This window comes from Dermochelys coriacea, chromosome 2, assembly GCF_009764565.3.
Source record: "Dermochelys coriacea isolate rDerCor1 chromosome 2, rDerCor1.pri.v4, whole genome shotgun sequence".
Lineage (NCBI taxonomy): Eukaryota > Metazoa > Chordata > Testudines > Dermochelyidae > Dermochelys > Dermochelys coriacea.
This window is the reverse complement of record NC_050069.1, coordinates 270,184,593-270,236,181: the sequence shown is the minus strand read 5'-3', so window position 1 is coordinate 270,236,181 and position 51,589 is coordinate 270,184,593. Positions and strand designations below refer to the sequence as shown.

General features: G+C 52.7%; 2 protein-coding genes across 8 annotated transcripts; one reads left to right on the top strand and one right to left on the bottom strand.

Annotated features, from left to right (window-relative positions):
- The first annotated feature begins 452 nt into the window (after window positions 1–452).
- Window positions 453–20,973, top strand: LOC119850784 (zinc finger protein 282-like). 2 transcript variants are annotated; one of them, XM_043507063.1, is made up of 9 exons: window positions 455–588; window positions 619–661; window positions 5,119–5,520; window positions 8,411–8,537; window positions 13,951–14,064; window positions 15,121–15,237; window positions 15,794–15,907; window positions 16,495–16,608; window positions 17,139–20,973. In XM_043507063.1, the coding sequence occupies exons 2-9, from the start codon at window positions 638–640 to the stop codon at window positions 17,699–17,701; spliced, it is 1,575 nt and encodes a 524-aa protein (XP_043362998.1). In that variant the 5' UTR covers window positions 455–588; window positions 619–637; the 3' UTR covers window positions 17,702–20,973. The 2 variants fall into 2 exon arrangements, with proteins under 2 accessions (XP_038245280.1, XP_043362998.1); XM_038389352.2 differs by having other exon boundaries at window positions 453–661.
- A 10,139-nt stretch (window positions 20,974–31,112) lies between these two features.
- LOC119850772 (zinc finger protein 436-like) lies at window positions 31,113–49,109 on the bottom strand. Of its 6 annotated transcripts, XM_038389315.2 has the most exons (9): window positions 48,974–49,109; window positions 48,059–48,188; window positions 46,981–47,058; window positions 44,177–44,563; window positions 43,357–43,434; window positions 35,994–36,117; window positions 35,098–35,211; window positions 34,469–34,582; window positions 31,113–33,179 (listed from the first exon to the last, which is right to left on the bottom strand). In XM_038389315.2, exons 1-9 carry the CDS (start codon window positions 49,096–49,098, stop codon window positions 31,999–32,001), a joined length of 2,331 nt encoding a protein of 776 aa, XP_038245243.1. In that variant the 5' UTR covers window positions 49,099–49,109; the 3' UTR covers window positions 31,113–31,998. The 6 variants fall into 6 exon arrangements, with proteins under 6 accessions (XP_038245243.1, XP_038245244.1, XP_038245245.1 ...); XM_038389316.2 differs by lacking the exon at window positions 43,357–43,434; XM_038389317.2 differs by lacking the exon at window positions 46,981–47,058.
- Window positions 49,110–51,589: the final 2,480 nt, after the last annotated feature.

The following is a 51,589-nucleotide window of genomic DNA, read 5'->3' as shown; positions in this document are numbered from 1 at the left end:
CTGTGCATTGCTCTGAGGCTTCGCGCAGACAAGCTCCGCTCCAAGGCTCTGGTCACCGCTAAGCACGTGTGTGACCCTTTGGTTTCTGGACGCGGCACGGGAAACCCGGCCCCGACGCGGGACTCCGGGAGCATCCCTTCAGCCGGGCAAGAGCCCTTTGCCCCTGCCTCGCCTGGGGCTTCCCCTCCGCCGCTGCCGGGCTGGGCCCTGCCCTGCCCTCGGCCCTGGCCCCTGATCCCCCCGCGCCGGGCCCGCCCCAGCTCTCGGACCGGTGTCCGGCCCCGCCCCGCAGCCGGGAGCAGAGGCCGGAGCCGCGGGCCAGCCCGCCCGGGAGCGGGTCTCCCACAGGGGCCGGGGCCCGAGCCTCCGAGCAGGGCAACGATCCGGCTCCTTCCCGCAGCCCCCCGCGTTCAGCCGCGGCCCCGCCGGACAGCTCCGCCCCCGGGGCCCCGGCCCGGCGCCGCGATCCCCGCCGCGGCTCCCGGCCTCCCTCCCTGCGCCCCGGCTGCGCTCGCTCCGCTCCGCCCGGCAGCGGGGCCGGCCCGTGGCGAGGCGGCGCCGGGACTCTGCCCAGCCCGCAGCGGGAGCGGAGCTCGGCCGGGCCGGGCCCGCTGCAGAAGCCCCGCCCGGGGGGGCCATGGCCGAGCGGGCCGCTGCCCAGGTAAGGGCCCGGCGGGCGGGGGAGCCGCGGGCCCCGGCGGCTGCTCCCCGCCCGGCCCGGGCCCCGGGAGCGCGGCGCTGGCCGGCCGGGCTGGGGCTGAGCCCCGGGGCGGCTCCAGGCTCCAAGCGGGGCCAGGTCTCTCCGTTCAGGCACCCGACACACAGGCCTGGGGAGCAGCCTGCGCCCTGCGTCCGGGCTGCCGGAGGCTGTCAGCAAGGGGGTGCATTCAATGGGAGCCGGGCAGAGAGCAACGCATGGGGTGTGCACCTGCTCATTTCTGAGCTAGGGAGCCAGGGGTAGACTCTGCTTCTTCGCGCCCCGGTGCTAGAGCGACCATCACACAGAGAAAGGTAAATGTCCAAACCATGTCACAGTGTTCTGTGTTTGTAGGGCACCTGGCACAGAGGGGTCCTGGGCCCTGATGGGGGCTCTTAGCCATTACCGCCATACTCACAAATAATGTTTTCAGTTAATGTTATCGGCTTTGTCTTCCCTTCCCTGCCGCCCCTCCCTGTTCACCCCCCCTCCAAATACCTGTTACCACTTTTCATCGTGCTATGTCTTAATGCTAGACCTGGTGTTATGCTGAGCATCTCCTGAGAAACACTGAACAACCTCCACCTCTCTCAGAAGATGCTCAGCTCTTCCCAGGATCCAACCCTTAGCTGTAAGCTCTTTGTGTCCGGGGCATTACCTGTGGCTGCCCCACACAGCCCCGTGCCTGTTTGTGAGGCTGGATTTCAGGCAGCAGCAAAAAGATGCATTAGAATGGGAAAAGATAACAGAGAAGGGCAACAAAAATGATCAGGGATATGGAACAGCTTCTGTCTGAGGGGAGATTAAAAAGACTGGGGCTGTCCAGTTTAGAAAAGAGACAGATAAGGGGGGATATGACAGAGGTCTGTAAAATCAGGACCGGTGTGGAGAAAGCAAATAGGGGAGCGTTATTTACTCCTTCTCATAACACAAGAGCCAGGGGTCACCTGATGAAATTAACAGGCAGCAGGTTTAAAACAAACATAAGGACGTATTTCTTCACATAACACACAGTCAACCTGGGGAACTTGTTGCCAGGGAATGTTTTGAAGGCCAAAAGTATAACAGGGTTCGCGTAAGAATTAGGTTTCAGAATAGCAGCCATGTTAGTCTGTATCCGCAAAAAAGAATTAGGTAAATTCATGGAGGACAGGTCCATCAATGGCTGTTAGTCAGGATGGTCAGGGACACAGCCCCATGCTCCAGGTGTCCCTAAACCTCCGACTGCCAGAAGCTGGGACTGGAGATTAGGAATCTGATCGTTTGATAACTGCCACGTTCTGTTCATTCCCTCGGAAGCATCTGCTGTGGCTACTGTTGGACGACAGTATGCTGGGCTACGTGGACCATTGGTCTGACCCACTATGGCCGTTCTTATGTTTAGGTGTAGAAATCTTGACAGTGCCCATTTTGGTCAGGAGAGGCAGCTGGAACTGGGACTGTCACAGCTTTACACCGGATTCATAGCATTACTGTATCTCCGTCTCCAGGGGATCTAGCTCCCCGCCAGCACTGGTGAGTGGAAGCAGAGCTTGGGGCTGAAAGTCCTCTACAGCTGAGACCAGCAGGGAGAAGTGACCTAGAGCGCAGCCCCGCAAACGAGCCAGAGCTGGAGCGATAGCGGACAATGCTCTAACCCAGGGTTTCTCAGTCTGTGGGTCATGACCCAAAGTTGGAGCGCCAGAATGTTTCAAAGGGCCACGGGGCAGCTCCTGTAGCTCCAGTCTCGTGAGGCAGGCTGGACTTGACTCCCCGCTCTGGGCACTGCAATATCCGGGGTCACACTGCTGCTCGGGTTTGGCCCAGCTGCTTCTCCATCATGACAATGGGTGGCCGGCCAAGCCAAAGTTGAGTGAGTGGTTTGGCAACCCATGTGCCAGGTCACAAGGCCACTTGCACAGATTTGGCCCCCTTTAGCAGGGCACAGCGTGGCACTGCGACCCCGGAGGTCACGGCACCTGGAGCAGGGAGCTGAGCCCAGCCAGCCCTGCAGGACTGGAGCTGCTGCTGCAGGGTGAATGTGGGGTGGGCTCTGCGCACCCACCCACAGGCTCTGAGCCCCCTTCCTGGGGCAGTTCTCAGCACCCCTCCCCTGGGCCTATTTACTGGGCTGCGACAGGCCATCAACTTTTACCAAAGGGTCCTGGGCCAAAGAGGTTGGGAAGTGCTGCTCTGGTCGTCCCTCCCTGGCCACAAGAACTTGGGGCGGTGCTCGGGGATCAGCAGCCCAGGCCCTAGGAGCCGTACGGATGGAGCGGTGGCAGCCAGAACCCCAGCCAGAGAGCTGCAGTCAGGGGCAGCCAAACCTGCAGCCGCCAGGGCCAAGGAGCAGGTGCAGCACTCAACAGGCTGGTCTCCCCCTTTCAGATCCCCTGGGATTCGGCGCAGTTGTGCTGGAGTTAAGGAGAGAACAGCCAGATCGGTCAGGCTCCCCCAGGCCCGCCGACAGCAATTCCGGGTCCCAGGGCAGAACAGTCAGTGGGCACGACCAGGGCTTCCACATGCCCATCCAGCTGCCTTGGGCTGCCACCGGTCCCACCCCATGCGCACCTAGGAGCCCTGCGGCCCACCTGGGCAATTGCCACCCATCCCTTCGGCGGGCCTAGACTTCCCCATCCACCCAGTTAGATCCCCCAGCTCCATTCGCCCTCCTGCCTCCTTCTCTCCCATTGTAAACGTGTGACACTTCCCAGGGTACCCAGGGTTGGGAGCCACTTTGCTAGCACCTGCCCTTAGCTGGGCCTGCTGTGGATCAGCTCCCTGAACCCACCAGCCTCTGGCAGCCTGAGTGCTGCCCTCCAGGTCCCCACAGGCCTCGCTCTCTCCGCACAGGTTCGCGATAGGCGCTCACCAACCGCCAAGTCCTCGGAGCGTCCTGCTGGAGCACCCAGCCCTGAGCCGCTGAATGCAGAGCTCTCGGATTCGCTGCTCCCAAAGGAGCAGAACACGCCCGCTCAGGGTCCCCGCTCTGCGTCACACAGCTCTGGTAGACGTAGAGCGACAACAGGGATACATTTAACATCAGAGAGCCGAGATACAAGCGAGGGACAGAAAGAATGTTGGAAACACACGGTTACGTATGAGACAAAATCATAACACGCTCTCTAGTGCCTAAACACGATTCCCAAGGCCTGCCCCTGGCTCCTGCAAGTAGCTGACCCCCCCGGTCCTTTCCCCAGCCTTTTCAACCGGTTTGGTTGAGACCCCTTCCCATAAGATCAAGCCCACTGGTGGTTTGTTCACATAGATGGAAGGAGAACTGCGGATTTATCTGCACCCCAGATAGAGTCTGAAGAGTTCATTGTCTTACTGTAAACAGGATAAGCCCGGCTGTTCTTGTTTTGTCCAGCAACCTCCACAAACTAGTGACTAGCATTTTGCTCAGACCATAAATGGCCGTCCATTGTGAGTCGTACAATACTTAACTTGCACGTGACCAGCCAGAGTGAGATAAATGTCTCTTCCCCCCACTTGACAGGAGTTTGTGGATCACCTGTCAGTGACTTGCCTTAACTCACCACCCTAGAGAGCAGAGTTTTTAGCATAGATGCAGAATTCTTCACCTATTTTCCGTACATATATCTCACAATGGTTATGGTGACCCTTCTGGCGCCGGCTTTCATTAGAGACCTTACGTGATGTTTCTTGGCAGACTAATAGGCAGATGCAGACCCATCTGTGGCCCATATGTACCCAGGTGCCCTGGGGTCACAACATCCCCACTCCCTCCATTCCCCACATGTTCTCCAAAAAATGGGGGGAAGGACAGCTCTGCCTTTCCAAGTTCCCACATCAAAAAGCCTCCTACACTTCATGTATTAAACCCTGTGGAAATTCCACAAACCAAACGTTTGTCTAACAGGGTCTGGCTGGGTAGGTGTGACCCCCTCCCCCAAGGGAAATGATAAGGAGCAAGGAAATGACAGTGTCTCAGGCTCCCCTTCACTGTACCCCACACTGCAGCTTTCCACAGACAGTGAGAGACTTGGCATCATGCCAAGGAACTTGCTGCTCCTGCCAGTGAACCGGAAATGCTCTTTGTGCACCCCATTCCTAGCACGTCCTTAACAGCAACCTTGTGCGTCCCCCATAGAGACAGGACACCCCTCCCCGCTGGTCCTGTGTGCACATGTCACAGTATCGGTGGAGGTGGCGGGGAACGGTTTGGCGTTGTACTGGGGGAGGAATGTGTTGTGCGTCTCCACAAGGGAATTCCGTCTGCTGACGCAGGGCTGGGCACTTAGCGGAAGTGCACTGTGTGGACGGCAGATTCAGAGGAGGCCTTTGGTCTTTCCTGGCTTTTCAGGGCCGGCTCTCTGGGGCATCTCACACTTGCTCAGCCTCAGTCCCTTTTAAGTGGAGTTTCGCTTGTGGAATAACGAGTCCCCCAGCTCCACTTACGTTTCTGTCCTTGCATACAGGCTCCAGAATGGGACCCGGAGTCAAAGCGCCCAATGCCTTTACAATCCCGCTCTGACCCCAGACAGACTTCTGAGAGGGAGAGCCAGCTGCAGCCGGCAAAGCTTTCCATGTGGCCTGCAGTAGCCGCAATCCAAGCTGTGGACAGGACGGTGGATTCCCATGCCACGCAGTTGCTGACTCTGGAGAGGAGAGTGGGAACAGCTGAGAAGAAATTAGTCGATTGTGAGAAAACGGTGATGCAATTTGAAAGCCAGCTGGAGAGTAAGTGGGCCGCGCTGGGAACTCTGATCCAGGGGTATGGACGGCTGCTGAGGAGGCTGGAGAACATGGAGAACCTGCTGAAGAACAGGAACTTTTGGATCCTGAGGCTCCCACCAGGCACTAGGGGGGAGGTCCCCAAGGTAACGATACCCCAGCTGGCGCCGAGGGGCAGAACTAAATCATGTGCAGAGATTTTCATGAGTCGGTGCCTAAAGCTGGGTTCCTACCTTCATATTTAGGCAATGAATAAGTGGCCTGATTCTCCAAGTGCTGAGCGTCCCGCCGCTCCCATTGGAGTCGTCGGGTGTTGCCGTGTGCTCAGCACTCTGGAAAATTGGAGTATTATTCGTTGCCTAAATATTGCCCCTTTGTGACCTGCGTGGCTAGTCAAAGTGCAGGGCCCTGGGGATGTTCCTGCTGGAAGGTAGGTATTGACGATGGAGTCTGTCAGGCTGGGATTTTCTTTGACGCAGTCTTGTTTATTTACAAGGAAGGTACAAATGATCTCTGAGTGCAGGAGGCAGAAGGAGCAGTTTCTTAGCCAACAGCCTCCAGCCTCTGTAGCAGCACCAGACCCAAAGGCACTCTCTAGCTTTCTCCAGGGTCAGACACCAAACTGTGCCCCAGGCTGTGGCTCGGTTTGCTTTCTCCTTCAGTCTCTCTCTTCATCTCTGTGTGTTCTCTCTCCCCTCGTACACGCGCACGTCCTGACCCAAACAGACTTCTCCTCCCGCTCAGTCCAAAACTCCTGGGTGGGTTCACAACCCCCTTTGTCTTTGGTTGAGGTTTGGGGGCAGCTGTGATTTATTTATTTTGATAGTTATGCTAGTTGAAAGATGTGTTCACACCCAGTTTCAGAGACGTGTGACGCATATCCCAGCCACCTCTTGGATAAAAGGATGAATGTAAGAGCTTAACTTTTGACATCCACTTTTGAAACTCGTGGCCTCTTTCTCAGGTCAGTCTATTGAAAGATTTCTTTTCCCTTTGACTTTCCATCTCCGCAGCAAGATTTCCCCAGTCAGGGTCGCACGCTGGAGCGTGATTGCTCGTCTCTCTTCTAGAAGGACCAGAGTATGTTCTCCAATCAAGTTACAGAAATGTGCTACAATAGCGCACAGGCGAATTGTGTTGACATGCTGCTCTGACACTGTGTTGGTTGTTTCTTATTCACTGGCCTAAAATGGTTTGGATGAAGAGCATGATGTGATCTGGCTGCCAACCTGTGTGACGGCACCTAAAATCACACTGGTTAGGAACATCGTGGCTGCGCTGGGCCCATTCCCTCCCCGCTGCAACTCCGTGGTGTCAGCGCACAGCGATCAGCACTCAGGCTCCATATCAGAGTACAGGGTTCAAATGTCTGCAGGGGAGGAAGGACAGCCTAGGGCATCCGGCACTGAGCTGGGACTCAGGAGACCTGGGCTCAGTCCCAAGCTTCTTATGTGTCCTGGGGCAAGTCACTTAGCCTGTGTGTGCCTCAGTTTCCCATCCGTACAATGGGCATAACTGCACTGCCCTGCCTCACAAGCCTATTGTGAGGCTACACACATCCGACTCTGAAGTGTGGAGATACAATGGTGACGGGGCCATATAGGTACTTTGCTTAGGTTCAAATGTTGCTCCATATTTGCAGCCTCTGAGAACAAATTCTGTAGGCAAAACCTGAATAGAATCACTCCACAGGGACCTCCTGGCTCAGTTAATTGCTGGGGCCAGTGCTGGAAGTTGCTTGATTGCATTATTTCTGGAGGATATTCCACCAGATAGTAATTTAACCATAAATTCCTTTATTCAAGCCAAAGGCCAAATGGTATTTATGCAGTTGCTCCACCCGTGTCTAAAATGCTACGCTATAAGCAGTTGCTATCCAGATCCAGTGACACACATTCAGAAGCATTTGACCAGAATATTCACAAAAAATACCCAGCCCGGGGGCTGCTCAAACCATTGCTGGCTGGCTCCACCTTGGGCAGGCAGGCAGTGGTAACGAACCCCTGAAGAGCTCACCCCTTTATACTCTAACAGACAAGTGATGTCATCGCCAATTTCTAACTTTAGCTAAGAACTAGTTTGGGGCACCTTTCCCCAAGATATGGCAGTGGGGCCTCTGTCATTCTAATTGTCTTAAATATATAGCTCTTAAAGCTACCTGCACTGGCCTTTTCTCTTCTTCTGCAGGCCCATGTTGTAAGATAGTACTGGGGCGTTAAAGGTTACTGTTCGTTTATCACATGACAAAACACCTTCTCTTTTTGTGTTAGAACCAGTGTGTAACCATTGCTTATCATTCAGAGGCCCCTCTTCCAAAAATCTCCTTTTTCATCTCATTAGCCACCTTCCAAGCTCAGCATCCTCCCCAGAATTGGTCTTGCCTACATGCCATGTTCTTTCTAACTTTTAAACCTATTCTTTCCAAAGCCTGTTCATAGCCACGAAAGCCCCTTTATTTTACTTAAACTACAAAACACATTTTCTTTAGCCAAGCTCATTTAACCCTTTCCATATCTATCTAATCTTACAGCCAGAGTGTTCCCTTGGATCAGCATGCAGAGAGGACCTTCTCCATGTCCCTGCCCACTTCCACACACAAAGTATGAGAAGCAGCTGCCTCCACGATGGCGTCTTCCCAGAGCCCTGCACAGCCAAGGAGTGGGGAAATCCCTGTGCAAGGGGTGTGTGGGTAATGTGGAGCCCCCTAGAAGCCTGGCTCCATTTGAGCTGTGCAGCCTGGCAGTTGGAGGACGGGATCCATGTGTTGCATTGATGGAGAAGGGGAAGCAGTTCTGTCCTACCCCTCCACCTGACCAAATTCACATTTTCCTTTCCAGCTCTGCCGGTGCGGGGGTGGGGACAGCATAGCCTCGTGCAGCTCTAGCTGTGATGTCTGGGGTGTTTTTACATGAAACCCATTTCTAATCATTTTCCCAATAATAGCCAGCCGACATTGCTCCTCCCCATCTCTCCTGATTCATACGACAGGTGGGATTGATGCAGGAGGTACTGAGTGTGCAACGCTTGTGATTCCAGGTGCCGGTGACATTCGACGACATCTCCATCTATTTCAACGAGCAGGAGTGGGGGAGCTTAGAGGAATGGCAGAAGGAGCTTTACGAGAACATGATGAAGGAGAATTATGAGGCCCTGATCTCCCTGGGTAATTCTTTTTTCTTCGCTCGATTACAAGAAGCCGTGAGATCGCTGAAGGTAGAGTTGGCTCCAGCTCAAGTTTACTTTCCAATTCCTTTCATTCCTGGTGGATCAGTAGGTAAAATCCTTGAAGTGCGGGTCTTGGATTAAGGGCTTGTCTACCCTTAAAATACTTCAGCAGCACAGCTGTGCCATTGTACCGCTTCAGCGTAGACACTACCTGTGCCGACGGGAGGAATTCTTCTGCCAGCGTAGGTAATCCACCTCCCTGAGGGGCGGTCGCTGGATCGACAGAAGACCTAGAGCTGTCTACATGTGGACTTAGGTCGTCTTCACTACACCACTCAGAGGGATGGATTTTTCACACCCTGACCGATGTAGTTAAACTGACCTAATCTTCTAGTGTAGACCAGGCCTGACTGTGTGCATTTTAAAAAGAGATTATAATACACAGGGCTGGTCTACATTAAAACATGCATTGGCATAACTATGTCTCTTGGGGTGTGAAAAATCCATACCCCGGAGAGCCATAGCTACGCTGACCTATCCCCTGGGGTAGACGACACTAGGTGGATGGAAGAATTCTTCCCTCCATGTAGCTACCACTTCTCAGAGAGTTGGACTAAGTGCAGCAATGGGAGAACCCCTCCCGTGGCTGTATTGAGGGACTACACGGCAGCAGTAGAGAGACGCAGCTGCAGCTCTAGCGTGTTAAGTGTAGACGTGGCCCCAGTGTTGTTCCGAATTCCCCTCCTGCAATGCTCTCTAGAGAAGGGGAGTGTTGACTGCACATTCACAGAGACTCTGGCTCTGTTGCATTTGTCTCTAATCCCCATACTGAACGCAGCAGTTGTGTCAGTCCTCAGGGAAACGTTTGCTGACTCAAGTGAACACAGTGCTGCTGAAAGGTGCCCTGGTGTAGCTGGAAGCACTGGAGGCCTCGCCGTCCATCCATGTTCCTCACTCCGGGGATCTCTCGGCTTGAACAGCCGGAACTAGTTCCAACTGAGAAGGTGGGTTCTGCGATTGGGCTGCATGGAGACCCCAAGTCGCATTACACAGGTACTTCCCAACCAGCCGCCAGAGGGCAATGACTTGTGTTCCCCACTGACCTGAGCTGGATTTGAGCCAGTCACCTAGGAGAGAGATTCTGTGTCCTGTCAGGTTTCAGAGTAGCAGCCGTGTTAGTCTGTATTCGCAAAAAGAACAGGAGGACTTGTGGCACCTTAGAGACTAACAAATTTATTGGCGCATAAGCTTTCGTGAGCTACAGCTCACTTCATCGGATGCATTTGGTTGAAAATACAGAGGGGAGATTGATATACACACACAGAGAACATGAAACAATGGGTTTATCAGACACACTGTAAGGAGAGTGATCACTTAAGATGAGCCATCACCAGCAGCAGGGGGGGAGGGAGGAAAACCTTTCATGGTGACAAGCAAGGTAGGCTATTTCCAGCAGTTAACAAGAACATCTGAGGAACAGTGATGGGTGGGGTGGGGGGGAGAAATAACATGGGGAAATAGTTTTACTTTGTGTAATGACTCATCCATTCCCAGTTTCTATTCAAGCCTAAGTTAATTGTATCCAGTTTGCAAATTAATTCCAATTCCGCAGCCTCTCGCTGGAGTCTGTTTTTGAAATTTTTTTGTTGAAGAATAGCCACCCTCGGGTCTGTAATCGAGTGCCCGGAGAGATTGAAGTGTTCTCCAATTGGTTTTTGAATGTTATAATTCTTGACTTCTGATTTGTGTCCATTTATTCTTTTACGCAGAGACTGTCCAGTTTGACCAATGTACATGGCAGAGGGGCATTGCTGGCACATGATGGCATATATCACATTGGTAGATGCGCAGGTGAACGAGCCTCTGATAGTGTGGCTGATGTGATTAGGCCCTATGATGGTATCCCCTGAATAGATATGTGGACAGAGTTGGCAACGGGCTTTGTTGCAAGGATAGGTTCCTGGGTTAGTGGTTCTGTTGTGTGGTTGCTGGTGAGTATTTGCTTCAGATTGGGGGGCTGTTTGTAAGCAAGGACTGGCCTGTCTGCCAAGATCTGTGAGAGTGATGGCTCGTCCTTCGGGATAGGTTGTAGATCCTTGATGATGCGTTGGAGAGGTTTTAGTTGGGGGCTGAAGGGGATGGCTAGTGGCGTTCTGTTATTTTCTTTGTTGGGCCTGAACTGTAGTAGGTGACTTCTGGGTATTCTTCTGGCTCTGTCAATCTGTTTCTTCACTTCAGCAGGTGGGTATTGTAGTTGTAGGAATGCATGATAGAGATCTTGTAGGTGTTTGTCTCTGTCTGAGGGGTTGGAGCAAATCGTAAAGCTTGGTTATATCGTAGAGCTTGGCTATAAACAATGGATCATGTGGTATGATCTGGATGAAAGCTAGAGGCATGTAGGTAGGAATAGCGGTCAGTAGGTTTCCGATATAGGGTGGTGTTTATGTGACCATCGCTTATTAGCACCGTAGTGTCCAGGAAGTGGATCTCTTGTGTGGACTGGTCCAGGCTGAGGTTGATGGTGGGATGGAAATTGTTGAAATCCTGGTGGAATTCCTCAAGGGCTTCTTTTCCATGGGTCCAGATGATGAAGATGTCATCAATGTAGCGCAAGTAGAGTAGGGGCATTAGGGGACGAGAGCTGAGGAAGCGTTGTTCTAAGTCAGCCATAAAAATGTTGGCATACTGTGGGGCCATGCGGGCACCCATCGCAGTGCCGCTGATTTGAAGGTATACATTGTCCCCAAATGTGAAATAGTTATGGGTGAGGATAAAGTCACAAAGTTCAGCCACCAGGTTAGCCGTGACATTATCGGGGATACTGTTCCTGACAGCTTGTAGTCCATCTTTGTGTGGAATGTCGGTGTAGAGGCTTCTACATCCATAGTGGCCAGGATGGTGTTTTTAGGAAGATCACCGACGGACTGTAGTTTCCTCAGGAAGTCAGTGGTGTCTCGAAGATAGCTGGGAGTGCTGGTAACGAAGGGCCTGAGGAGGGAGTCTACATAGCCAGACAATCCTGCTGTCAGGGTGCCAATGCCTGAGATGATGGGGCGTCCAGGATTTCCAGGTTTATGGATCTTGGGTAGCGGATAGAATACCCCAGGTCGGGGTTCTAAGGGTGTGTCTGTGCGGATTTGTTCTTGTGTTTTTTCAGGGAGTTTCTTGAGCAAATGCTGTAGTTTCTTTTGGTAACTCTCAGTGGGATCAGAGGGTAATGGCTTGTAGAAAGTGGTGTTGGAGAGCTGCCTAGTAGCCTCTTGTTCATACTCCGACCTATTCATGATGACGACAGCACCTCCTTTGTCAGCCTTTTTGATTATGATGTCAGAGTTGTTTCTGAGGCCGTGGATGGCATTGTGTTCTACACAGCTGAGGTTATGGGGCAAGTGATGCTGCTTTTCCACAATTTCAGCCCGTGCACGTCGGCGGAACACTCTATGTAGAAGTCCAGTCTGCTGTTTCGACTTTCAGGAGGAGTCCACCCAGAATCCTTCTTTTTGTAGTGTTGGTAGGAAGGTCTCTGTGGGTTAATACGTTGGTCAGAGGTGTGTTGGAAATATTCCTTGAGTCGGAGACGTCGAAAATAGGATTCTAGGTCACCACAGAACTGTATCATGTTCGTGGGGGTGGAGGGGCAAAAAGAGAGGCCCCGAGATAGGACAGATTCTTCTGCTGGGTTAAGAGTATAGTTGGATAGATTAACAATATTGCTGGGTGGGTTACAGGAACCACTGTTGTGGCCCCTTGTGGCATGTAGTCGTTTAGATAGCTTAGTGTCCTTTTTCTTTTGTAGAGAAGCAAAGTGTGTGTTGTAAATGGCTTGTCTAGTTTTTGTAAAGTCCAGCCACGAGGAAGTTTGTGTGGAAGGTTGGTTCTTTATGAGAGTATCCAGTTTTGAGAGCTCATTCTTAATCTTTCCCTGTTTGCTGTAGAGGATGTTGATCAGGTGGTTCCGCAGTTTCTTTGAGAGTGTGCAGCACAAACTAGACAAGCCATTTATAACACACACTTTGCTTTCACACACTCTTCCACAAGGGGACGCCAAGCAGCCCCAGTGACCCCAAGACTGAGACTCCCGTTTCTCACTGTGAGCTCTGCCCAGCAAGTCCATCTGAGAGAGACCCTGCTCAGGGACCAGTGCACTGCAGTGAGCGTCGGCAGGGCCGCCAGGCGCGAGAGCCAGGTTCATTAGCCGGCTGGAACATTCATGGGGTAGCACCGAGACCAGCGGTTCCGAGAGTTCAGACTGGCCAGCCCCGGGGCTCCCACGAGCCATGCTGCCATAGCCCCGACCTTCGCTGCCCTTGTCCCAGGTCTCTGAGCCATCTCCTGTCACCTCCGCCCATTGTCCTGCTGCTGCAGAGCCGGGCTGAGTTCACGTGTTCAGCCACTGGAGCATCACGTTGTTCAAGGGTGAGGCCCCGTTCCCTTTCTGGATCCTCCAGCGAAATGGGTTCGTTCCTCTTAGTTCTGCAGCCTACACAGTCAGCCCCACTAGTGTGGAATCGCAAGTCTTAACAGTTCCTAGCAGACAGAAAGCCGGAGCATCCGAAAAGCAGCTGAAGAGGGGAAAGGCCTGATACACATTAAGAATGTAAAAGGTTAACCGGTAAGCTTACCAGTTAAGCAGACTTACCAGTTAACCGTTAACCCCAGCAGCCGCGCGTTGTGTCGGGACGGCAGGGGCAGAAATGGCCCTGGCTGCACCACACCTAGCCGGCTGGCCGGACCTCTGGCCCCAGTCATGCCCGACCCTGGCCAGACTGGCCCCAGGCCCCGCCATGCCAGGGCCACCCAGCTATCTCAGTTTACCAGTTAAACAAAATACTGGTAATCGTTTAACTGGTTCACTTTTTTAACCAATATTTGCATCCCTAATACACATCATGTAATTAGTAGGAAGGAAAGGAATAATCCTGAGGGTTGACAATGGACAGCAAATTCGATACCCCAAATGCACTGCCCAGTTCACCCCAAGTTTTCCTTGGTTAAGATCCTGCACCTGAAGTGTCAGGACATAACTGTACTTTGTGTGTCAGAGAACAGCCCCGGTGTCCCCAGGCTCCCTGGCGCCGTTGTATTGGAGTATAAATAGTGTCCAAATTAACCCGTCTGCCCCTCTGCGGGTGGCTCCCTGCTCGACTTCTTGGTGCTTAATAAATAGGCACGTGGATTAATACTTCCTGTGCCCACGGCAGCCCCTTCCCTTAGGAAGAGTCGGAAAGCCCCACCCATCAGAGGAACAACACCCTCCCGGTGCAGGGTATCCCTGTAACAGTGCAGCTTCTCTTCACATCACCTGTCGCCCCCAGCACTCAGGGGTTGCATATTTCAAACCATCGATAATGGTCTGTAATGAGTATCCCACTGTGTGAATCAAACCCTAGAGCTTCTCTCTCCATCTGCAGACTATGCCATCTCCAAACCTGACCACCTATCCCCGATTGAACGAGGGGAGGAGCCGGGTATCTGGGATCAGGGACGTTCAGAGGAGAGCGAGATCCCTGCAGACCCCAGCCCAGGTACCTTGAAACAGGTCAGAAATGAGCCCCGAGGCCTCTCGTTTCAGCTGGGTTCCCAGGGGTCCCGTTCCACTGACTGCCATGGCTGGAGGTGTGACTGCCTGGCGAATGTGCACAAGGCGTGAAGTCAAATGGCTCGGTCCAGTGAACGCTTCACAAGCTCTTTCATTCCCTCTGTTTCAATGGGCATTTTTCTGACACTTGTGCCAGGGACAGGAGAGAAGAGAGAAGACCTCTCTGGGAGGAGCAAGTGGGAAAAGGGGTCCTTTGAGAACCCAAAGCCCGGAACAATCCAGGGGCAGTTACACAATTTAACCCTGGGTGCTGCAGAACGTCCCCTGTCCTGAACGGGCTCTGAGACCGGACAGCTCGTCCAGCCCCCGGGGGAAACACTAGAACGAAGGGAAGCTGAAATTCTAGCAAGCTCTCAGAACGTGCAGCTCTTCCCCATAGGTGGATTTCTGTTGTCCTTGTCCCTGGCAAGTGCCATCTGCAGCTCTCCCCCCATCCCACCACGGCCCCCCGCCCCCTTCCTGACCATTCTGGCATCGACCCCATCTGCAGCCCTCCATTTCCCCTCCCACCAGAGCCGCGCTAGTGTCTGTTCAGAGCAGCCCCCTCTGAAAACCAGTGCTGGGCAGAGATGGGTTTGAAGCTCCTTGGCCCAGCTCTCAGTGGGGAGGAGAAACGCGCAGGGTGTCTCTGCGTTCAGGCTGGAAGGGGGAAGTGCCAGCCAAGGAGCTGTACCCGCGCGAGTTCTGATCAAACGAGCAGGCTAACAATAGAAGTGTAGCCGTGGGGGTGCGCAGCGGGAGGGACTAGCCGCCCCACGTACGATCTCATCTGAGCCATTACAGATGTACTTGGGGCAGCCAGCCCCTCCCACCGCCACAGCTACACGTCCAGCTCGAAAGTCGACGTACCCTTAATACCCTTGGCTGGGATTTGGTAAACAGTCTAGCGACTTCGGGCTCCCACCTACAGTCCATGGGAACTGGGTGCCCAACTCCCCTAGGCTCCTCTGAAAATCTGAGCCCTTCTCTTTCCTGTGAACAGAACCCCCCATTTCTGCACCAGACATTTCACTGTGGATTAACCAGGAGGAGGAAGATCCAGGCTGCAGGGGCCAAGGGGGCTCTGGGGAAAACGAAATCAGTGGAAGCCCCTGCTCGGGTGAGTAATGGATTTCACCATCTCGGAGCTGCTGAGCGCAGTGATCACACCGGAGCTCTTATCTCTGCGCCCAGCCGTCTCCAGGAACCAGCCGCCGTTTCCTCGCCCTCTGGGCAGACTGTCGCCGACGTCTGCATTGCGGTACCCGACTTTTGCTGGCTTGTCCCCCTGCCTTTCAGTAGCACACAGCCTGCCTTTGCCTCGCCCCGTGTGGGGCTGGCAGGGCCCTGGGGGTGCTGGCAGGGAGCAGCCCCTCTGCCCATGAGCTGGGACGGGACCTGCCCTGCATGCAGAGGATGCTGTCTCACTTCCTTGCCTCCAGCGTGGGAGCCTGACCCGTCTGGCCGTTAGTGCACGTGCTCTGCGTTCATTAAGCCCAGCAGGGTGGGGGTGTCCCTTAGTGTTCTGGCCGTTCAGCAAATCGCCTCCTTTGGAGCCGCCCACACTTGTCTTTGGGCGGAGGAGGGGTCCAAAGTGAAGGTGGTCAGGCCTGAGCTCGGTGTTCGGCTCCGGCCGAGAGTGGGGAACGCGGTGTAATCCTCTTTGCCCTGATCAGAGTTTCAGATTGTCCCCCCCGATGCCGTGTCCTGGGTTAAACGAGAGGAGGAGCCGTGTGCACAGGATCAGCCGGTCTCTGCAGAAAGCAGAACCCCTGCAGGCCCCAGCCCTGGTGAGTAGCAGCCAAGACCACTGGGCACAGGGCGTGAGGGGACGAGCGGGGAATCCAGCCGGACCGTTTTACAATTTCTGCTCATCTGGTCTCAACTTCTAACATGTTGTTAGTTTACAGGCCGCAAGCCAGCCACTCGCACCCCCTCCTGGCCTGCCACCCCCAGTCCCATCGCTGAGCAGCCTCCTTTCCCTCTTTGGGTAGTCTGAGCGCTGGTCTTAGCCCCTTGTTTTCAGCTGCCTCTTGATCCTCACAAACACCTTTTGTATCCATTAAAAAGAAACGTCTTCTCTCCTCCAGCAAAGAGCCAGTGCTGGCTTTAAACCCCTAACTCAGGGGTTAAGTGGGAGTAGAAACCAAACTGGAACGTAATCCCACAGGGGTGGAAGGGACCTCTGGGACCTGGAGTCCAGTCCCTGCTATCGCCGGCCACCCCAGCATGGAACCCTGTTCAGAAACTTATCAAGCTCCATCTTCAAACCCCTTTTTCTTGCCTCTGCTTCTGTTGGGAGCCCCTTCCGGGACGTCTGTCCCCTGATGGTTAGAACCCGTCTGCTAATTCCCAGCCTGCTCTTCCCTGTGAACAGAATCTCCTGCTCCAGCGCCTGACCTTTCCCCCTGGGTTAAACCGGAGCCAGAGCCGTGTGTGGGGACTCAGCCGGCTTTGGAGCAAAGGGGGCTCCCTGCAGAGCCCAGCGCAGGTGAGTATTGGAGAGAAACCGCTCGGAACCAGTGAGTGACGAAAGGAGCTGGTCAGATCCAACTTCCAGCGCATTGCGACTGCAAACGGGCCGCCGGGATCATCAGGCCCCTCCCACCCCCTCCAGCACGGCCCCTCTGCCGGAGGGAGGGGGGTGGCGTAGGCCTGGCCATTCCAGCCTCACTCCACCTGGGGAATTCCCAGCAGGCCAGGTAAGGCTGCTGTGCAAACCCAGAGTAGCTGAAAGCAGCCTCATGGCTGGTGATCTCAAGGCCCAGGTCCAACCCCAGCATCGCAGTGAGACGGGGAAAACTTCCCCTCTGCCCTTCTCTAGGGGGAACAACGGATTTATCGACCCCGAAGCGAGGCAGAGCCCGGTCCGGTAAACCAGCACCTTGATGAGTGTCCCTGCTCACTCCCCACGGCCAACTTCCCGGGACTTGATTCCAAAGCTGGAGCCCCTGAATCGCAGAATTCCTTCCCTCCCCGGCAGGTGACGTGAATAACGGCTGCTTTCTTGTGCCCCGGCAGGTGACGAGATCCCGCTCCAACTTGCAGAGGAGCATCGTGCCGAGGAGGGGGGCGAGGGCCCAGGCCCCCCTGGGGCAGTTTGCGCAACGTCCAAAGGGACCGGGGTCCAGAGCGCCGGCGAGGGCCCTGTGGCTCGGCAGAGAGGCGTCCTAGGGAGGTTGGCTCAGGGCAAGAGGGGCATTGGGGAGCTCAGAGCGGCCGGGGGCCAGCAGAGAGCCATGGGGGGCGAGCGACCCATCCCGTGTCCCGAGCGTGGGAAGTGCTTGTGGCAGAAGCAGTCGCTGCTGAGCCCCAAGAGGAGCCAGTTGGCGGAGAAACCCACCAAGTGCAGGGAGTGCGGTGAGAGCGTCGGCCGGATTCAGTGCTGCCTCCAGCACCAGCATATGCCCCTGGGCAAGCTGCCCTTGACCTGCACCGAGTGCCAGAAGCGCTTCCGCAAGAAGCGGCCCCTGCTCTTTCCCCCGGAGCCGCACCCGGCCGAGCAGCCCTTCTCCTGCCCCATCTGCGGCAAGGCCTTCAGCCAGCGGGACACGCTCCTGGCTCACCAGAAGACCCACCTCTGAGAGCACAAGTCCGTGTGCGCTGCCTGCAGCAAGGGCTTTGTCACTGAGGAGCACACGCAGAACCAGTGGGCGCCCGCCATGGGGGGCTGGCCCCACCAGTGCAGGAGGGGCTTCGCCTACCTGTGCCTCCTGGCCAAGCACCAGTGGGTCCCTCCAAGGGCACTCAGTGTGGATGGGGCTTTGCCCACCAGGACAGCCTGGCCCAGCACCAGAGGACTAACGTCTCCTGCATGAGCCTGCCGAGGGCACCGTGGGGCTGGCAGCGGGGAGCCAGAGCCTCTCGCGCTGCACCGGCCCCTGAGCTGGGCTTGGCAACCCAATCCCCTACTGTGCCCACGTGACACGTGTTACATCCCACCCGTGCCAGGTGAGGCAGAGACCCTCCAGGAATAGAGTCCCTGAGGAGGGATTTGCACCAGCTGGGCTGTGGCTGCCCATCTGAGCTCTGCAGAGAAACCATCTGTGCGGGGACAGGGCTTCCCACAGCTCCGTGGTGGGGAACGTGTCGGGTTGGAGCACTAATGGGTCCAGCACCGGCTGGGAGGAGCAGCCGCATTGCTCCTGAGCACAGAGAAGGTTAAACAGGGACACTGAGAATCCAGGCAGGAGGCGTCGCTCACTGTGGGAACATCCTTGGTCATACACCACGAGCCAGCTGGGCTGGTGCGTTCAGGTCCCTTTGCGCACCCCTGTGTTCGGGCGGGACAGAGGGGCCAGAAAGCAGCCAGGTCGGGCCAGCAGATAATCCCCGGGCATGGGGCAGCTCTCGGCTTGTGCACCTGACTCCCATGCCACCATGGCCCACCCAGCCCTGTACTGGGGGCTCAGCCAAAGCGCCCGGTGCCCCAGCTCTCCCCGCTTTGCCCTGAGAGCAGGGAGTGCCGTGAGCCCTCCACACCTCTGACTATCCCCCGGGCAGGAGATTTGGTGCATGTGGAAGATGCCAGGTTAAGCAGGGCTGGACAGTGACGGTCTCCGTCCCCAGAGCAGGCCTGGCACGTGTAGTGACCACACCAGCATCCCCACCAGGCCCTTCCGTTCAGGGGTGGATGGGTCGTTCCTAACCACGGAGACTCCGGTGCGGGTCTGGCTCACACGCTCTGCCTGTTGGTAACTGGACGGTCTGACCAACGGGCATTGTTGGAAATGGCTGATGATAATGATGTTTGGCCGGTACTGACCTGGGACCAGGTCACAGGTGTAAAGCGCCATCCCTTGTGACCAGTCCTCCCTGCTCCCAGCCACTTGGCCGCTCCGAAGTCATTGAGGCATGAGATCACGCACAGTGGAGAGCAACCGCATGTGTGCACCGAGTGTGGGAAAAGCTCCCGGTATGAGCATCTCCCGGTTACCTGCCGAAAGTCACAGCAAGGTGAGCTCCTCCTCAGGGACAGGCCCCTGGGCCTGCAGCAGGGAATCAAATCTGGGCCCCTCTGTTCCAAAGCAGAACAGGACTGGTCGCTCAGCCGTTCTGGTTTGACGGTAGAAATATCACAGCTGTTACCAGCTCAGAAACAGCCCAGGAATTTAACTCTCGGCGCTGGGAGAATCCAGAGGGCGTAGTTCTCCACTGCCTTGCACCCTGTGCAGTCTTTTCCCCCGTGCAAAGTGGGTGCAGAACGCTTCCGGATCAGCTTGCTGCAGCCTCTCCCTCTGGGCCAGTGGAAATGAGAGCAGAGGGTGCAAGGCTGTGGGGACGCAGGCCCCGAGGTGCAGTCATGGAGGGCAGGCTGTGTCCTGTAGTGGCAGAAGAATGGAGAGCACCGAGGGACTCCTTGTTGGTACGACAGCCGGACACATTGATGAGACGAGAAGGGAAGGGTACCAGCTGGACCGTGGCTTGGTAGTGGAGCAGTTTGCAGGCTTGGCTCCAGATGGGGAAGGGTTCCGCAAAGAGCCAGGGAGCGGAAGGGGAGATAGAAGCCAGTTCCTGTCCGGTGATGATCTTGCTTGCTCTTGTATTTGAAATTAATATGAGAGACCACCAAACACTAATTTAACCATAAATCCCTTTATTCAGGCCAAAGGGTATTTTATACAATTGTTCTCAATATGTCTAACAGCCTCAAGGATAAGCAATCACTACACCCAATACAGTGACAAAGTATTCACAAGCATGTGGTCAATATATTTACAAACAGGCCAGACCCAGGGAAAACTCTCATATCCTGGCATGCACAGCATGATTAGGTAGGGGTTGACAATGAATCCTTTGTGACAGAGTGGGAATTTTTCATAATATTTTGTCTGAATAGTGTGTGTGCCTCAGTTTCCCTTCAGTGGTGCATGGGTAACTAGGTGGTGGGGAAAGGTGGTTTATTCTTTATAGAAGACCTAGAGATCCCGATGAGACTGATGCCTGGCTGTCTGGGGCTTGGGCCCAGACAATGGCCCGGCGATTTGGTAACTAGCAACTAACAACCAGGCCCACCCTCTGCGGGAAGCCAGCGGATTGCGACCAGCTGGGGAACAAAAGGCCTGCGGGGGAGGCCGGGTGACACTGTTTGCCCAGGAAGAAGAGCAAAGGATGGAGGAGGGGCCCTTGGCTGCTGGTAGCAGGACACTTCTGGGCTGGGGGCCAGAGAGGGCTCAGGACTGACCAGGCAGACTTTGCTGTACGGCTTTGAGAACTCCGAACTTCCTACGCTGTGGTCCAGACATCTAATAAACCCCTCTGCTTTTACAGTGCTGGCTGCGTTGCTCCAGTTTAAACAAGTTGGGGGTGCATTGCTCCTTTAGGGTGTGTAGGGCTTCCCCATGTATCCAAGCCAGGTGGATTCGCTGAGGGGAGCTCACGGTGAAAGCAGGGGGGCTGAAGGCTCTGAGGTGTGGTTCCATGAGGCGGGGAAGCCGAGGGGCTTACCCCAGTGAGTGAGACCCTAAGGTGGGCTGACACAAGGAGTCCTCCCAGGGACTGGTCTAGAACCCCAGACCTGTGGATCCATGACACCCTCACATTCATAACTCCCTTTATCCCCTTCACCAAACAAAGCATACAACCTACCCCCTCCTTTCTTCCCCAGGCCTTTTCCCGGGTCTCTTGCCCTCCTTCCTGCTGCCCGGCAGAACAGCGGGAGGGTTTGGGTTTGTTGCTTTTTAAACAGTATGTCTTGTCACAGCAGCTCTTTATGTTATTAGTTACTTTTTGACCCATACACTCTGCCCACACTGCAAGTACTTCTTAATATTCTCATGACATCTTGTATTTGCTGATGGGGGCCTTTCCCTTACTAGCCCCAAACCATAAAGCAGACATTATTTTCTTAACCAAACTAAGCTATCTTGAATTCTTTCCATTGGATGACTATCCCTACCACCTGTGCGGATGATCTCCTGTAGTGGTGGACAGATGGCCCATTCTAATCTGACACAGACGCCACGGACTAGACAGGCCATGGAGATAGCTCCGTACCCCCTTGCGAGGCGAGGGAAGTTTGCACAGGTGTCGTGCTGTGCCTGCTTTGTGGACAAAGCACGGACTGTAGGCTCCAAGACTGTTGCTCTGGCACCGTTCACCAGCGCACTGAGGAGCCCTGGTGGCAGCAAGTCACCTCCCAGCCCCCTGCCACTGAGAAGGAGACCGGAAGCTGTGCAATATTCCACACTCCCTAGCTGGGGATACCAGGGGCAGTTCACCTGCCTGCATGTCCGGAAAACACCCCATGTTCCATGCATGCAGCTAACGCAGTGAAGCCAGCGAGTGCTGACGGTGTTCAGGAACTCGCAGGAGCTGCCTATTTAGTTGCGATGACTGTGGGCCCAGTGCTGCAAATCGTTGCCCGTGTATTACTTCCGTGAGTGTTCCCCTTGAAGTCAATGGGCCACATCCTGTCAGTGTGAACTGCAGGTCCCTGGCCCAATAGGAAGTCACCTGTGTGTCATCGTTTGCAGGCTCAGGACACATGCACTGGAAAGCTGCATCCTGCTCTTTGCACTGTGGCTCCCCCAGGGTGAGCGCTGCTGGGGGACCAGCAGGAACATTCACTTGGATAGGGCTTTGGGTATTAATTCACCAGCTGTTTGGATATGGGGACAAGCCCTCCAGCATGTGGGAGTTGGCAGATGTGATTGCAGAGCCATTATCTCTGAAAACTCATGGCGATCCGGGGAGGTCCCGGATGACTGGAAAAAGGCTAATGTAGTGCCCACCTTTAAAAAAAGGAAGAAGGAGGATCCTGGGAACTACAGGCCAGTCAGCCTCACCTCAGTCCCTGGAAAAATCATGGAGCAGATCCTCAAGGAATCCATTTTGAAGCAGTTAGGAGAGGAAGGTGATCAGGATTCATCAAGGGCAAGTCATGCCTGACCAACCTGATTGCCTTATATGATGCGATAACTGGCTCTGTGGATATGGGGAAAGCAGTGGACATGATGTATCTTGATTTTAGCAAAGCTTTTGATATGGTCTCCCACAGTATTCTTGCCAGCAAGTTAAAGTAGTATGGGCTGGATGAATGGATTATAAGGTGGATAGAAAGCTGGCTACATCGTCGGGCTCAACGGGTGGTGATCAATGGCTCCATGTCTAGTTGGCAGCCGGTATCAAGCAGAGTGCCCCAGGAGTCAGTCCTGGAGCCGATTTTGTTCAACATCTTCATTAATGATCTGGATGAGGGGATGGATTGCATCCTCACAAAGTTCGCAGATGACACTAGCTGGGGGGAGAGGTAGATATGCTGGAGGGTAGGAATAGGGTCCAGAGTGACCTAGACAAATTGGAGGATTGGGCCAAAAGAAATCTGATGAGGTTCAACAAGGACAAGTGCAGAGTCCTGCACTGAGGACGGAAGAATCCCATGCACGGCTACAGACTGGGGACTGACTGGCTAAGCAGCAGTTCTGCAGAAAAGGACCTGGGGATTACAGTGGAGGAGAAGCTGGATAGGAGTCAGCAGTGTGCCCTTGTTGCCAAGAAGGCCAATGGCATATTGGGCTGCATTAGTAGGAGCATCACCAGCAGACCGAGGGAAGTGATTATTCCCCTCTATTCGCCACTGGTGAGGCGACATCTGGAGTATTGCTTCCAGTTTTGGTCCCCCTCACTACAGAAAGGATGTGGACAAATTGGAGAGAGTCCAGGGGAGGGCAACGAAAATGATCAGGGGGCTGGGGCACATGACTTACGAGGAGAGGTTGAGGGAACTGGGGTTATTTAGTCTGCAGAAGCAAAGAGTGAGGGGGGATTTGATAGCAGCCTTCAACTACCTGAAGGGGGGTTCCAGAGAGGATGGAACTTGGCTGTTCTCAGTGGTGGCAGATGACAGAACAAGGAGCAATGGTCTCAAGTTGCAGTGCAGAAAGTCTAGATTGGATATTAGGAAACACTATTTCACCAGGAGGGTGGTGAAGCACTGGAATGGGTTCCCTAGGGAGGTGGTGAAATCTCCATCCTTAGAGGCTTTTAAGGCCCGGCTTGACAAAGCCCTGGCTGGGATGATTTAGTTGGGGTTGGTCCTGCTTTGAGCAGGGGTTGGACTAGATACCTCCTGAGGTCTCTTCCAGCCCTAATATTCTATGATTCTATGTGCTTGAGTCTATCAGTGTTCATAGCAGCCCCTAACTTAATACTCGTGCCTGAGCTGTCCTAGAGAGGGACGCTGTCCTGACTCAGGGCTCTGGGAAGTTCAGTCCCCACCGGGGGACTGAGGGGATAGTTACAGCCCTATGTGGATGTGTGCAGGTGGTGATTTTACTTGGGGCAGCATTTCACTTGAGCTCTGTGGCCACACTGTTCAACACCGGGTGCCTCAGGTGCTCCCATTGACTGCGGTGGGAGCAGTGGTGCGTTCTCCACTAAGTGCGATTCCTCCTAGAGCCATTGGTGTGCGAGCAGCCATCGCCTGTCCCTCCAGTGACGAAGGGGGCGGGTTTAAAGCCATTTCATTTGCTTGGTAGCAGCTACTCCATGAACAGTAATCGAGCTGCCTGCCCCTCCCTCCTCTGCTCAGGTAATGCCATTTCCAGTCCTGCTCCACTGGCCCAGATTGAGCGTTTGGGGGAGCCACGTGTCATGGCTCAGGCAAAGGGGAGCGAAATCCCTGCACACCCCGGTGTGAGGGAGTTGCAGCAGGTGTCACAAAGTGCTTTGCACTGGGGCCTGGGCCGCACTTAAAAATTAGGTAGACGTAGACATGGCTAGGTTGATGGAAGAATTCTGCTTGACTTAGCTACAGCCTCTTGGGGAGATGGCTTAAGTACAGGAGTGGGAAAACCTCTTCCGTCACTGGGGGAAAGGCCTATCCAGTGGCACTACAGCCGCGCAGACGCAGTGCCATAGCTGTGCCCCTGGAGTGTGGCCATGGTCTTTCAGGGACATTGGTATAAAACACAAACCAGAAATCCAGGAGCTTGAGTTAGTTACATTTACCCCAAACGCTTGGGTTTCCTCTATGGAAACTCACAGTTAAGGTGGGCAAACAACCTTAACTATGCCCCTCAGCAGCACCCGAAAAGAAAATCAGGAAGGCGGTTTGCCCTATCTATCCTGAACACACGTTTTCATCTGCATTGAGACTAGAATACATCATCATCTCTGCATTGTAGGCCTGCTAGCTCGGTGTCTGATGACACCTGGCTCACTGGCTGGTGTGGGGCAGCACGAGCCCAGGCCTGGGAAGTGCTGCGCTTTGCATGGAAGGTCCTTGGGCCCCCATAGCACCTCACAGGATAGGCCATCACTGAGTGGTGAACTTCTTTGCTCTGTTGTTTGGCAAAGCGGGGCTTTGTAAAGCCTCGGCTAAGCTGAAGAGCATTGTTCAGGGTGGGGAAGGCAGGCTGCCTTCCCGATGGTTGATGCTCCTGGATTTCTAGAGCTAAAAAAGAATAAAAAACTGCAGAACAGCCCTGACGCGGGGGAGGCTGCAGTTTTCTCGCAGGCTTGATTGCTCCCACACGTCCCTGTGCCCTTCGTGGTTTCCAAACCCCAAACTAGGTCAAATCTCATGATCCCTTCCCAGGAGCAACCCAGCTTGAGTTTCTGTTCCTGGCTCAAGACTATTGTACTGATTCCGTTGCATGAACTGAACAAATGTCTGGATTCTCTCTTTCTTTCAGCAGCCAGCAGGATTGTGATCAAAGCCGAGGAGCAGCAAGTTGAGGAAAAGCCTGAAATCCTGGAGCTGACGACGACATTACTGGGAAGAGCAGCCGAAGAGGCTTTCCAGAGCCAAGGCCAGCCAGTGGAGAGTCCCTGTGGCTCAGAAGGGCAGCAGGGAGCTGGAGAGGGCCTGGAAGAGCCCACCGCACCTGGGAGCCATCTGTGTGAATGCAAGCCAGGGGTGGCGCAGCAGAAAACCCGAGCAGACCAAGGCCCATTTACACCTGCAGACCATGGTCCAGGCCTCAGAATCGAGCAGCTTCCTCCCCTGCCCCAGAGAATCCTGACAGGAGGAAAACCCTGTAACTGCGCTGAATGCAAGAAAAGCTTCTGCATGTAGCCCAGCCTCCGGAAGCACCAGCTGCCCGATGCCGGACAGGGGGCTAGAGCCTGTGCCGAGTGTCGGCGAAGCTTTCGGCTGAAGAGAAGCCTTCTAACACACCAGCGACCCCACCTGGGGGAGGGCAAAGGGCCCTTCATTTGTCCCGCCTGCGGGAAGAACTTCGGCTGCCACCTGGAGCTCATGCGGCACCAGCGGCTGCACGGCGGGGAACGCCGGTACAAGTGCCCCGAGTGCCCAAAGAGCTTCCTGCAGAAGCGGCACGTTGCGGATCACACGCAGCTGCACACGGGGGCGCGGCCCTTTCCGTGCCCGGCCTGCGAGAAGACCTTCAACGAGAAGTCCAACCTCAACAAGCACTACCGGATCCACACGGGCGAGCGGCCCTACCACTGCGTCCAGTGCGGCAAGAGCTTCATCCAGAAACACCATCTCCAGAAGCACCAGTGCATCCATGGGGGGCCGAGGCCGCAGCAATGGGGGAGGTGGGGGGATGGCTTCCCAGCTCCCCAGGCAAACCCTGGTGGGGAGAGACTCTACCCCTGCATCAAATGCACGGAGAGCTTCACTCAGAAGACATCCCTGGAGCAGCATCAGCGAATGCACACCCAGGAGAGGCCCTTCCAGTGCACCAAGTGCAACAAAAGCTTCCGGCACAGGCAGTCGCTGAACAACCATCAGAAGAGCCACTCTCCCTCCAGGAGTTCACCCCGCCACAGGCAGGGGACGGAGACAGCCCCCTCAGGGGAAAGACTGAAAACAGGCAGTAGCCCAGTGGGCTGGCAGTGGGGAGGAGGCAATTTACAGGCTGTTTCCTCCCCAGAAATACAGCAGTACAGTACATGACAGGCCCATACTCTCTATAATAGCAGCCGGCGTTTACAGAGTGCCAGACTGGTCCAAAGCACTGGCCAGTCCTTCATGAATCCTCACAGTGCCCCTGTAAGATGGGGGGTCAGGACTGATCTACCTACTTCACAGGCAGGGAAAGTGACTTGGCAAAGACCATGCAGTGAGTCAGTGACAGAGCCATGATCAGCACCCAGTCGTGCACTCACTCCTCCAGGCCACGCTGCTTTTGGAAAGTGTATTTAACTGAAGTGGGACTTGACCCTGGTAACTAACATGTAATTGTAAATAGCAGACGCTACATTAAAGACCTTTACCTGAAGGCTGATGTGTTTTGAGACAAGTTATTTTTTTTAATGTACATGAAAGAGTATCAGTGGGTTAGGGTTTGGGGAGAATGGAAAGTCTAGTTATGGGGCTGGGACCATCAAACAAGCTTGGAGGGGCATGGGAATGGGGGGGGGGAGGTCTGACCGTGTCTTCCAGCCCCACCTACACCATGTTGTTCACATGGACATGAGCCAGGTGCTGGTTTCCCTGAGCCACCTCCCAGCCCTTGTCGTGCTTTGGGTGGGGGTGGTAAAAGTCCCTGTCAGGGGAGGGGGATGTTCCTGCCATAGGCCTTGTCTACACGGGGAAGAGTTTGCTGACAATACTGTAGCAGTAGGGCCGGACCAGCAAACCCTGCTGATGGCAGGCACAGCTTCTACTGGCAAAAGAGTGTGTCTGCTGAGCCACCGGGGCAGAGGAGATGGAACGGGGCAGACGAGGGCATGTGGGAGAAAGGAGAGCAGAAGCGTTGGTGGCAGCTCCTCGAAGGGGAGGGTAAGGTGGGAGGAAATGGGAAGGCAGAAAAATGCACATGGCAACTTCATGCTTTTGTCTGATGTGCAAACAAAGAATGTAAGCCCTGCCGAGTGGCTAGCAGGGATGCAGCTTGGGAAAAGAAAGGGGCTTGCAATGGGTTTGAGGGCAGACTAGGAGGTACCTAGCATACTCGTAACAGGGAGGACTTTCCAGGCACATAGAATGGAGAGACAGCAGGAGCAGCGAAGGCTGACAGGCGAGGGAATGGGGGGGAAAGTGCAGAAAAAAGTCTTAAGATCTACTAACTTGCTTGCAGAAGTCCTGCAATAAATACAAACCTCCCCTTGGGGCCTTTCACGCAGGCCTGGGTGAGTCCTCATGGATCTAGCCAATTCTGGTCGCTATCTAGAGCTCCTGAAACTAGACGGGTACAGCACACGTGGGGGAAAAGAGAAAGTGGCTTGGGGACCCGCTAGCTTGTGCTGTCTGTCATGGCACACAGACCCTTATGTTCTGGGTGCCTTGTGACGTCTCTTAACTGGTCTCCAGCTAAATGAAGAATTTTGGGTTCTCTGGCCTCAGCCACAGGAGGTTTTGGCCCCCGTGGTGGGTGCATGCGTGTAGCCTTGCTGCTGCCATTGTAACCAGCATGTTGGCTAGCCTTGCTCTGAGCAGGGTGCACCACGTAAGGCATTAGTGCCACGTGCACAGAGCCTGGTCTAGACTAAGGCTCCCAGCGAGTAGCTTCAACAGTGAGACCGTTTTGGGGAGAAAGCCTAGTGTAGGCACAGCAAGGGCTGCCAGGCCAGCCTCTTCTGCCAGCACGAATGAACAGGTGACCCCAGTGAGGAAACAAATGGCAGGCCGGTGGGAAGGCCAGGAGGTGGGTGAGCAATTGTGCCATGGCCATGGGAATTTTCTGTCCAGTGCTGTTTGCTGTACCTGGCAGCTGTGGGTGAGGGGTGACCTCCAGCTGGCTCCACGGGGCACCTCCCAACGCTGCCCTCACACCTTGCAGCAGAGGCCAGACTCGGGGCCCATTGGGGAGGGGTCACACCTGCACTGGGCAGGGTGGGGGAGGCTTTACCACACCTGCTGTGTTTGGGACCTTCCATTGAGTGAGAGTCTCAGCTGGAACAAAGCCGGCTACAAAGACTTCTTAGGAGGAGGAGCCACTTAGGGCAACGCCCCTGGGGCGGCAGAGGGCGTGTTGGGGCCAGATGGTTCCAAGCAAGGAGGTGCTGCTAGCGCCGCTGTCCAGGAAGGGATGGGGCTGCCCTGAGAAACCCAGGCCCAGGACAAAGAGAGACCAGCGAGCTAGTGAGCGTGGCGCCTGCTCAGGGCAAAGGCTCTGCAGACAAGAGTTTTCTCGAGAGAAAGCCATGCCCTCCTGCCCCCCAGAAGACGGAGGGATTTGCACCAGCAGCCTCACACCAGGGAGCTGCTCATAAGAATGGCCATACTGGGTCAGATCAATGGGCCATCTAGCCCAATAGCCTGTCTCTGACAGTGGCCAATGCCAGGTGCTTCACAGGGAATGACCAGAACAGGGCACCGATTGAGGGACCCAGCCCCAGCTTCTGGCAGTCAGAGGTTTAGGGACACCCAGCGCTGCATCCCTGACCACACTGGCTAATAGCCAGTCATGGACCTATCTTCCATTAACTTATCTAATTATTCTTTGAACCATTATACTTTTAGCCTTCACAACAGCCCCTGGCCATAAGTTCCACAGGTAAACTGTGTGTAGCGTGAAGAAACACTTCCTTATGTTTGTTTTAAACCTGCTGCCTATTCATTTCGAGTGACCCCGGGTGCTTGAGTTACATGAATGGATAAAACACTTCTTCATTCACTTTCTCTGCACCATTCATGATTTTATAGCATATAGGCTCGTCAGCCCCTAGGAGTGCAGGCCTGCAATGTGCATCTGTTGTGCCCCAGGGGGCTGACGTACCATGCCATGTTTATACCCTCCTCCTCCCCTGAGAGTATTGCATGGGGCACACTGCCCCCTCCCCAGCCACCACTGCCCCTAGTTGTCAATGTGTCCAGCCACCACCAGCCATTGGAGCGTCGGGGTGATTCTAGGCCGGACTGTCAGATGGGGAATGCTGATCTCCTCCCGCAGCCATTCGATCATCAGTAAGCGGGAAAGGGGGAAGCGTTAAGAGGTTCTTCCCACCCTGGATTAATTCATCAGAGTGCTGGTGCTGAAGGAATCCATCTACACTTAAAACATATCAGAACGACACCCCTCTGCCCAGCCTAGCTCTGCTGCCAAAACCCAGTGTAGATGCAGCTGGACTGACAAAAGGTGGCTTCTATTGCTGAAACTAACAGCATTCAGGATGGTGGTCCTGTACCAGCTTCTGGTGGTCTACACTACCTGCTCCCTGCCCTCCTCCTGTCTTCAAGCAGAGGAATTTTTAAGCAGAGCCAGTTTGGATTAAGTGAAGCTCAGAGCAGGGTGACATATCTCTTGCCTTTTAACTGTATGGGGGTGAAGCTAGAACAGTGATTCTCAAACTTTTGTATGGTGCCCCCTTTCACATAGCAAGCCTCTGAGTGCAACCCCCCCTTATAAATTAAAAACACTTTTTCATATATTTAACACTATTATAAATGCTGAAGGCAAAGCAGGGTTTGTGGTGGAGGCTGACAGCTCACGACCCCCCATGTAATTACCTCCCGATGCCCTGAGGGGTCCCGAGCCCCAGTTTGAGAACCCCTGAGCTAGAACATCCCATCAGGTCGATAGCCCTGTATTTCCCAGAACGATGTTCGCAACAGTGACACGGTTCACTGCTGTTTAGCTTGTGATCCAGTAGGACATGGCCTGTGCTAGCCCACAAGGGTAACACCCAGCAACAGGCAGCTACCAGAGTTTCTCCTTCCCTGGAGATCCAGACTAGCACATGGCTATGGTGCAATAGCCAAATTAGTACACTGTTGCCTATGCAGCATAGATAGGGAACCCCCTAGTGATGCCCGGGGTTTGGTTTGGGCTCTTCTACCATGAGCAGGCTTGAAGGAGAAGGATATGCCACAATTCACTAGCCCCTGTGAACAGAACAGCTACACTGAATCAGACCAATAGTCCATCTAGTCCAGTATCCTGGCTTCTGACAGTGGCCAGAAGGGAATGAACAGAACAGGGCAATTTGGAGTGATCCATCCCATCATCCACTCTGTAGCCTCTGACTGTCATAGGGTTGCATCCTGCCCATCCTGGCTAATAGCCATTGATGGACTTACCCTCCATGAATTTGTCTAGTTCTTGTTTGAACCCCGTTACAGTCTTGGTTTTCACAACATCCTCTGGCAAAGAGTTCCACAGGTTGACTGTGCGTTTTGCTTTAAACCTACTGCCTATTAATTTCATTGGGTGACCCCTCGTTCTTCTGTTATGGGAAGGAGTAAATAACACTTCCTTCTTTACTTTCTCCACCCCACTCACAATTTTATAGACCTCTGTCATATCCCTCCTTAGGGATCTCTTTTCCAAGGTGAAAAGTCCCAGTCTTGTTACTCTCTCCTCATACGGCAGCCGTTCCATACCCCTCATCATTTTTGTTGCCCTTCTCTATATCTTTTCCCATTCCTATACATCTTTTCTGAGATGCAGTGACCAGAACTGCACGCTGTATTCAAGGTGTGGGTGCACCATGGATTTATATCAGGTCATTTTGATATTTTCTGCCTCATCTATCCCTTTCCAAATGGTTCCTAACATCCAGTACTTTGGGTGCTCTAGCCCCTGCTGAAGCACTACAGAAGAGCAGCCCAGAATGCACCAAAACAACCCCAGATAGGCCCAGCGGTAGACCTGCAAACATGGGTATGATCACAACTGCTCTGCAGGTAACTGTTACCTGTCATCTCTTCAGGGAGCCAAGGCCCCCCAAAACAAACAAAAACCCAGCTGTGTAGACAGGCCTGAAAGCTTCAAAAGCTTGTAGCTGCAGGTCTCATTTGAAGGAGGCCTGCAGGCGGCCAGTGGGAAGGTAAACAGCTCTTAGCCAGAGCAGATCCGCAGTATAATTAGCAGGGGAGGGCCGAAGCACCAACCTTACGCTGCATTGTAGTTAGCGCTACTGTGGCAGACGTAATGCCTGCTCTGGAGAGTTCTCACAAGCACCCACATTACTCCTAGGTCGGGCAACGTTCATCGGAATTGAGCTTGGCCCCAATTCCCCCCACAGCCCTTTTAACAGCTGAATTACGTGGTTTGACCTTTAAAGTGAAATACTCCTAGAGTCTGCCTTCCTGCGACAGATCCAGGTACTGGGTTAGAGTTATTACACCTTACTGACACATTTTGACCACCCTGCACCCAGCTTAACTTTATTTTTTGCTGCTGCTCCAGGGTATTTGAGGGTACACCCCCCACCACCAGTTGCAGTGGGAAGCAGGAGTGTCACAAATAGAACAGAAATCACTGCTTCAAGTTTGCCAATCGCTTCCACGGACTGGCAAGTGAGCCATTCCTGCTCTCACCCGCCAGGGTGGAGCTCAGCTTCCCTTTCATGAAGGCTGAAGGTGGTGAGGCAGAGAGGTAAGAGCACAGGCGGCCTGTATTGTAGACCTGGTTCTGCCTCTGGCTTGCAGGCCCGTGTCAGCCTCGCCACACCTCCGAGTCCCCAGCCATACTGACTGCGGGAAGCCGCCCAGCGCCGGCAAGCAGACCGCATTGGTCTGTAACACTGGAGGACCTGGGGGACAAAGTACTGTTAACCCAGCACACCTGCCAACGTGCTGACACTCACTCCCAACAGCCTGTGCGCCACTTCTGCAGTCGCGGTAGGAAGTTGTTCACGTTACAGCAGCGTGCTGCGACAGCAGCTTGTAGGCCTGCCCTGCACCATCCCCGCAGGGCGGAGCCTGCTGGCGACGTTCCCGCTGGCGGTGTCAGCGGCCAGGAGACTGTTCGTACAAACAAAACAGCTGTGGCCGCTTAGACGCTTCCAACGCATTGTTCAGTCCATTGTGGGGTCTCTTCCCCGGGCACAGCACGTAACGGCTGCTTGTAGCTCACATTCAATACAGTCTTGCGTCACCATCCCTCACGTCCAACGCTCCCCTCCCACCCGGCATGCAGAGAGGGCGTGGGATTCACTGCAGTGTTTCACATGGAGTGGATCTGGCTAGTCTCTGGGGGGAGGCTCTCCCACTGCAGCTCCCAACGCAGGGCTCACCCCCGTACTACCTTGTATTTTCCATTTTCAGGTACAGCAGCTGGCTCTTGAACTCTGCCCCCGGCACAGCCGGCGTGCCACCCTGCTGGCCGGCATGCGCGCACTGGTGCAGCCTCAGGGACGGCTGGCAGCGGAAGCTCTTGGCGCAGGCAGAGCTCTGAAAGGGCCGCTCGCCCGTGTGGACACGCTGGTGTTTCAAGAGGTGCTCCTTTTGGACAAAGCTCTTCCCGCACTCGCCGCACTGGTAGGGCCGCTCACCCGTGTGGATCATCTGGTGGCGCACCAGCCAGGAGTGGCAGATGAAGCTCTTGCCGCACTCCAGGCACTTGTAGAGCTTCTCCTTGGTGTGGTTGCGCAGGTGCTTGAGGAAGTAGGGCTTCTGGGCGAAGCTCTTGCCACACTGGGTGCACTTGTAGGTGCGCTCGCCGGCATGGGTGTTCTGGTGCACGGTCAGGTTGGTGAGGCGGGTGAAGCTCTTCTCGCACTGGGCGCACTTGTAGGGCTTCTCGCCAGTGTGGGTGCGCCGGTGCTCCACCAGTGTGGAGAGGCGGCTGAAGCGCTTCTCACACTCCAGGCACGTGTAGGGCTTCTCGCCGGTGTGGGTGCGCTGGTGCTCCAGCAGGGTGGAGAGGCGGCTGAAGCACTTGGCGCACACGCTGCACTTGTAGGGCTTCTCACCGGTGTGGGTGCGGAGGTGGGTGGTGAGCGTGGACTGGTGGATGAAGCCCTTGCCACACTCGGTGCACACATAGGCGCGCTCGCCCGTGTGGGTGCGGTAGTGGTTGGTGAGGTTGGACTGCTGCGTGAAGCCCTTGCCGCACTCGGGGCACACGTAGGAGCGCGCACCTGTGTGGGTGCGCTGGTGCTTCATGAAGTGCTCCCTGCGGCTGAAGCACTTCCCGCACTCGGGGCAGAGATAGGGCCGCTCCGCCACGGGGGCCCCCGGGGACACGGTGCTGGCTTTCAAGGGGCTGAAGTCTCTCTCGTGCTGGGTGGGTTTCTCTGGCATATGTACTGCCAGGGTCACGTTTGGCCCATTGGAGCTGTACTGACCCTCGCAGGGCAGGCTGCGCTCAGCACTATAGTAAATATTCTCTTCCGGTCTTTGGGCCGAGGTCCAATGCGGCTCCAGCTCCTGTGAATCTTGCTCCTTGTTGTTGTTTTCGTGGCTGGCAAGCCAGCCGTCAGCTGGAACCAGGAGGGAAGGCAAATGTAATTCACAGGACAGACTGGGAGAAATGAAACTATGCTGCCTAAAGTTGTGGGGGGCATCAGAGACCAAATGAGGGGAAGGCTGGGCCTCTGGTTAGAGCACTAGGGTCCTTCTCTGCCACAGGCCTAGGGCAGAACACAGCCTCTCTCCACCTCACTTCCCATCTGCTAGTGGAAGACAGCAATCCTACCCTACCTCCCAGCGGCATGGGGAGGATAAAGACCAAGCTTGGGAGGTGCTCTCCATAAACCTCCCCAAAACTCTCTCATCATCCATCTTCAAATTCCTCTGAAAAACTCTCCTTTGCCATGACGCCACGCAACCTCCGATACTTAGGCTGCACAGCCTGTCATACGGACCAATATTGCCCCTTGTTTTCCTGTCCTCCCACGTCTGTACCCACGTGTTGTCTCGTCTTACACTTAGATTATAAGTCCCTCGGGGCAGGGACCGTCTTTTTGTTCTGTGCCTGTACATTGCCTAGCACAGGGGGGTCCCAATCCAGGACTAGGGCTCTTAGGTGCCACATTAATACAAATAATTAATAACAATAATTATTAAGATCCTGCAGGATTCAGATACTACAGGAATGGGTCTACCAAGAGACAGACCAATAGTTCGAGATGCAAAGGATGTTGGCATGTCTTTGGATACAAACCCTCCCCGCCACACAGGCAAGTAAGGTAAAGACTGATTCTATCTGGAATCATTACTGAGAGATTTCTCTCTAAATCCCTACACATGGAGAAACGAAACAGGAACTTCACAATGGGCCAAGTTCTGCACTCGAATGCACTCATGCAGCTCCCACTGATCACACGGGCATGCACTTGAGAGAAGAATTTCGTTCAGCACCTAACTGCCACTTGTAGCAGAGAGTCACCAGGCAAGAGAGCCTAGGGGAGAACATTTCTTGTCCCTGATCCCTTCCAGTCCATCTATCCATGGATTTCTACAATGCTCACCTCCGGGACAGCATCTGAGCACCCCAGGAGATTATCAGCACACCTAAGTCCTACAGATGGTCTCACTCACGCCCCCAAAGAAGTCCTGCTAACATGTCCCATCCGAATGTTCAAAGGGATAAACTGCCCTGTGGGGTATGCAGCATTCTTCTTCCTATTGCGACTGAGGCCCGTCACAAAGATAATGCTGCTCACCCTGGACTACAGAAGAAGAGTTTTAGAAATATAAAACTTTTGTTCTCGCTCTTGCTTTTAAACTAGACTGCCAGGATTCAGAGTCACGTGAGCCTACCACACACCTGCCATGGGCTTTGTAGGGGCTTCTCTTTCGTCTGCATCCTGCTGCTCCTCAGCAATTGGCTCTTCCTCTTGTTTAATCTGAGCAGAGATTTCGAGGGTAGAAATCGCAGACTCTGTTCATTGAAAAGAGAGAGAGAGCTCAGTGAGGATTTTCTAACAATCACTGCCTGACATGAAATAAATAGCTTGTGCCTACCAGGTGTAAGTGGATAGCAAAAACTTAAATAACCCTTGCCACACATGCATCCAAGCCATATGCCTCAGAGCCAAGTCTTATTGCTAATACAGCCCTCACTCCTTTTGAAAATTGTTCCATAAACCTTTCAAAATGATCCCAAGCCCCCAAAACCTCCGCCTCTGGAGCAGGCAGTCACTGATTAGAAACCAGACATGCTAAAGAGGATATAGAGGAAACAAACCGAGTGGTTAAGTGCACTGACCAGTCCACACACTCAAAGAGGAGGGACTAGAGCCAGAAATAGTTTTGATTGGTAGAGACTAAATCTGACATAAGAAAACTACTGATTTTTTTTTTTTAAGCAAGCAGCTCTAATGGCAGATGGAGGCTTGTTGAAGTTACAGCTGCTCGCTCCACCCGCTGTTTCAGTCGATTTCAGCCAACCCTCACCCGTGCTGGGATCTGCAGTGGTTCCTCTTTCCTCTGACTCCTGCTGACCCTTCACACACGGCTCTTCTCCTCGCTCAATTCGGGACAGGATGTCAGGTTTGGAAATTGCATAGTCTGTTTATGGGAGAGGTCATAGTGGTAATTAATGAACAGATAAATCCCAATTCTTTTCTACAAGTTATTTTAAATCAATCCCCTTCTATCCTGGAGGCGATCTGTACCTGACTGAGTGAAAAACAACCCCCGCAAAGCACCTCCTACGCGGGATGTTGAAGCACTTCACAAAGAGAGGATGCATCTCAGCCACCTGGAGGCCAGAGGATTATTGCCACAGCTCCGCACGAAGGAGGAAAGAGACGGCAAGTGATGTGTCCAAGGTCACAGAGGGTCTGTGGCACAGCTGGGACCAGAACCCAGGTCTCGAGTTCCAGTTCTCTGTTTAGTCCCACCACCATCATCCCCTGACGCAGGGACATCAGTTACTTGCACCACTTCTCTATGACACACCCTTTAATGCAGCAGAATTTCCCACACCACACACAACATCCAATTAGCAAGTTACAGGTGAGTGCATCGATGCCAACAGGAGTTACACTAGTGTTCAAGTCAGCGCCAGATCAAAATCAGGCCCACAGAACACAAAGGGTTTTCCACATACGAGGGCTGAGCCTATGAGCAAATACAACTGCTATTCACGTCTCGAGAGCACTGAACACTGACCACCGCCACCACGCTGTGCATCGCTTTTCTGTCATGACAAAACTGAATGCATGCAGGCAGGTGTGCACAGCCACCAGAACTCACAGGAGTTTGAGAACACCCCTCAGCTGGTGGAGTCCAGCCAACACTCCAGAAGTCAAGCATTTTCTAATAAATAAGCGAAAAACATTCCTTACCCAGTGAGATCATATATTCGTAATTCCCCTTCATCACATTCTTGTACAGGTCCTTCTGCCAGTCTTCTAAGTTCTCCCACTCCTCCTGGGAGAAGACGGCGCTGTCATCAAACATCACCGGCACCTGACATCAAACATTCACTTAGCACTTTGCTTTAAATCACATCTCTTACACTTGTATCACTAATATATGAAATAGATAGGGAGTGCCTAAAAAAGGCAACTAGATTTAATGGAGAAGATGGGCATTTTTTAAACACACTGTTTATATTATAATTTAATGTTCATTTTATTTGAAAGAACAATAGTAAAATGATGCAACGAATGAAAACAAAAGGGGACAGAATTCATTGATGGGGAGAAGCAAGGAATACAGTTTGTATTGCAATGCCACAGAATGAAAGCTGAGTACGAGACGAACAAAAGCCAAAAGTGTCCCATTTAATACCATTACTCAATAAGATTCCAGCTGCACTAAACATGGAGCAACATTTCCTCCCCTTTAACAAGCATTTTTCTTCAATATTTTAAAGTTTATGGTTGGAAAGATATAGGGCCAGATTCAGATCTTTTGCACTGGTGTGAATCTAGAGCAACACGATTGAGTTACTCCAGCTTTACTCCAAGATAATGGAAAAATATGCCTTGTTTTGTGGATAGTAACTAATTCGTCTTTAGTTGCATTCCACAAAAAGAACAGAACTATTTGTGGCACCTTAAAGACAAACAAATTTATTAGAGCATAAGCTTTCGTGAGCTACAGCTCACTTCATCGGATGCATTTGGTGGAAAAAACAGAGGAGAGATTTATATACACACACAGAGAGAACATGAAACAATGGGTTTATCATACACACTGTAAGGAGAGTGATCACTTAAGATAAGCCATCACCAGCAGCAGGGCGGGGGGGAAAAGGAGGAAAACCTTTCATGGTGACAAGCAAGGTAGGCTAATTCCAGCAGTTAACAAGAATATCAGAAAAAGAAAAGGAGTACTTGTGGCACCTTAAAGACTAACAAATTTATTAGAGCATAAGCTTTCGTGAGCTACAGCTCACTTCATCGGATGCATTTGGTGGAAAAAACAGATGAAGTGAGCTGTAGCTCACAAAAGCTTATGCTCTAATAAATTTGTTAGTCTTTAAGGTGCCACAAGTACTCCTTTTCTTTTTGCGAATACAGACTAACACGGCTGCTACTCTGAAACCTAAGAATATCAGAGGAACAGTGGGGGGTGGGGTGGGAGGGAGAAATACCATGGGGAAATAGTTTTACTTTGTGTAATGACTCATCCATTCCCAGTCTCTATTCAAGCCTAAGTTAATTGTATCCAGTTTGCAAATTGATTCCAATTCAGCAGTCTCTCCTTGGAGTCTGTTTTTGAAGCTTTTTTGTTGAAGTATAGCCACTCTTAGGTCTGTGATCGAGTGACCAGAGAGATTGAAGTGTTCTCCAACTGGTTTTTGAATGTTATAATTCTTGACGTCTGATTTGTGTCCATTCATTCTTTTACGTAGAGACTGTCCAGTTTGGCCAATGTACATGGCAGAGGGGCATTGCTGGCACATGATGGCATCTATCACATTGGTAGATGCGCAGGTGAACGAGCCTCTGATAGTGTGGCTGATGTGATTAGGCCCTATGATGGTATCCCCTGAATAGATATGTGGAAATCCTGGACGCCCCATCATCTCAGGCATTGGCACCCTGACAGCAGGATTGTCTGGCTATGTAGACTCCCTCCTCAGGCCCTTCGTTACCAGCACTCCCAGCTATCTTCGAGACACCACCGATTTCCTGAGGAAACTACAGTCCATTGGTGATCTTCCTAAAAACACCATCCTAGCCACTATGGATGTAGAAGCCTCTACACCAACATTCCACACAAAGATGGACTAGAAGCCGTCAGGAACAGTATCCCCGATACTGTCACGGCTAACCTGGTGGCAGAACTTTGTGACTTTGTCCTCACCCATAACTATTTCACATTTGGTGACAATGTATACCTTCAAATCAGCGGCACTGCAATGGGTACCCTCATGGCCCCACAGTATGCCAACATTTTTATGGCTGACTTAGAACAACGCTTCCTCAGCTCTCGTCCCCTAATGCCCCTACTCTGCTTGCGCTACATTGATGACATCTTCATCATCTGGACCCATGGAAAAGAAGCTCTTGAGGAATTCCACCATGATTTCAACAATTTCCATCCCACCATCAACCTCAGCCTGGACCAGTCCACACAAGAGATCCACTTCCTGGACACTACGGTGCTAATAAGCGATGGTCACATAACCACCACCCTATATCGGAAACCTACTGACCGCTATTCCTACCTACATGCCTCTAGCTTTCATCCAGATCATACCACTCGATCCATTGTCTACAGCCAAGCGCTACGATATAACCGCATTTGCTCCAACCCCTCAGACAGAGACAAACACCTACAAGATCTCTATCATGCATTCCTACAACTACAATACCCACCTGATGAAGTGAAGAAACAGATTGACAGAGCCAGAAGAGTACCCAGAAGTCACCTACTACAGGACAGGCCCAACAAAGACAACAACAGAACGCCACTAGCCATCCCCTTCAGCCCCCAACTAAAACCTCTCCAACGCATCATCCAGGATCTACAACCTATCCTGAAGGACGAGCCATCGCTCTCTCAGATCTTGGGAGACAGACCAGTCCTTGCTTACAGACAGCCCCCCAATCTGAAGCAAATACTCACCAGCAACCACACACCACACAACAGAACCACCAACCCAGGAACCTATCCTTGCAACAAAGCCCGTTGCCAACTCTGTCCACATATCTATTCAGGGGATACCATCATAGGGCCTAATCACATCAGCCACACTATCAGAGGCTCGTTCACCTGCGCATCTACCAATGTGATAGATGCCATCATGTGCCAGCAATGCCCCTCTGCCATGTACATTGGCCAAACTGGACAGTCTCTACGTAAAAGAATGAATGGACACAAATCAGACGTCAAGAATTATAACATTCAAAAACCAGTTGGAGAACACTTCAATCTCTCTGGTCACTCGATCACAGATCTTAGAGTGGCTATACTTCAACAAAAAAGCTTCAAAAACAGACTCCAAGGAGAGACTGCTGAATTGGAATCAATTTGCAAACTGGATACAATTAACTTAGGCTTGAATAGAGACTGGGAATGGATGAGTCATTACACAAAGTAAAACTATTTCCCCATGGTATTTCTCCCTCCCACCCCACCCCCCACTGTTCCTCTGATATTCTTGTTAACTGCTGGAATTAGCCTACCTTGCTTGTCACCATGCAAGGTTTTCCTCCTCCCCCCCCCCCCCCGCTGCTGGTGATGGTTTATCTTAAGTGATCACTCTCCTTACAGTGTGTATGATAAACCCATTCTTTCATGTTCTCTGTGTGTGTGTGTATATATAAATCTCTCCTCTGTTTTTTCCACCAAATGCATCTGATGAAGTGAGCTGTAGCTCACGAAAGCTTATGCTCTAATAAATTTGTTAGTCTCTAAGGTACCACAAGTACTCCTTTTCTTTTAGTTCAGAGATAAACTGCAAAAAACAAAATGTCTGCCTCTGGCTGTACAGACAGGCCTCAGTACAGAGAACAAGGGAAAATGAGTCTGGACATACCCAAATTGACATCTTTCAAAGCTATGAGAGCTAGATGCACTCAGGGCAGAGTCACTGGGAGGGATAAAGGGACTGGATCATAGGCTGGGGGAGGAGTGTGAGCAGAGAAGAGAGTCTCCTGGAGGAACAACTATGACCTGAAGCACTGCTACCAGCAACGGCTGATCTTACCATTCCCTCGGAGCAGCATAGCTCCCGGCACAGGAGTGAGCATAAGTGCTTCTCTCCTTTCTGAAGCATGCTCAAGAACAAAGGCCCCTCTCCTCCCAAGAGAGGATAAACTCACCCCAACAGCCAGCACAGGAGGGCTGCAGTGGGATTTGGGATTCTCCTGGTAAGAGTCCCAGATGGACGTTACAGGACAAGTTCCAGGCAACTATCCAATGAACCCTCCAGACCTAATGAGACTAGCTAACACTAGGGGCTAATCGATGCACTGCCTCTATTCAAACCATTTTGCAATGGGGAATTAAATTGCCTCTGGATCAGAGATATGAAAAATCTAGGACTATCAATTAATCGCAGTTAACTTAAGGCAAATTAACTTGATTAAAAAAATTAATCACAATTAATCAGTTTTAATCACACTGTTAAACAGCAATAGAATACCAACTGAAATTTATTATACATATTTTTGGATGTTTTTCTACATTTTCAAATACACTGATTTCAATTACAACTCAGAATACAAAGTGTAAAGTGCCCACTTTATATTTTATTACAAATATTTGCACGGTAAAAAAAAATAGTATTTTTCAATTCAACTCGTACAAGTACTGTAGTGCAATCATTTTATCTTGAAGGTGCAACTTACAAATGTAGAATTATTTTGTTACATAGCTGCACTCAAAAACAAACCAATGTAAAACTTTAGAACCTACAAGTCCACTCAGTACTACTTCTTGTTCAGCGAATCGCTAAAACTAAACAATTTGTTTACATTTTACGGGAGATAATGCTGCTCGCTTCATATTTACAATGTCACCTGAAAGTGAGAACAGGCATTTGTATGGCACTTTTGTAGCCAGCATTGCAAGGTATTTATGTGCCAGATCTGCTAAACTTTCTATGCCCCTTCATGCTTCGGCCACCATTCCAGAGGACATTCTTCCATGCTGATGATGGGTTCTGCTCAGTGATGATCCCAAGCAGTGCAGACTGACTCACATTCATTTTCATCATCTGAGTCAGATGCCAGCCGCAGAAGGTTGGTTTTCTTTTTTGGTAGTTCAGATTCTGTAGTTTCCGGTTCCGTCACCTCTGAACGGGTCCTGGTAGAAGTCTCCGGAACACAGCTAGGTGCGACATCTTGTTTAGCCCGGCTGCGGGTAACCATTCCCACCCTCTTGGCTAGCTTCACATGATTGGCCAAGTCTTCCAACAGCATGGGGATGGGATAATCATCATAGACTGGACTGGCAACTTGACTGTAGGCAAGTCAAAAGAGTTTGACTTGAAGGGTTGAATCATCACTTGGACCTCTGGGTCGATTAAACTGGGGTCCACTAAGGAAGCGTGGATAGCCGTCACTTGTGCTCTGGTGTCCCTCCACGCTGTAACCTTCTTCCCGCTCACACTCACAGTTTCCCTCCGCTCTGAGGGTATCTGGGAGGCATCTGGGCCTGAGGAGCTTTGGCGGGACCCCAGTGCAATGAACTGTAATCTGTTGGGGTTCTTGGGGCAGTTGGCCTTTACATGCCCCGGCTCGTTACATTTAAAACATCGCCCAGCTGACTGGTCACTGGGGCAAGGTGGGTTGCTGGAGAATGGTGTGGTGAGACAATAAGGTGTCTAGGGTTTTTCTTGGGGGGTAGTCAGGGCTTTGGGTTGCCCCCGGTAGTAGGGTGTGGTCTGACGGCGTCCCTTCTGGTATCCACTCAAACTGCGACCAGGGTTGTTTCTCTCTCCTCCCTTCACCCGTTTTGTTTCAGTTTGCCCGCCTCTCTGGTGGTCTGGGACTGCATATTGATCAGCATAAGAAGCAAGACTTCCTGCTGAGTCCATTTTCTTATCCCATAAACGCTGTTTTATATCATCCTTGGACATATTCAGCAATCGCTAGTTACATCCCGTCCTTTGAGCCATTTATCAAACAGATCTGTCATCTGGTTTACATAAGCCACATTACTTAGTCCAGACCCTCTCTTAAGGGCTCTAAATTTTACTCTAAGTTTCAGGTGTAACTTGAAATTGTTTTAAAACCAAATCCTTAAATTTATCATAGTCAGAAGCCTCATCAATAGGCATCTTATTGAATATGTCCAGAGCTCTTCCACTCAATTTTGCGACCAATATTGTCATCTTGGGAGCGTCAGGAATTTTATGGAGTGTGCACAGTCTCTCAAAGGTGAGAAAATATTCAGCAATATCACTGGATTCATCATACTGTGGACATAGTCGCTCCCATTTGTGGATTGATAGGGTTATTCGGTATATTCTGCTGAGCCTTTGCCTTCTCTATCTCCAGTGCATGCTTCCTCTCTCTTTCCCTCGCCTACATTTCTTTTGCTTTTGCCTCCATAGCTCTCTGGTGGGCAGCCTCTTTATTGAGTAATTTTAAATTCGACCAGTCTCTGGTGTTCCTTTTCTCTCTCTTCTGCTTCCACTCTGGCTATCTCCAGTTTCTGTCGGGCATTGCTTTCTGTCATCTTAGCCTCTCTCTTTTTAACCTAGCTATACCTGAGAGTTAGAAAGGAAAAAAAAAAAAAAAACTTGGCTTGTAAAATTTGCTGTGCTGTAACCTGATACCTTTGTCTCCGATAGCTGTTCCCAGCCTACAGAAAAATCCTTTTATGGAGCTGCTCTGTCCCCAAGCAAAGAGACAGAACATGCAGCTGTAATCACCTTTTAAAAAACCTTTTAAAATCCTGCTGTGCTTCTGGTTCAAAATGATCCCACTGCTCTGCCACCATGTCAAGGTTCCTTCCACACTCTGAAGGGTACAGATGTGGGGACCCGCATGAAATACCCCCAAGCTTATTTCTACCAGCTTAGGTTAAAACTTCCCCAAGGCACAAAGTCTTTGCCCTTGGATTAGGTAAAATGCTGCCACCACCAAGTGTTTTAGACAAAAAACAGGGCAAGGACCACTTGGAGTTCCTATTTCCCCAAAATATCCCCCCAAGCCCTTACACCCCCTTTCCTGGGGAGGCTTGAGAACAAACAAGATGAGCACAAACCCCTTGTATTTTTAAGACCCAAAAAACCCCATCAGATTCTTAAAAATCAGAACTTTATTAGAAGAACAAAAAAAAAAAAAGATAAGAGAACAACTCTGTTAGATCAGAATGGAAGATAATCTTACAGGCAGTCAGATTCAAAACATAGAGAATCCCTCCAGGCAAAACCGTAAGTTACAAAAAGATCCAAAAAGAGGAATACACATTTCCTCCAGCACAGTGAATTAACAAGCCAAAACAAAGAAAACCTAACGCATTTTCTAGCTAGATTACTTACTAACTTTACAGGAGTTGAAGGACTCGCATCCTTGATCTGTTCCCAGCAAAGGTATCACACAGACAAAACTCTCCCCCCCCCCCCAGATTTGAAAGTATCTTGTCCCCTCATTGGTCATTTTGGGTCAGGTGCCAGCGAGGTTACCTTAGCTTCTTAACCCTTTACAGGTGAAAGGATTTTGCCTCTGGCCAGGAGGGATTTTATAGCACTGTATACAGAAAAGTGGTTACCCTTCCCTTTATATTTATGACAAGTACCTTCTTTGCATTTTGCCATATCTGCAGTGAAAGTGTTCTTAAATCAAACAACATGTGCTGAGCTGTCATCTGAGATTGCTGTAACACAAAATATATAGCAGAATGTGGGTAAAACCACAAAGGAGACATACAATTCTCCCCTAAGGAGTTCAGTCACAAATTTAATTAACACATTATTTTCTTAACAAGCATCATCACCATGGAAGCATGTCCTCTGGAATGGTGGCCGAAGCATGAAGGGGCATATGAATGTTTAGCATATCTGGCAGCTAAATTCCTTGCAATGCCAGCTATAAAAGTGCCATGTGAATGCCTGTTCTCGCTTTCAGGTGACACTGTAAATAATAAGCGGGCAGGATTATCTCCCATAAATGTAAACAAACCAGTTTAGCTACTGGCTGAACAAGGAGGACTGAGTGGACTTGTAGCCTCTACAGTTTTACATTGTTTTGTTTTTGAGTGCAGTTATGTTAAAAAATATTCTACATTTGTAAGTTGCACTTTCACGATAGACTGCACTACTGTACTTGTATGAGGTGAATTGAAAAATACTATTTCATTTTGTGATCTTTTTACAGTGCAAATATTTGTAACAAAAATATAAAAAGTGAGAACTGTAAACTCTGTATTCTGTGTTGTAACTGAAATCAATATATTTGAAAATGTAGAAAACATCCAAAAATAAGTGGTATTCTATTATTGTTTGAAAGTGCGATTAATTGCAATTATTTTTTTAACCGTTTGACAGCCCTAGAAAAATCCCTTCGTTACCCAATACGGGCTCAGCCTTTACTTCCTGTACTAACTGGGGTACGATTACCTTTGGGACTTCTCCATTAATACCAGGAGGAAGCCTCAGGATCCAGAAGTTCCTGTTCTTCAGCAGGTTCTCCATGTTCTCCAGTCTCCTCTGCAGTAGCCCATACTCCTGGATCAGAGTTCCCAGCACAGTCCACTTACTCTCCAGCTGATTTCCAAACTCCAACTCTGTTTTCTCACACTCAAATATTTTCTTCTCAGCTGTCCCAGTTCTCCCCTCCAGACTCAGCAACCGTGTGGCAAACGAATCCACCTTTCTCTCCACAGCTTGGATAGCAGCCACTAGGGTCCACATCGAAATCTCTGCTGTTTGCACAGATGTTCGTTCAGGGACACCGGGGAGCTGGGAAGATATCGGGCGCTGTGACGCTGCATCCCATTCCTGAGCCTGTTTGCAAGGAGAGAGACGGGAAATGGAGCTAGAGCCACCTTTCCATCTGGCAAAGTCAGATACAGAGAAACCGCACAACCGCTCAGATGCTGCAGACTCCTCCTCACTGTGCGATCTTTACTCCGACAGCGTCGCTGTCCTGATGCGAGAAATGAGGTCTTTTGACAACTTTATTAGAATTATAAACTCATTGAAATGAGGCTCATAAAAGGTTCAACTCCCCTGGGCTGACATGTGACATGAATATTAGCTACCCACCTATATTCTTCTTATATTAGTGCTGTGAAGGTCTGAAGCAGAGTTTGTCAACAAAGCATCAGGCACCCTAGACAGAACTTTATACCCACACAGGGGAGGTTTAAGGGCTGCCTCCAGCTTGCAATCGAGTCAGTTTCTAAAGTGAGAGTTAAGACTAGCATCAGCTCTTACAACGGCCCTTTAGTTAGCCTGCTAGTTTCGATGATCACATACTCCTAATTTCTGTTAAATGTTTCTCGTCCCTGTTGCTGTGTGAAAGACCCAGACAGAGTGAAAATGCCTACATGAAGGGATGTCAAATGCCCAGTGTAAACAAAGAAAATAACCTATAATTTTCCTCTAATTTCCTTCTTTTATAGCCTTTTTTGCTGTTACTTGTAACACTATTAGTGATTTTAAGTTGATGTCCCCTTGAAGTTTGCAGATGCCATGTTGGGTAAGTTCATGTTGCTATAGCTACTGCATGAGAGATGCTAAAAATAGTTTTTGTGAAATACAAGTGTGTACACACTGTACAAATAAAAAGTTGTTTTAAAAGCTGTTTTGGAGGTGGCCAAACTCTCTGCATGCTGGTGACTTGATCATTTTCCATTCAAAATGCCAAGTTCATTTATTTGGAAGAAGCTAGTGTAATGTAGCTCTCCTATTGGCCGTCACAACCCAGTGGATTCTGGTCATACAGGAATCTACAGCGCTTTCCTGCCAACCAGGAGATACTGACAGGTGTACTGGGAACCACAGAGTTAGAAGCTCTGCGTTTTTCACTGAATATATTTATCCACACTTTTGACACTTACACACTGAGTGGTCCCTCAAATTCGCAGGAACTATTCAGACGTGTAAAGTTACTCACATGAATAAGCGTCACTTTCCTTCCTGAAGACTATGATCCTTTGCTGCAAGTCAGGCATGCAATTCTAGTTCATTTCATTCATAGCTTAAGCTACTAAAGGGCAATGATGCCTGAAAGTTTTGTCACTGACATGACCTTTCATAAGAGAGCCACAGGAACAACATGCAAGCAACGGAGGCGGTGTCATCTTTGAAACAGTGTCAGACACTAGAGGAATGAGACGAAACTGTACAGCAGAAAGGATCTATTTTAAAATGAAGAATCACAGTGATGGTCAGAAGCTAGGCTGCCTTTTCAAAACTGATAACCCTTACACAAAAGGGTCAAATGCGAGACAAAGATTATCTTTGTATGCAGCTCAGAGGTAAGCAGCAAAAAAAGGCATGTGGCCTTGTCCACACGGGAGAGTTTGATCAGTTATACCGGTATAGGTATACTGGTATAATACCCTACACCCCCACCCCGCCCCCATGTGGACACACTCATTCTGGTGTAACAGTACCTTTTCTCAGTTTAGAATCATAGCATTTAAGGTCAGAAGCGCCCACCAAACCATTTAGTCTGTCACAGGCCACCAACCCCAGCCAGCACCCTCACACTGAACCCAACAAGTGAAATTGGACCAAAGTAATACAGCCCACAAGACGCTAGTCTATTAACTCCTTCCCAAGCAACTAGGCTGGTTTAAATTCATACTTTAGCAGCTTATACCAAAAAACACAACAACTCTCTCTCGTGTAGACCACCTGAGTCCTTAACACCCAAATCCTACACAGTGAAGGAGAATTTAGCTCATCAGAAGCTTGGAGCTTATTTTCTACCACCCCAACCCAATGCATCATCCCCCACATATAGTTTACTCAGGATATCCCACACATATTTGTTCACTGCCAGTATCAGTATTCCAATAACTGCCTAGAGGTCACAACCACAGTCAAGGCCCCATTGTTAGTAATACTCCTGAAGCGTCCTAGAGCCCCAGTTATAGACCAGGACCCCGTTGTGCTATGCCTCAAAGAGTTTACAGTCTGAAGTATAAGCCAAGAGACAACAGATGGAGACAGGCAGAGACATGGGGGACTACAAGGAGACAATGGGACAGTACTGGTCAGCATGGTAGGCTGTGGGCTCTGCACACCAGTAAAGATCGCCTAACTACGGTGAAGTTTTTTGTAGGCTTGGTAGCTTAGTGGATGTTGGGGGTGGGGGAGATCCTCTCCCAAACATGAGGGCAGCAGGGGAGAAAGTACATAGGTGACACGCTTGCAAATCTAACCACTGGGCAACAGTGGCTGGCACTGACCTTGAAGGTGGATGGGGAGGATGGGGCTAGGCTGTCAAGATCCTTGAAAGTGAAGATAAGTAGCTTCTGTTTGTTGAGCTGGAGAAGAGGGAATGAATAGGCAGCAGATTTAAAACAAACAAAAGGAAGTATTTTTTCACACAATGCACAGCAAACTTGTGGAACTCCTTGCCAGAGGATGTTGTGAAGGCCAATACTATAACGGGGTCCAAAATGGAACTAGATAAGTTCATGGAGGATAGGTCCATCTATGGCTATTAGCCAGGATGGACAGGGATGGTGTCCCTAGGCTCTGTTTTCCAGAAGCTGGATCACTCGATGGTTACCTGTTCTGTTCATTCCCTCTGGGGCACCTGGCTTTGGCCACTGTCAGAAGACAGGACACTGGGCTAGATGGACCCTTGGTGGTCCAGTGAAAGGATTCAAAGCGGGGAATGACATGTTCAAAGCAACAAGCTATGAAAGTGACCTTGGCAGCAATACTCTGAATGGACACAAGCTGGGCAAGACTGCATTTGCTAAGGCTGGGGGAAGGAGGTTGCAATAACTGAGAAGTGAGCAGATGAGTACTTGGATGAGCGTTTCAGCTGTGTGGCTGGACAGGAAAGGCCGTCTCTTAGAAACGTCATGCAAAAAGAATCAGCAAGATTTAGACGTAGCCTGGATGCGAGGATGTGGAAATAGATCAGAGTCAAAGATAAGGCCCAGGTTACAGGCCTGAGTGACAGGCAAAATGGTGGTGCTGTCCACAACGATCAAGGAAGACGATAGCAGGTAAGAAGGGGAAGGGAGAAAGGTTAAGAGCTCTGATTTAGCCATGTTGAGCTTAAGCAGACTGCTAGAAACCCACAAGGAGATGTCAGAGAGACAGGCTGAGAGTTCGGTTTGGCCAGGAGGAGACAGGTCTGAAGCAGAGAGACAGGTCTGTGGGCCATCAGCAGAGAGATGAGAGCGGGACTGGTGTCTGCAGATGAGATTAGCCACCCAAAGATAAGGGGCAGAGGGAGAAGAGACGGGCATTGCACTGCGCACTGTACAAAGATGGAGCGAGAACCGGGCCGTGCTGCGAAGAGCTTACGTTGTAAGGAATCAACGCAGCCGACACCTGCCCAGGGAGTCGCCCAGGTGTGAGCAGTCTCCCCGAAGGCAAGGGGGCTCCTTCCACGGCAGAAGTTACGCAAGGCTGAAAGCGCTTCCAGGACCAGGACCTAAACAGACCAGACAGATCAAGGATGAGAGAAAAGCGCCGCCCCTCCTCCTCCTCCTCCATGACAGCAAACTCGGGAACGCTTGGCAGGTGAAATCCAGCGCCCCCCCCCCGCTCCAGCTCCCACTCCCTCACCCCCACTCAACCCCACCCGCGCTCCCACTCCCAACCCAACCCCACCCCCGCTCCGACTCCTGCTCCCACCCCACTCCCTCACCCCACACAACCCCACCCCCACCCCTGCCCAACCCCACCCCGCTTCCACCCCACTCCCGCTGCCACTCCCTCACCCCCACCCAACCCCACCCGCGCTCCCACTCCCAACCCAACCCCACCCCCGCTCCGACTCCTGCTCCCACCCCACTCCCTCACCCCACACAACCCCACCCCCGCTCCGACTCCTGCTCCCACCCCACTCCCTCACCCCACACAACCCCACCCCCACCCCGCTCCCACCCCACTCCCGCTGCCACTCCCTCACCCCCACCCAACCCCACCCGCGCTCCCACTCCCAACCCAACCCCACCCCCGCTCCGACTCCTGCTCCCACCCCACTCCCTCACCCCACACAACCCCACCCCCACCCCCGCTCCGACTCCCGCTCGCCCCCGGCCTCCTGCCGGGTGGGGCGCGGGACACTCTTTAGTCACCGCGAGGGGGCGCTGGAGCAGAGTCATGAATCGAGGCGGGGGGGCGGCTGGAGCGGCCCCGCAGCCCGGCCCCGGTACGGAGCCGCTTCGCTCCAACGGCCGGGCCCACAACCCCGCCCGCCCGCCGGGCCCTTACCTGGGCAGCGGCCCGCTCGGCCATGGCCCCCCCGGGCGGGGCTTCTGCAGCGGGCCCGGCCCGGCCGAGCTCCGCTCCCGCTGCGGGCTGGGCAGAGTCCCGGCGCCGGGCGCCGCGCAGTGCATGCCGGGAGGGGGCGGGGCGCCGGCGCCGGCAGCGCCCCCTGGCGGCCTAGGGGGGAGCAGCCCCGTTCGCGCGGCGAGGCCGGGGGGGCGGAGGGCAGCTGGGCCCCCCCTCACATACCTTCCCCCCACTCCTCCCCCCATGCCCCGCCCCCACCCCATCCTGCTCCCCACCCCCCTTCTTCCTCATTCCCCTGCCCCCACCCCACTCCACTCCCCCCATGCCCCACCCCCACCCCATCCTGCTCCCCACCCCCATCTTCCTCATTCCCCTGCCCCCACCCCACTCCACTCCCCCCATGCCCCACCCCCACCCCATCCTGCTCCCCACCCCCCATCTTCCTCATTCCCCTGCCCCCACCCCACTCCCCCCATTCCCCACCCCCACCTCATCCTGCTCCCCACCCCCCATCCTCCTCATTCCCCTGCCCCCACCCCCACCTCATCCTGCTCCCCACCCCCCATCTTCCTCATTCCCCTGCCCCCACCCCACTCCACTCCCCCCCATGCCCCGCCCCCCCATCCTGCTCCCCACCCCCCATCCTCCTCATTCCCCTGCCCCCACCCCCACCCCCACCCCATCCTGCTCCCCACCCCCATCTTCCTCATTCCCCTGCCCCCACCCCACTCCACTCCCCCCATGCCCCACCCCCACCCCATCCTGCTCCCCACCCCCCATCTTCCTCATTCCCCTGCCCCCACCCCACTCCCCCCATTCCCTGCCCCCACCCCATCCTGCTCTCCACCCCCCATCTTCCTCATTCCCCTGCCCCCACCCCCACCCCCACCCCATCCTGCTCCCCACCCCCATCTTCCTCATTCCCCTGCCCCCACCCCACTCCCCCCATTCCCCACCCCCACCTCATCCTGCTCCCCACCCCCCATCCTCCTCATTCCCCTGCCCCCACCCCCACCCCATCCTGCTCCCCACCCCCATCTTCCTCATTCCCCTGCCCCCACCCCACTCCCCCCCATGCCCCGCCCCACCCCATCCTGCTCCCCACCCCATCTTCCTCATTCCCCTGCCCCCACCCCACTCCCCCCATTCCCCGCCCCCACCCCATCCTGCTCCCCACCCCCCATCTTCCTCATTCCCCTGCCCCCACCCGCTCCCCACCCCCATCTTCCTCATTCCCCTGCCCCCACCCCACTCCACTCCCCCCCATGCCCCGCCCCCACCCCATCCTGCTCCCCACCCCCATCTTCCTCATTCCCCTGCCCCCACCCCACCCCACTCCCCCCCATGCCCCGCCCCCACCCCATCCTGCTCCTCACCCCCCATCTTCCTCATTCCCCTGCCCCCACCCCACTCCCCCCACATTCCCTGCCCCCACCCTCCTCCTGCCCATCCCACTCCCCCCGATTCCACACCCCTACCCCATCCTGCTCCCTACCCCCCCATGCTCCTCATTCCCGTGCCCCACCCCACTCCCACCCCCCACATTCCCGTCCCGACCCCACCCTCCTGCCCATCCCACTCCCCCCCACATTCCCCACCCCCACTTCTATCCTCCTCATTCCCCTGCCCCATCCCACCCCTACCCTCCACATTCCCCTCCCCCTGCCCCATTCCACCCCCCCCACACACACACACACATTCCCCTGCCCCCTGGAGATGCTCCTTCAGCAGGACCTGGGCACAGCAGATCAGTGTGTGTGTACTGCGAGGGGGGGCACCTGCGCCCACCTGACTCAACTGCTGCGGGCAGGAACCCCACGGGATCACCCATTCTCACCCTCTCCGTCCCACTTTTCAGTCAGTAATTGTTCCTCTTGCCCCATTGTCCTGTGTGGATGCTTGGAAGAGTGGGGGGGGGGAGCTAGGTTGAGGTCACATGTGGCCTGTCTGAATTTGGGGGAGGGGGCAGTGAGCATGCCTGGCTCAGGGGCTCTTTGGTGCACATGTGGAGTTCCCGGGTGCTTTCACCAGACCTCCAAGAGCAATCAAGCTGTGCCCCAGTGCAGCCCTTGGGTACTCTGGGACAGAGAGACAGACACACACATAAATCTGGTCTTCCCCAGCTGTCTTCCGCGCAAGGACCGATTTGATAGGTGCTCTGAGAACACCTATCCATTTGGGCCCTGCAGGCAAGAGAGGGGGAGCAACACCTCCCTTAAGAATGGCCCCAGGATTTGGGAGGAAGGTATGGTGCTGAGTAGCTCCAGGGCATCAGAACGTAGGCAGTTTTGTGCACACCTCCTGGCAGAAACATAGCTGCCTGCAGGTTCAGGGGGAGTGGAGCATGTGTTTTGAGGATCTCAGTGGCACCTAAGACCCTTAGTGGAACTTGTCCTGGCCAGCAAGATCAGCTGGGCTAGAGAATTGCAGGGAGCAATTACCTACAGGAGTCCCTGGGTCAGGGCAAGGACCTGGAGAGGCTCAGAGAGGTGAGGGAAAGGGACAGAGGAACTACTTCATCTTGACATTTTGTCTAAGTTTCTGTTTAACCAATAAATGGTGCCCTGTGGCAAGGGCCTGAAACAGACTCTGGTG

What these genes read in the sequence shown, in the direction of transcription:
- LOC119850784 (XM_038389352.2), top strand. Translation starts at nt 638, where the DNA reads ATGGCCGAGCGGGCCGCTGCCCAG. An exon ending in CTAGGGGGGAGGTCCCCAAG is followed by an intron (nt 5,521 to 8,410) that starts GTAACGATACCC and finishes TTGTGATTCCAG; the next exon opens with GTGCCGGTGACATTCGACGA. An exon ending in TGAGGCCCTGATCTCCCTGG is followed by an intron (nt 8,538 to 13,950) that starts GTAATTCTTTTT and finishes CTCCATCTGCAG; the next exon opens with ACTATGCCATCTCCAAACCT.
- LOC119850772 (XM_038389315.2), bottom strand. Translation starts at nt 49,098, where the DNA reads ATGCACTGCGCGGCGCCCGGCGCCGGGACTCTGCCCAGCCCGCAGCGG. An exon ending in TATGGCAAAATGCAAAGAAG is followed by an intron (nt 36,118 to 43,356) that starts GTACTTGTCATA and finishes GTTTGATGTCAG; the next exon opens with GTGCCGGTGATGTTTGATGA. An exon ending in CACTGCAGATCCCAGCACGG is followed by an intron (nt 34,583 to 35,097) that starts GTGAGGGTTGGC and finishes TTCAATGAACAG; the next exon opens with AGTCTGCGATTTCTACCCTC.